General features: G+C 33.9%; 1 pseudogene; it reads right to left on the bottom strand.

Annotated features, from left to right (window-relative positions):
• Positions 1 to 44,540: 44,540 nt before the first annotated feature.
• Positions 44,541 to 60,347, bottom strand: LOC149771655 (uncharacterized; annotated as a pseudogene).
• Between the last annotated feature and the right edge of the window lie 601 nt (positions 60,348 to 60,948).

The raw sequence follows: 60,948 nt of genomic DNA on the forward strand, positions 1-60,948 counted from the left end.
ATTTTATAATTTGAAACTTCAAAATTAATAGGGTAATACACGACTGTAATACTGAATACAATATGCAGAACTGGAAATACGAATATATTAAATGAGCAATGTTTACCTTTGTTTATTTATTGTTTTCACGCCTAAAAAGAGGAAACTAAGAGCTCAGACTCTTATATGCTCACTAGTATGTGTTTATTTTACAAAATACAACCAGTTTAGATTCTAAGTTTTAACATTTTTAATCTCACAAGAGTAATAAGTGAGTCCTTCACCTTTTGAGAACGAAGTGGGACTTGAGAACAACCAGCTATGATGTATGGAGATCACGATTCAATGCTTTGATTACAGTTTACACCATTTCAGAATCACTTGATAGTGTCTGACAAATATTGTGCATCCAGACACAAAGAGCACACGAATGAAAGAAGATAGGGAGACAGATGTAAACTGTACAGGCAAGCAGACAGTCAAACGATATATTCCCCTCCTACGCATTTCTTACAACAACCGTATTCTTAGCAACCTATTGTACGTCAGGTCACTACGGTATCAAATGTGTACAAATAAGATATTAAGCTATTACGATATTAAACTTGTACAAATTTAAAAGATAGCAATATATTTGTTCATATTCACTAAGAAGATGGTGTTCATTGCATTTTCGCATCTTATCATTGAATTCAGGGGTAACGTTTCTGATTTTCTACTTTGCTAAGTGTGGTACACTGCGCTTAAGACCTGCAAAAGAAAAGGACTACTTTAGTTTCCCGTTACATCTACCGTTCAAAAGAAGTACAATTTAGTTACGTTTTATAATTCTTCAAATAAACAAGTGCTTAAAATAGTAATTATCGTCGCTGTCATCACCATCATCGTTATCGTCATAGTCACAGTTTAATGTATTGTGGCAATAGTGGGACAATCTAAGAGATTTCAAATTTTAAATATTCATGAAACTAGAACTAAACAACGAGCTAAAGATTTATTGATAATTAATTTCCAAGGGATGTCTTTAATGTCATTTCATTGGCTTTTAGTAAAGAGATCACCATGATTTTAAAGGTAATATCTTATGGAGACAGTAGATGAAGTGCCTTACCAAGGGAACTATCGTGGTGGTCTACACAGTTGTTTGAAGTAGGATTCGAATATGCATACTTAATATTTTGAGCCTATTAACACTAGCCAATTTGGTGTATTGGTTTTAAATCTTAGACAATATACGCACCTATTACTGAGCTTTGGAATACACATTCCTTCTATGCACCACTGCAAAACAAAATGTTGTATGTACACTTGCAGAAAAAGAGGAAATTTGTGAACTCAAAGCAATGCATTAGTGTTTCATGTAAATAATTTGTAAAGAAATATATATAGCTGTCTAACTGATTACAGTTGAGTACTAATTAATGTATAAAATATTGAACGGTTTTTGACTAGCATAATCATACATCGTTATTAAAGTTAAGAAATTGTCTTTGACAATGTATTTTACTATTGTATTAATTAGCAAGCTTCAGCCTTATACGCAAACATATATATGTTGCTTGTATGTAGCCTGCATGTGTGTGCTTGTGAGAGAGGGAGAGAGATTACCATATTTGCACCACATTTTGTTCCTCTAGCTGCAATGTGATGTGTCGGCAGGCAGGCCTTCGTCTTTGGATCTTTACATTGCATGTAGAGGCAAATGTCTCCAGACTCAGGCTTGAAAGAGAAAGACAGCACAAGGTGTACGAGCTTGCTTAACTAACCAACCACGCAATCCTAATTACTTTGAGCTTGCCGTATGTGCGCATCATTTGGAAATTGATGAACAAGGATTGATTTTTTGACAGCGACTGATAAAGTCTATGTTCTTCTCCAGTTACACATGTTTCCGCGAACACATCTTCATTGCCAGTGGAGCTGGTGTTACTGGAAACCGTTTCAAAGGTGTAGATTTGTATTTGTAAATTGCAATGCATCAAATCGTTAGTTTTATTTTTTCTCCTTAACTATATTTGTTCATGAAATCGAGATAATGCTATGGTCATGTTCACAAGTTGTAACTTGCGCAAAGCATGCAGAATTCTAGCATATGGTATATTGATTATTTTTGATAGTTGTATTTAATTAAATGACTGGATTTTAGTGCTTGAGACATTTCCTGAATAATTCAGTGAAAACAAAATCGGTTTAAATCTCTGAATCACCAGCAATTCGCCAGTACAATGATAATAGTTCTGAAGATTAAAACGTTCGTCGATATGGTGATTTCTCTGATCACACCCGACATATTTGTTCATGACATCATCTTATAATCTCATCATTCATTGCGCAAAACAATTTGTTTGTATGATGCATTAATTAGATATAGTTTTATTAACTCAGCTCCCAACACCACTTACAAATAGTGTCATTATCTCTTTCAATGCTTGTATATTAGCCCAAGGTTAAGATCAAGGAATTTTGTTTATCAGCAAACAGTATGACTTAACGCTAACCCTAAACGCTCCAAATAAACCCCCCAAATTAAAGGAAAAGATCAAATCAATTGACACAAATCTACAGTTAGTGGTCTAATGTACAACTATCAACACCGCGATTGGAACTCAAGAAGATTTCCTACTTTTTAACAGAACACTTCTTAAGCTTTTGGAAATTCGCTAGAAACTGAGATCCATTTTTATGGAACAGATGGACCACATTAAGCTATACAGTCCTTGTCGCTGATTTGATTAGCAAGAAACTTTACTAGCCATGATGGGCTATTTTTTATGCAAACGTAGATATTTCACTGATGCTTCTCAGTAATCAATTCCTTGATATTTTCGGAGGCTCCCACGTTTCTAGCAATTATTAATAATATTTCGATAATATGTCATAAGGTATAACATTTGTTTTCTTGTTATCTTCCAGCACATACACTTATTTATTTATATCGTGGATTTCGTGGTTACAGGATGACCTATGCCCTAACCAATCTGAATGATGCTAATAGAATGAAGCTTGGTATGTCATTGACATGTTTGTATTATACTGGGTAAGATTAATCGCATTATTTTGATTAAATTCAAAGAATTTCCTGTTACATTTATTACAGGCTTTATTTAGTTTTTGTAAGGGTCCAAATGAACTTCTAAAATGTTCTTTAAAACATTGATGTTTAATATGTTGTTTTTTTTTTCTACAGACTGAAAACATCTACAAACTTTGGCCTAATATACAACCATAAACACTGTGACACGTTTTCAATAAATTTTGGTTTCAAATAATCGTCCGTCTCAAACTTGTAATTCTTCATTTGCATTATTCCATTATTTGCCCCCTCTTTGATGCATCATAACAGTCTCTAGAAACTTTAGTGTGCTTTCCAAATTATTAAAATACGTACGAAGGTATTAGGACAACAAAAATGACAATTAAAAGCGAAATTCCAAACATGAAAAATCCAAATAATAGTATAAGAAAACAGGTTCGAACCTTTCAAACAAATATAATGACATGATTTACTAATATTTTTTATTCGCGTCTTACTGTTTCAGAGGTCAGAGATAGAATATTCAATAACGTGTACTTAGTCTTCAGAATTTGATTATGGGCTATTCTTCAAACGATTAAGTTACTGAAATTATATCTATGGAAGAATGATATTCTGCAACGTACTCTCTAGCAACTGTTCAGCATATTTGTTGGTCAATCGGATCGATGCATAATGTTCCAGCTGTTGAGCTTTTCGGTCTCTCCAACATCATAAACTGAGCGTACCTTGTATCTTATTATGTATACTACATGGTGTGGTTTGTATAAGATGATGCAGCTGAGGATGCTGAAAGTTTGCACTGCTGTGCCGGACACGTTGCTAATCTTGAGCGTTTTAGAGTGTCTTGCATATGTAATGCAAACACCGTTCGGAGTGTGCGTTAGATGTTTGGTATAAGAGGAGTATTAATTTTGCTGTCACGATGATGCCTCTTAGACATTCTGTTCTGCTATGACTTTTCAGCAAAACCAATTAGGGTTTGAGGTGAATGCTGGAACAGTATTTCTCAAAATGTTTTCTTTATAAGGGCATGATGAATGGTATTCTTTCAATATTTTCTCTCCAGGATTTCCGTTTTCGCCGTTCATGTGACATCATCCACAGTTTTTTTTTTCTGTCATTTGTCCTCTATCGATTTTGAGACAAAGTTTTGGAGAGAAACGATATTCCTCAGCTTAAGTTTCTGGCGTATTAGGACGCTAGGAATGCAATGAGTTTGATAGTTAGCAAATTGTGCTCGCCTTAATTTGTTTTCGAGTACACGTTTGATTGATTTAAGTTGTTGCATACAAAATTCATATGATTTGTATCTGATATTTCCGCGCCACATTTTCATTTGTATTATTTTGACAAGAATAATAGCCCACAATCAAAATTGCAACCTCGAAACCAGTAAACCAAAGGACGCTTGGTTAAGTCCCCACCAAAAAGTATCGGTCAAGGCGGTTGTACAACAAAATAATAGATACCCGTTTCTCGCTTCATAATTACATATTGTGAAGAGGTTTTCTACCTGGCTTTTTGTGATACTGTTGGGTATTGTGCTTTCTGGAAATATTTGTTTGACTGGAACTAAATCAGAGGCCATTTTGCACAAATACTTTTAAATAGCTAAACTCTTTTAACGTAATTGATTCAAGACATTTTAGCATTAGTAAACTGATTTTGCAATTATGTCATTAATACCAACATACACTATTTTTGCATGATCGATAAACTACGAAACTTGATGAAACTGAGATATTAGAAGTGTATCATTAGGTTGAATTCGGAAAAATAACAAATGAAGGGTAATGGGATTTCTTAGCCCTTGTTCGATATAAAGGCTTATGATTTTTTTCAAAATATAATAAATATGTCTAGATCCATGTGGAATTTTTAAATGTTTGGAAGTCCGCTTAATTAAAATTTTCAACATGTTTTGAGTCTGCGCCTTTTTCCATTTGTCGCTCTTGTGTGTAAGTTATTAAGATTTCAAAGAACTGCATTGTGCTGTATGCTGCCCCATCAAGGTGGAGGTAAGTTTTATTAACTGTCAAAAATGAACATGGAAAAGAGGTATGTGGTAGTGCTGGGTAATTGTAAAATTACCATTGTACAAGGAATTAACCTATATACTTAATTAAAATCTGGCAAACATGATCATACAAAAATCACCGGTTTGTTTTGTTTGCATCTTTAACGTATACATTATTCTCATTCGTCTACATTATGTCCGATGATACTGTACAAAAGAACATGTAGAGTGAGATCCAATGTGAAGGATGCTATATCTCTGTGGATATGCGACACAACTGTTACTGAAGTGTTTAATCGGGTATTAACTTACGGTAACAAAAGTTACCTCATGGAAGATTTCAGCATTGACCGACTTACATCTGCAGTTACTCAAACGGTCAGTTTCCTGTTTTTGCAATCGATATTTTCTTCGTTTATTTGGTTGTAACCCTTCAATATCTAGAACTCCATTCTTACATTCGCTTTTCAAATCCAGAATCCGAAGAGCTGAGGCGCAGCTCAGGAAGTGTCAAAGATCATATTGGCTAATATGGAAGCGGACTTTCTCATTCTTTGGTATTGGAATATATCTGTATTATGGCTTTAAGGAAATGTGGTCAGAATAAAGATCACACTGAAGGTAAATCACACACTTGTTAAAGCATTTCCTCCAGACCTAAGAAACACCTTTTGATGATTGCCACCAGATAAATAACCCGTGTATTCAAAAAGGTTTGATATTGAACTTTTATAGTTGACATTATATACCTCCCTTAACAATATTACCTGTTTATAGTTTGTCATAATATTTACTTAAACTACTTTGAATCGAAAGTAAATTAAAAGAGCAAACACAAACCAGTTTTATTAAATTCAGAGAATATTTGTTTATCTAGAATACAAGGTGAAAATTTATAAGTACCTTGCAGCTTTGTTAACGAAATTCTAAATAGTCATATGAATTATATCAAATGTGTATCAAAAGTTGCAAAGTATAGTGTTCCAAACGAAGTACAATAGCGTTCCGAATGAAGTACAATACTGTTCCAAATGAAGTACAATCATGAATGCCTCGATGTGGCACTAGTCTTGAATATGACAATCTGTCAACATTTTTGATTCATCACAATTAAATAATCCCGAATTTCTTTACATAAATTCACAATAATCCAAAAATTGTTATTTTAATCTACAGTCAATGAGCATTCTGAAATTCCAATCAATAATTGAAATAAGTAAATCATCTTAAATAATAAGTGAACACAACTAAAAGTCTGATCTAACTACAGACGTTGCGATATGAATAAATACTTAAGTTAACCACTGTCTTTATATGCAAAAACTAAACCATAATAGGGTATGCATGATGAGGGTCATTTTCCATCAAATTTGTCAACAGAAAAATTCTTAAAACTACTTAAGTTAGAAGGCTACGTAAACATGTCTAGCTACATCACAGAGTGTAACACAATCTCGGAGCTATGAAATGTTGTTTAGAAACTGACCCTTATATTGGAAATAGTCAAACACACAATATAATATATGTGAAAAGACTCAGAAGGATTTATCTTCCTAAAACAATGCAGCAATTATGGTCTTCCATAACTTAACCATAATAATGTCTACTTATTACTTGAGACTATAAAATCAGATTTATTGTGATGTACTAGTAAACAATACATGCAACTCAGGTGTTGTTCATTCATACTTTGTTGTAGTAAAATGATTCAAAAGATGTCTTGGGTCAAAAGAGAAATAAAACGGAATTAATTGGAACGTTATTATCTTTTATGATATTTCATACTCTTCTGGGCCCAAATGCATGCACACACAAACGATGTAAATACTTCAAAGTGAACAGATTTGTGTCCAGTAATGAATACACACAATGTACATACCCCACAAAGGCTATATTTCGGTCCATAAATGAGCTCACATTGCTTATCGGCGGGATATTCCTCTCCAGGTGATTTCATCACAAAAAAGTTCCAATCGTCGTCGTTGAAGAAAAGGCCTTTATTGGACAAACACGTTCTGAAATAAGAACATAGACCACTTACATTAACTAATAGCAAGTTAAGATACAGATAAGAATGGCACCTAGCCAAAGATATTGTATCCTACGTATGAAAATATATGCATATCAGTATACCTATCAGACTACCCAATACATATCTGGATATATACATGATTGAATGTCACCGACAATACGGCACACACATACTCATTATATATATATATATATATATATATATATATATATATATATATATATATATATATACGGTAAAATAGGTACAAATATATATATTCACTATAAATAAATATTTCTCGAGTCCCGATTTTTTGCATTGTGAAAATGTTTTCCGTTATCTTACTAGGGTTGTCCCGAACGTTTCCGCTACCTCTCGTAATACTTGATATGTATAGTCCATTATGTGTTGAAAAATGGTGTTGAAACCATAACAACGACAACAAGATCAACAATAAAAAAAAACTTTCTCTTGTGGCTTTTGTATCCTATTGTTATAAATTTGATATTAATTATTATTCTTACTTTAAAACTGGTCAAGTAAGTACTCCGTATCCAAATATGTCTGAAACAAATGCAAGTGTATTTTGCTATGTATCACGATATTTATTGTACATACTTGTCCTTTAGCGTTTTCATGAACGCTTCCACGGAACAATTTGAGAACTTCCACGGATTTCTGGAATATGGCTTGTTTCGGGCGAATAGTGTCTCCTTGGGAGACATAATGAACAAATCATTAGGATCACAGGCCTTGGCGTCGTCTTCTCCGTCATGATCTGCACCAAGACTGTAAAAGAAACAAGCAGGCAAGGTATATGGATATACTGCGGATACATTGAAGCTTTGACACATATATGACATAGAAGGTTGTTTCATCGAACTGACTGCAATCAGGCCACTTATATGCTAGCCAAATCAGGTATTATACTTTTGAATAAGTTACCATAGGTGTTTTATTATATCGAAATCCTTACGACAAAAACCATAAATGTAAATAAATAGTTGTCCATTTAAAAACTAAAAATCATCTTTTATTATTATGTAGATTATAAGTTTAAAAGAATTCAGAATGTCTGCTTCATTTACAAATGTCCTTTATTAGAAACATGTTCAGTGTTCTTGTTTAATTATGAATAATATGGATATATCATATTGCTACTATATGCCATCTAGTTCTGTTTCAGAGCAAGAAATTGATTTATTGCACCGCTGCCCAATCTAATTATTCCAGATAGAACGGAATGTTCAGCTAAGTGTGTTCTTGTTTCTCCATGTGCAAGATTGATCATTCAGTCTGTTAGAGGAATCGATAGATCATTATTTTGGCTTATAACATATCGCATGATCTGTTAAACGTTCTGTCAAGATCCTCATCAGTTCACATTTAACACTCACATGACAGGAACGGTCTTGCGTTCTGTCAAGGATTTCAATAGGTCTCAAAGGACCGCTTCCTGGACTTGTTATTTATGGCATAAACAAGTTAATATCTTTGTAACTTCGACATCTCTTTATCAGTAGTAATGAGTGTATTTAGGCTTATTTATCTAGTTCTTTGTTAATTAACATTATCTTTCTCATAGCAAATGAAGAAACACAGATAAATGAGGTAAAAGTTTCCTCAAATCAATAGGTCACTTGATTATTTATCTTTAGGTATCTTATTATCGATCGTACAGTAAGTTTTCTCCACAATCCGGTAAACGATGTGGTCTGGTACTTTGAAAAAAGGAAACAGGAAAAACTCTGAGGATCCCATCTACGATGGATAGTGGGCCACTAACAGTTGCACTTGTGAAAAGCAGGCATCAAACACTGGGCACCAAAAGTACTAAACTAGCTAATGCAAATGCGGGGGAACAATAACGTGCAATGAGTCGACTTACTTAAGCCGTTTGCGTGTGCTTGTTAAGTGGTATTTTCGTGTGCTTACTTGTGTCCAAGTTCATGTGCTGCTGTGCTAACAGTACTAAAAATAGCAAATGCCTCAACGATCGAAATTCTTTTACCCTTGTCACAGACCCCTCTAGGGTGGGAAATCCCTGAAAGGAAACAATACGAATAATATTAGCTGTCATAATTGCATTCTTAAAGGTTAACGTTCAGTTACTCGTGATAGATGGGTAAAACATATCCACTAATCCATGCCTAACGTATATTAGTTTAGACTCGAATTAGTGATTACTGCCCGACTCGATAGGATGTTGGTACTACTTTATGTAATATCTCATATGAAGTCATATGGGACTATATAACTAGGGTTTAGCGGCTGGCAGTTGACGCGATTGCGAATGAAACTAGTAAGAATAAACCATCATCAAATTTACCTTTTGAAATAGGATGTTGTCACCAAATGTTTAAATATAGAACATTCAGTTCAATTAAATAAAGTGAACCAGAACATATTGACCTAGTTATATTTGTAACATGACGTGCTGACTTAACGTTATCATTGATGGCACACGAAAGCAATAAATCTTTACCAGATATCATTAATAATTGAATAGAAAATATTTGTATTGACAGGAAACTTATTCAAACTTTACATTTTTCGGTAAGCATTATCTTCACTCATTTGATCAATATAAATGAAGTTGACTAATACTGGATGTGGTTATGATCGATGAAAATATGTTCTATGAATCTTGACTTGAAGAATTCGCAAAGGAAAACGTCAAACAACGTCAAATTGTCACAGATCAGCTTCCACCGAAGCCCAAGCCTCTGTTTTACTCTCTTGCATTCCTAATCGTTGCATATAAAAGTGATGAATTACATTATGGTATATCAATCCTTGATTCACAATTCATAAGTTGACTGATGAGACTGTATTAAAGGTTTTGTCGTCATCGACCACTGATGACCGTACAAAAAATATCACAATTCGTGGTAACTTGAGCAGTGCATAGAACGACAATCATGACTCGCATCGCATCACTCACTGTGTCGGGTGTATCTTTAGACTTGAAGTTACACTGGAGTAGACCTGAGTGTTATTCTTTTTGTTAAGTCTCTCAGTGTATACTCCTCGAAGAGCGGCATATTGGGAAACGTTAAACTTGTTCAGTAAGTCATATCAAACGATCTTTATAACGCATGAAATATTCTCGATAATCTTTTTTCTGTCTGTACTGTACCCAACTCTCGTAATGGTACGACATGCATGCGATAGTTAATCTTTACCTTATTTTCCGACACTTGACACTGCTCCATGCAGTTAATATAATAAATTTGCAACCATGTTTCCACTATTATTTTCGTATATTCTTTACTCACGGAAACTACCGAAGTACCGATACAGTGAAACAGTACCGTAGTACGTACCACCGGAAAAAATATCGCGGTAAACCGGCTTAGGAGTAATAACTAGTTAGTATCTTACAATGCTGAACCCAGGTCTATCGCTTATATATTTGTCTGTAACTTGATTACAGCATAGGTTATTTTCCGAACTGTTACAAAGTCCCACAAAACAAGGTTATTAAAATATAATGTAAATAATGAAATCGAACTAAGGTTATCTAGATAGCAACAACAAGGTAATCAGTATATCAGAATTGTGCAGTCTACCTCAGGCAGCTCATATATAAGGATATCAGACATGCTACTTCAAGCAAATGTTTATAGGGATATCTATTAAATTTTTGCACACCGAGCAACTAGTTCGAATGGATATCAGATTTATGCAGCCTACTCACAGCTACTATTTTATAAGAGTGTTAGATTTATGGAAACTATTTGTGAGAAACTAGTTTATACTGATGCCAGGTTTATGCATCTTACCCCAAGCAAGTAGTTTATACCAACGTCAGATTTGTGCAGCCTACTCAGAACTATAGTTGTTAAGGAAATCAGATTTATGAAGCCTACCTCAAGCAACTAGTTTATAATGCTGTCAGAATTATGCAGCCTACTTCAGACAACTAGTTCATAGTTTTGTGCAACCTACCCCAGGAATCTAATGTTTTCACTCCATTAAAATATCTACAAGTCATAATTTAGGTCAACTCAGGCGTGGGTCAAGGTACTATAACTATAAATAACCGGGTTAACATTTTTGAGCTACTATCAGCACTAAAACTACCCACTAATAAGACCACTATGCTCATGTTCCATAGGTAAGGTTGTAGATATCAATATCAAATCATTACCCACTAATAAGACCACTTTGCTCATGTTCCATAGGTAAGGTGTGTAGATATCAATATCAAATCTTTACCCACTAATAAGACCACTTTGCTCATGTTCCATAGGTAAGGTGTGTAGATATCAATATCAAATCTTTACCCACTAATAAGACCACTTTGCTCATGTTCCATAGGTAAGGTGTGTAGATATCAATATCAAATCTTTACCCACTAATAAGACCACTTTGCTCATGTTCCATACGCAAGGTGTGTAGATATCAATATCAAATCATTACCCACTAATAAGACCGCTTTGCTCATGTTCCATACGCAAGGTGTGTATATATCAATATCAAATCATTACCCACTAATAAGACCACTTTGCTCATGTTCCACAGGTAAGGTGTGTAGATATCAATATCAAATCATTACCCACTAATAAGACCACTTTGCTCATGTTCCATAGGTAAGGTGTGTAGATATCAATATCAAATCATTACCCACTAATAAGACCACTTTGCTTATGTTCCATAGGTATGGTATGTAGATATCAATATCAAATCATTACCCATTTGAAAATATTTTTATCACATAGTTTTTTATTTTGGTAGAAGATATTTACAAAGAAAGAAGAACGAATAATTTCGTTAAGTCTGACAGACGATGTACCTTTAATTTGTTGTGAGTAAAAAATGGTCCCCATAGAAAGTTGAAACAGTAAAAGTAGATATGAATATTTTTGCAAACTATCAAATCAAAGAATAGCGTCCTTCCAAAAAACCAGAATATTTTACATAAGACAAAATCATTTTTCAACACAGAATGTCCAATGCGTGTGATGTCAGATTGTTTTATCCGGTACACAGTACCGATTAGCTAAGCCTACAGACACGATCAATGTTTACCCTGACGTGTCACCTCACAACTAAACATTACATTGTTCCGATATTTCTGTGAGAGGATGATTAATGGATGCAGAAGTTCCCATGTTATCTGTACTGTATTTGTGACCGGATATTGGCAGTATTTGATTTGGAACAGTAGACTATAGAAGACGTAGAAAAGCTAATTCTGAGTCGGTTTTGCAGCTCATATGTACAGTGTAAATATGCTATGTACAGTGTAAATATGCTATGGTTGAATAAAGTTTGGTCAGTTGGGAAAAATATTTATGTGTACATTTTTCTGTGAACAGATGTGAATTTATTTTCTTCCGTAGGTTAACATTTATTCACAAATTGTATATAGGGTGGTGGGTTCTAAGTTATAGATATATCGCCCCGACCCCCAGTCACCCATTACCATCTGATCAATACTCGACTGTTATTTCTTGTTGTTCTTGTCTTGGAATTTTTCGCCTTTTTTATATGGTGATATTGTTGTGCATAACATAACAGACCTATGAGGGCTGTAAATTGGCCAAATCCAGACAGACGGGACCATTTTCCTTTAATCCCTTTCGTGAGTTAAGTCGAAAAATGAACGCCAAAATTTTCATTGAAAACAACACATTCTATACGGCGGGGTTAAAATGTTGTTCCCATGTTCGCAGCCAATCGGTAAAGAGAATGCTGCACAATAATGTTTTCGGATTATTGGAACAGTCAGAATCATATTATATGATATGGTACACGTTGTGATATCAAAAATATAAAATTGCACATACTATAGGAAAACTGTACCGACCATGTGATTATATATATATATATATATATATATATATATATATATATATATATATATATATATATATATATATATATAAACCGCAACAGTCAACTAACATTGTTTTAAAGTGTTGCTATAAAGCAAATTTATATACCAATACAACTGGCATATCAAATTGTGATCCGCTAATTTCTAAATGCCAGTACTTGAATGCCGGAGAGTTCCGGTTCAGTGTACAAGCAGCTAACCGCGTCTATAGTGCTCGACTTTCTTCATAAAAGCCATCTTTCATGTTTAAATCATAAGTGCATCTTATATTGATTTGATCAACGTGAATCAAAATAGAAACTCAAAAAGGAAACAATCGACTTATCAATTTTCCATAAGTGAGTGTGAATAACACGGGAAGGTATAGAACTACATTTCGTAGCGGACACACTCTCAGAAATGTGAAGAGTTCATTCACTATGTCATATCTTAACTCCCTTCAAAGGGCAAGTCTGTGTATTTGTATGTGATATAAATATAATATATGTGTAGGATATACACTATAAATGATATACCACTCGTCGCATAATTTTTTCGTTAAAACGAAACTCGGCCATGATTCGGTTCCTTTTAATGACAAATGTATACATCTCGTGGTATATCATTGATAAAATGTACATACTATATATATATATATATAACAATTAATCAATTAATCAATTAATCACGTGATAAAGGCAAATTATATCTTAAGAAACCCCTCTAATATATGGTCTTCAACAGCAGGTAGTCCTTTATTACATGTTGTTCTTGAAGATGCTAAGTATCCGATACATAATCAAATTTCCTATGAGGATAATCTATAGTGTCTAAGGTTTTAGGTTGTGGGAAAAGTAACAACCCTTGCGAATAATACTTATAATTATAATATCAAAATGAGATCTCGCTATAAAAAAGAGACAAGCATTTAACCTAGAAAACAACTGGCAAAATGAGTAGCTAGTTATTTTGGGTGATAAGAAGAAAAAAAAATTGCATGACAAGAAAATCACGTGGTAGGAAAATCACGTGGTAGGAAAATAACCTTTTGCCTACTAGAAAATAATGCTTTCAGCGTTGAAATCGAGAATTATAAGTTGGTATATATGCTCTGTAAAGGATTACTTATATGAATTTGTTAGCAACTTCAACATATATTGAACCAAAGTAAGAAATATGTCCTGGCATGTAATTTGCGTTCTACAAATGCATTACAAATTTACGTTACTAATTTTGACAATAGGTAAACAGAGAGAGAGAGAGAGAGAGAGAGAGAGAGAGAGAGAGAGAGAAATTGCGTGTGTGTACTTACCCTTGATATAATTGTTGGTAGGGTGATCCTCATACAGGTCATGTCTAAAAATATAATTGGTCATTCTGTATACATGTACATAATAATATTTTACCAACGAGCGAAACTATTTAATTCTCATTTCCACATTCATATAGGGATATCAGATAAACGTTTATATAAATCTGATCAAAAGTGGAACTTTTTTTCCATTAAAAAGGAAGACAATGTCATGATGTGGCAAAAACATTTCATATGGATTATCTTTCGCAATAGTAAAATGGATGCTCTTTTTATTTGTACACATTTATAATAGAGTTTGTCATAATTCCTACTCAGTTATAAAAGTGTATGCCTTTAATCCAGCACATTTATAATAAAGTTTGCCCTTATTCCAACACATACATTATAGCATGTGCCTTTATTCCCACACATGTATAATATAGTCGGACTTATTCATTCCTACACATTTATAATCCAGCTTGACATATGGCAGAGGTATGTGAAATAAACGTATCCCATAATACATGAAAATGACATTCTCATGCGTATGACGAAAACATGCAGACTATCAAGTGATATTTCATTGTGAGTTGCGCCATATCATTGGATACGAAAAAGAGACAAAGATTGCCCATCATAGATGTAGGAATGGGATAAAGAACATTTGCATAAATGTACAGATTGTAATTTGTTTTCAACGTAGCACTCACAACTTAGAAAATATAAATCTTTCTATTAAAATATGAGAAAAATATGACAGTACGTGGTGTTTGCGTAAGTGACCACCAGCCCCTTTAAACATCTAAGACTAGTTTAATTCATCCTATATAATGAAATACAATGAATACTTCAATGATGAGAGGGCAATATATATATATATATATATATATATATATATATATATATATATATATATATATATATATATATACCTGCCTGCCTATCTATCTATCTATCTATCTGTCTGTCTGTCTATCTATCTGTCTGTCTGTCTATCTATCAGCTACCTGCCTATCTATCTATCGATCTATCTATTGTAGACGAATTATCAAATGGCAGATTAGGATCAGAGGTTTAGATTTCATCTCAAATATTTATTTCTTGTTCTATGAAATCTGTGTTTATTGACATTCATCTAAAAAGGACATACTAGTTTAATTAAATGCGGTTGCAAATTATTATATGGATTAGTAAATTTAGCCTCAAAAATAACGATACGATATGGATTAGTGAATTTAGCCTCAAAAATAACGTTACGATCTGGATTAGTGAATTTAGCCTCAAAAATAATGTTCCGATATTTCAGGTGTTACAATTGAAAAATACATAAAATCAAATTAATGAAATAAATATCAGACACGTATGGAAATAAAATAATTATGTATTGTTGAGTTTTGCCATGAAAAATATATGGTTTGCTTTGACCGAAAAAGACATATATATTGACACATATTTTATTTACCTGCTTGGAGTTGTATATTTGCTGGTATCTATTGATCTCAGAGCACTTATGTAGTTATTTGACTCGTTGCACCGTGCATTCGTACTTTTGTGGTGGTATAATTTATCCATACACATTGTCTGACAAAGGCACGTTTTGTATATTTTCTCATTTAGGCTTTTATTCGTTATATAAAAATGTGTAGCCCTCCTGGCACACCAATCACCCTGGTAACGACATGTGAATTGCTGCTGAGAAAGAAGTTGTGGTTGTAACAGATAGATCCAGATTTTATTGGAATAATGCGAACAATAACTCACAAAATGTAAACGCCAACAAATAGCTCAAAAGGCGAGAAAATTGAGGAAACTGTTTAGAGTTAACGAAACCACCGGCTACAGAAACTGACTCTGGCAAACAGCATACTTGACGTGAAGGGAGAATCCAGTGAGAAGAGAATCCAATGAACTAGACATTAAACTGTAAAAGAGCAAAATGCTATTTTAATGTACCGCAAATGAAATTTAACTTTCCCATTCCAATTTGTAGGGACATATTTCACGGGAAATAATACGATTGTGAACACATACGGACTTTGGCTTACTGAAAGCAGATTAGATTTGTCACCATAGAATAAAGTTACATGGTATGGTTGCTGATGAAAACTATATACCTTGACAAAGTAGGAAGAAATGTTCATATATTTGGTCACAATGATGGAACACAACTAAAATATGTAGGCTCGTATCTTGCAGCAAAATATTTTAGACAATACTGATTACTACTTCCACTACTACTACTACTACTACTACTACTACTACTAATAATAATAATAATAATAATAATAACAATAATAAGAAGAAGAAGAATAAGAATAATAATAATAATAGCTGTAAGGGCTATATAGCTGTGTTTTAATGCGGTGTGTTGTACCTTTGTGGTCTTAAGTTCAATTCACAAATCCCAACACTTCATTGGTTCTCACCAGCTGCTAGTAAGTTTTCTGTTGATTTGGCTTCCTATTGGCTGCTATTCTTACCTATACCAGCTAATGAGCGATTAGTTCCGTATGGAGACCATCTGTTCCAAACTTACTTACCAATAACAATAGGCATAAAAGCTGTACATACACTTACCTCGTAAATAGCATTGCATGGTCGTATTCTGCCGCGGACTTTGAATCGATATATTCATCCCATGCTGCAACATCTTTATGGTACTTGTAGGCATCAATACAGGTCTTTCCGTTATAAGTCTTTACGACAGAACTCCTGTGTGGGAAATCAGAGGCTTTCTTCAAAGAAAATAAGAAACAATTAAATAACTATCTAGTCACATGTATCAACAAAAATATAAATAATTGAAAACCCTTTTAGTAATTATATAGATTCAGTTCCTAATTTAGCATTACAATGCGCATTAGGATAGAGACACAAGTAGAATAGGAATCAAGTAACATAATTTATTTTCCTAGGACATTGATAGCTGTGCATCTGGAGTATCTTAATAGTACCACAATAGATGTTGGTTGTATGTATTATTAAAACTGCAAACATTACACAGCAACAACATATAAAGTACGGAGAGAGTCTGGCATAGATAGGAGTATTGGGTTTAGATAGAACTTTCTGAACAATAAGTTATTAATGACATTTACACACCAATAAAGATTCCGAAATAAATCGTTCAGTATATAGAAAGCTATACTTAACATTAAACATCTTTCACACACATATACGATTTACGTATTCATATAATCATGGTCAATAAATGCACATGAATACGTTTAAACTACTCATCTGTCGCGACATAAAAGAAAGAAAACTCTTTCTCTCTTCATGGATGTATCCATAATGTCGTTAAACTACGTTTAAACTACTCTTCTGTCGCGATATAAAAGAAAGAAAACTCTTTGTCTCTTCATGGATGCATCCATAATGTCGTTAAACTACGTTTAAACTACTCTTCTGTCGCGACATAAAAGAAAGAAAACTCTTTCTCTCTTCATCGATGTACCCATAATGTCGGTGATCATTGTCCTCTACTGTAAATTGTAATGGCACTAGATAGGTAAAACATGATCAGAATAGAGATTAGAAAGCTAATGTTTCAAAAAAGTATAAGTTCTATTAAGATATTTCTAGTGCCTGTGTGTTACATAATATCTATAAATAAATGCTTCAGATCATTAATCATTAATAATAATATTGATAATATACATGTCTACTAGATTGGTGTCATTTCTGATCGGATGGGTCGGTTATGTGGATTCTTTCACGAAATGTGGAAGTGCGAAATGTCACGTTGTGAGTAGGTGTAAATTGCTTTTTAGGCCCTAATGTGTGTATTAAAAAGAGAACTGAGCAATCAGTTCATTCCTATTTTGAATTATTATTTCATGTGTTCTTGTGTTAAAATCGGTCTGCAGGTTTGTTTTTTTGTTGTATTTAGAAATAATTTGAGATGGCTTTGGTATGGTCTAATAACGCTAAGAAAATGTGTTAAATTAGTTGTTCCTATGTCACGTGTTATTCTGAGATATCTTATAAATGATTCGAAACACGTCTTCTTCTCATGATTCTTTTCATATATAAGCAGCTTAGTTCTTATTCATAATGTATGGAGTAGAGATATCGGCTTTAACTTGTTATCATTCAATATACAAATTTATATTAGTTTCAACACTTCAACCAGGCAGTTTCCCCACTTCTCTTCTGACTAAATGAACATGTTTGTTTATATGTGGCTGAAATGTGGGAAGATCGGCGTATACCTGTTTGATTCAGTTAATCTTTAAGCACAGATTCTTATGTATATTGAATAATAAGTTGGTGCATCTTTCAGCTTTGAAACTAACTTTGCAGATTGACACTGTACCACTTCTGCAAATAATACGACAATATTCCGTTCAATAAGCTAGCAACGACAAAGACCTGTGTGGTATGATTTTGAGAACTACCTGGTTTAATGAATTAATAAACTGTATAAGCATCATATTTTCATCTCAGATGAGAGGGATTCCTGTCCGCTATATCCTTACTGATGGATTATTTAAAGGGTAGCTTATATACAATCTAAAACTATAAAGAACGTTCGCCTTCTTCAGGCGCATCAATAATCATCACCACCGCCCATTCACGAGTATATATCTATTTTACAGGTAATGTAATGAACGATTTAAATCAAATCACGTGTTCACTAATGAAATGTTCGCTATCTCAAACACTTAAACACATCTGGATTCCCAAGTTCAAACTCAATCTCAAGGTCTTAAACATATGCAGGATTCCAGAGTTAACAATCAATCTCAAGCACTTCAACACATCCTTAATTCACAAAGTCGCATACCTGGAAAATGTAAAATTCACGAAGAGTGAGACTGACGTCTATGTTTTTGTCTTGTATCCCTTGGTAGAGCAAGTGTGCCTGTGACAAAATGAATACATTAAAATTCACGGAAGATTTAGAATCATTGCATCATTTACGATAAAATAAAAAGAAACGTTGCCTCTTTCACTGCTAAATTAAAATAAATGTTACATTATTCGTGGATAACACAACAGACACACAGCCTCACTTATAATCAGAAAGGACAAGGAAGGGCACATCATATATATTTGCCATCCAAGAGAGTGTTCTTTTTAAAGAAATAGATGAGACATCTCTAAATCGGTCATTAATGATACAATTATTTTGACTGCTTCATAGTGGTGGCCATTGTATGAATGTCTACTTATTAGAATATCGTCTCGTCTGGAACCAATGTTTATTCCAGTGTTACACAAGAACCCGTTGACAGTGGAGGTTGGATTCCAGAGGAATCATTGAAGAAACTTTCATTATAATTACGTTTTTAAAATTACAATAACGTCAATTAGCCGACTATGTTTTTTGTATTAAACGTGGCAAGATGCATCGAAGTAATTCGAAAACCTTTCTCTGTTTAATCAATGAAATTAAAATTATTTTACATCCTGCTAGATCATACAGCTTTGCATTCCAAATATTTGTATGCTTAAAAATGCATTATGTACATAGAAAGAAAATTACAGCATTCTAAAGTTAAATATACATTACTTACACCGTTAATAAATTGTGAGAAAGCTTGTTTTATTTTTCTTTTCACATGATTCAATTTTTTGTAGCCTTCCGGCATTGATACTAGCGATGAATATCTGCAAGTAGAGATTATATATATATATATATATATATATATATATATATATATATATATATATATATGGTTGTGTTTGTGTGTGTGTGTGTGTGTGTGTGTGTGTGTGTGTGTGCGTATGTATCTTTCTATGTTTCAAAAAGACAAATATTTGCTAAATGTTGTCTTTCTCTTCAAATAAAAGGAAACGCATTAGCAATTCATTTGGACAAGAAAAGAATACCTTGTTTCTTGTCTGTTGTTGGATTTGATTTTGTTTTGTTTTCGTCTTTACATCTTTGGCAACGTGATTCAAAAGAATTTTAGTTTCAAGGAAATATAGTACCTTAATTGTTTTACATTATTCATCACAAATCACATATTTCAATCGCAGAATCCTGATCTGCGACAAGAACACAGCAAGAAAGTAAACAAAAACACCCCCTCGGGATATTCGCCAAACATTGATAGGCCAGACGTATCCTCGTAAGGCAGTTCGAACGTTTAAACAGAGATTCGAACTTGTGAACCTCATTCCGTCCGACCACTCGCCTTAATCCTATTCGGGTAGTATAAGGCATTTAGTTACAGAATAAGGACTATGATACCTTGTTTTCATGTTTTCAATTTAGCTCATATATTCATAAACGTTTAATGTACAAAATATTAGTAGTACTGCCACTGATAACTAGATACTAGGTATATGTATGCAAATAGGTGGGGAAATACAGTTAGACAGACAGGTAGCTAGGTAGGTGGATGGGTAATTATATAGCTAGATAGATAGATAGATAGACAGACAGACAGACAGATAGACAGACAGATAGATAGATAGTTTGGGCACGTTGGTAAGTAGATACATTGACATTAGTTATTTTGGTTGGTATGTAAATATGTACCAATATTAATTTATTAATGTTCAGATAATACCGATAGAGACCTATATAGATAAGCGTGTTTTATACCACGAGAACACTTACAAGTCCCATATTCCTGAATCTATAAGTACTGTAATCTCAACATAGTAGACTTGCTTGTTCCTTTTATCTGTAATTAGAATCAGAAAAAAGCGAACATTCTTTTAGCATATTTTTAGCTGTTAATTATTATGATCAAGACAAAATATGCATGCTCGTATTTCTACTCTAGATACATTCCTTTATTTATGTTCATAGTAGTTTCCATGCAGGGGTTAAATGCTTCCAATATGTAACGCTTACCCTTTAAAAGAACATAGTATGATATAACTAAATGACATATGGAGCTATCATAACATCATTGTATTTGGTGTCTTACTATGCTCATATGCCATCTCAACTATCCCCGCTTGATTTTGAGACTCAATCTCTGATAATGTGGGTACGTGAGAAAGTTTGCCGGAGTCATCACATGGATCGGTGGTTATTATTGGGTTTTTTCCATGTTTTTCCTCCGCCTTTCATACACACCGTCTAGTATAACCTATAGTGCGCTGACGAATGGTGTTCAAACCAGAGCAAAAACAATAATACCGCAATATCGTACCCTCCACTTTGTTTTCTGTACTAGAACTGTTCTCACCTTTTTCCTCTCTATTTTGTACACCTGCTATATTTCTCGACGATACTGTAAAATTACGGAGACGATAAAGACTTTGGTTGCCTTGTCCATGTGGGAATCGTCGGATCAGATCCATCAGACCTTTCTCTACGCTTCTTTCATTTACGTATGCTGCATCTACAAGATGAGATATTATTTATTACGTACAAAATAGTAAGTTGAGTTATGTTTTCCTCGTGCGTGTAAAGCAGTTTCAAAACAGTGATATGAACCTTCTTTCTATCGATCATTGTGTTTATCAATGTCACGAGAGAAAACACAAATATCATTTCACCGTATTTGACATCAAAAGAGTGGAAATATGTCATTAGCCCACAGCTGGCACCATAAAAGTGGAAAAATGTCATAAAGCTCCTAGCTGACACCATAGGATAGGAAACTTTCATTACACCGTAGTTGACATAAAAAGAAAGTTAATAATAACTATATAATTGGGATTATAGCAGATAAACGATAACGAAAACAAAACCCAACAGAAAAATTAAAATAATAAAATATCATTAGGCATTTGTTTAGGAATACTTAAACCATGCATTGCTTACATGTGTACAGAAAGTAGTTTTGCCTTCGCCGCTGGGCAATAAAAATAAAAATTATTTGCCAGCACATTTTATATTCTAAATATAATGCAATTTTGCGAACCTTTATTTTCAACTGAAATTTCTCCTTGGATGTTGGCTTGGTCCTGTAGAACATATCGAGTGCCAAGAAGACCTGGATAATCTAACACATTTCTCGATGTGACGTCAGTCTCCGCTGGTCGAAGATCGTAATTTATATCTCCTATTCGTATGTTTCCATACTAGTTAAGTGTAAAGTAGAAGCATATTATCAAATGGTATAAAGCATATTTGAGTTCTAGTATCACTGCTAGTCTCATTTACCCTTTTTCCTGCCATTTCGAACATCAGTGAGATATTCCTGTGACAGAGCGAAGAAATGTTGTCAATGGTACATGAAGTCGCCTTGATAAAGGAAATGACAATATCTAGTATTCCCTGTCCTAAAAGGTTTGCTTTTAGCTTAATACAGATATGTGCACTCTCTTACCAAGACGGTGATCGTTCCTTATAACAAATATGACCATATGTTTCTCTTGACTCTACATTTAGCTTCCTATATCGAAATTTGCCTCTTGTTCTCCTTCTTTTCTATATAGCATTTCAAAGTGTTCTTGAACAAGTTCGAGAGCTCAAATACAAAGCAGTTGTATTTTATATTTGGAAGTTACCAGTTTTTAAATATTGTTTTAGAGTGATTTTTTCTATATAATCATGTACCAAATTATTGACTTATCATACACATTATTTGCTTCTTCATCGAAATATAACTTTATTAGGCTTCAAACAGGACATGCAAATACATGCACAGACACACAGACACACACAGATATATATATATATAGATATATATATATATATATATATATATATATATATATATATATATATATATATATATATAGTACACTAATTAACACCATTACACGTATAGACTGCAAGGAAAATTAATAAGGTCATACAAAGTACATAATTAAATCACACGCTCTACCCAAGAATAATATGTAATCCATTTATCTTATGGTCCGAAAATCAAATGTGGAGGCAATAGAGGTGAAAACGGAAGTAATCATAAACACGATCAGACAAAGCTAACGAAGTAATCGTTATGTTCTTTACAATATTGTAAACTGACATATTGGAGGATAAAACAGTATACTTACACACAACCCAAACACGCCTACCATCAACAAATAAAACTAAATAAAAGAAGAAAAAAAAAAGAACAAAAAGAAAGCAAAAGAAAAAGCGAACAAGGGCAAGCATTCTGCATGGAAGGTGTCTTCTCTCCATTAAGACGTCGTTGTTATCAGAGCTAATTAAAACTTCAGCAAAATTCCCAGAAATACTTTGACATCAATTGAAATATGTTGATTATATACCCTGTCTAAAAAGTGAAACATAAGAAAGAGATGATTTCTAGCAAAGTTTTGGTTGCAAATCCAAGAAAGTGTAGGACGTTGAAAACTAAAGGAATTTGCAAAAGAAAATTTGGAATATTTCCCTACTTATTAAATACGTTAGTCAGTATTTGAACGGTCTAATAAAACACTAAATATACTTGCATGTGGAAGTATTCTACTGAAAATCACACCAGAGTATGGATAAGTTATTAGATGGACATAATAGATCTTGTCACCGGTCTACTCTCATATTGCCAAATTAATCCTGAATGACTAGCAACATGTGGATCTGTCTTCTAGGTGTTTAAGTAAAAAAAAACTGTCTTACGAAAACATGGAAGTTTTCACAACGAGAACTACTTTAAATACAAATGGAAAGAAATATGTTTATCTACAAACGAATAAGTCATTTTCAAGAAAACTAATACTTGTTGAAGATACGGTATTAAGTATTTTGAAGAACAACAAAAGAAAACTAGCTAAATCGGCTTATGTAGCAAATAAATTGCTCATACGTGAAGATTACTACAAGAGCCTATAGAACAAATATGGTGACAAAAAATTAGTAATGGCAACGCAAACTAATCAGAATGATATCTGATTTTGGCCATAAATACCGCGAGTCTTTCTTTTGTTGTGCGCATGTATCGTTTTGCTCAATATTTTCTCCAATATTTTCATTTCCTTCTTGTAATACAATTTTTTTATTGTGCCTGTAACACACGTATTGCATATCTGATATTTTGTATTCATTTCTCCATTTCATCGGTTAGATTTCTTCTGCTACAATAACAAACGTTGAATGAGCCATCTTCATGAATTCTGAATAATAGCACCATTTTATTTCAGCATCTTATTTTCAAATACTACCAGATGCAAACAAAAGGATCGGCAACATGCAAATATACAAGATCTGTTTATAATTATCCAGATGTTACAAATAATCACATATAAACTTTTTTCTGGACAATTTGGTGTGCTAATTCTTTGTGACTGAAGGTTTTATGAGTATGTTCAATTTGAAAATGGTAAACGTTTTGTCCACAAAATGAAAGGAATAGATTATGGAATCGTTGCGGGAATAGCAGCTGCTATTCCCTTATTGACTGGTGCTTGAAAAAGGATATATCCTCATAACTAAATTAGCATTTGTATCAGTTTAATTTCCCTACAAAATCGTATATGTCTCTATTTGTAATCATTTTCTTTGTATTTGTTCTTCACTTTTGAAATGCCAAAAAATAAGTTTCGCTTAAATTCTTTTATACATGTTTGTGCATGTCATTTTGTTATTTTGTTGTGTTTGAACTTTGCCTTTTCTTTCTAAATGAGTGATAAAAATAAATTTGCATGTAATGCTTGGTGTTTAAGTCGTTTACCTTCAAATAAACATTTTGCTATAACGCTATTCTTCAAGGAGTCGAGTTTTTTTAGCCCTTCTTGCTGCTATTTACTCATTCCTTTTCGGTTGTCTCTACAGCTGAATGAAAGTAGTTTTAATTTTAGTCTCAGCTAAATGTTCCATAGCACTTTCTATTTCAAACTGACTGCCACTTTGGGTAATAAATTAAGGATACCTGAAAGTTCAAATTGAGCGTCTGTTTCAATAATGATAATAAGGCATTTCTGAAAGTTCAAACTGAGAATTACTTTGAACAATAATTTTAAGGAATACTTGAAAGTTCAAATTGAGTGCCACTAGTAATAAACTAACAGAAGTGGTACTATTATATCTGAAAATCGTTTGGCATGTTTGGCATTGAATATATAAGATACAAAAGCTGCAATTCGAAGCTGTCGGCTTCGCATCGAAATCCGGTCAATCTAGGACAATGAAAGACTGCTTATTGCTTCTGCTAAACTGGTCAAACTTGCTTGGATGACATATACGCCATTTATTTTATTACCACCTACATCTTGGCTGAGATTCGTACCAACATCTTAAGATCTATTGAAGTAGAACATCTCATAATTTATGAAATAAACGTTTCATCTACATTAAGGTCTCTCTAGTTTGTTTTATTATATTTGTCGGAATATTATGTCCTCAGCTCTACAAAATCCAACGTTGTGCTGTCCCTGCTGTGGATCTTGGAGCAGTATTTTTACGAACAGCTATGATGCATTTGTGGTTGTTCATCTTTTTGTCGTTACTGTGGTTATGGCAACGATCCCCGCGCGTTTAGATTTAAAGCAAAACGAATTATCACCACCGCGATAATACAATAACCAGCCAAAATTGGTTTGCTAGTATTAATAACAGCGAATATAAACATAGAGAGTGGCTTTGGTATGTGTGTATGCATGTTTGGAAAACATACCAGTCAAAGATTATAATAATGGAACTGTTATGAATAGGAAAGAAGATATAAGGCACCAAGTTAGAACAATGCGTCTTATCTTTTTGCCTTATCATTTACAAATAATAACGCAAGAACAATATAGGCTATGAGTTATCAGGCCTAACAAGTATGTGTGTGTCTGTGACCAATATCTTGTCTTAGGTATATCATAGGTAAGGCCTTCATTATTATAAACTAGCTTGCAGGGTCAAATCCATGTATGCTGTTAACTATGAGGCAATTGAAAGATACAGTGTACAGGAAAGTTCGTTTGAGTTCTATTTATGACGACGGATGGTACTGTTTATAACATACGTACGATGACTCTATCACACTGTCCAGTTGATTTCTTGACACATCTGACGGTCATAAATGCTCCATTCTCCCTGTCTTGGTAGTATGCCACATCCTATTGCAATAAATACGTTTAAATTTACATTAAAAGGCAGGAAGGCACAACGAAAATGTCTGAACATATCGATATTCAGGCGAGAAAGAAGTTTAATATGGTTGATACTTGATTGCGGTTCATACGTTACTTAAATAATGTATGTGTGTAAGCAAGTATGTGCATAAATAATTGATAATAAAACTTAGGATGGATTATATATGTGACTAATAAGATATGAACTGTCTGAGACGGTAGATAGGCAGACAAATACGTAGGATTGATCACAATCCGCTGTACTTAACAGCCTTAAAGTTGGTTGTTTTTTCATTTATAGTGATCATGGTACGCTTAAATAATTAGATCATGCAATGCAAAATATGGTATTGTTTTAAGTGCCTTGTTCGGACAGGACTCAAAATTATCACTGGGAAGACATGTCAAAGATCTTTATACACCAATCTAATTTCTTAAACAGAAAGAATTTAATTTTTGAAATGTTTCTTATATTTATTCTATGATCATCTTATGCATGCAGACATGCACACATGAATATGAACGTACATACATACATACATACATATATACATACATACATACGTACGTACGTACGTACGTACGTACGTACATACATACATACATACACACACACACATATAGATATATATATATATTCTTGCATACGTACATACTTGCATACGGACATAGGTACATACGTACATACATACCTTCGTATGGCAAATTCAAGATGTTTATGTAGTAATAAGTTGACACATTACCTCATTTTCTGAATTTTGGGTCTTTTCCAGGTGTGTTCGACCGTCTTGCAATGTTCGCACAAAGTAAATATCAGCATTTGGATTAATCCCGTGATTTCTTTTCAGGTTTAAGTTCAGAACATGTGGCCCACGACTGAGATAAAATGTTAGGTCATCAGGAAAGTCACTGTCACCGACTTTCCGTTTGTATGTCTGGAACCTTGAGGTCATATCTTTCAGCCAGACCATTTCCGACCCGGTAGGCACTGGCCACACGTATAGACGATAATAGTTGAGGATACAAAATTATCATATAAAAAACAAACGTGATAAACAAACGAGATACAGTTCTCGTCAGGGAGTAACTTTTTAATACCTAATATATGAATTGAACAGTAGAATAAAGGTATCCAGATGTTTATCTGGAAATATTCTTAATTACGATAAATATTATTCTCATTATGAGCAATTTAATTTCTAACATACTAATTACATAAACAAATGAAAAACTAGCTTCAATCTGATAGCAATAAATATATTTGCTTCGCCCATGATGGTCTGAAAGTCGTGATAACACCCTTACTTCACCAAGTCTATATAAACTCTCTCGGTCTTCGGACTACTTGCAAAACCTCATCTCTATAACTGAAGAGTTTGACAACTGCATAATTCAGACAGTGACGATTTTAAGAACAAAAAGGACGTTGCACAAAGGTGCTTTATGCTCATACGTTTACGACAATTTTGCTTTATTGAGAATGCATTAGTGTCCTATCTACGCATGATTTTCGCAAGTGATTACAGCAAACCCTTTTTAGCGGTAAAGAGTATGTTTTAATTCTTTACTTACATATTTGTCCACCAGGATGTTAGATATGGAAATAATAACCAAAACTGTAGAGTGGGTGGTCAGATTACATAAGTGTTTTATTTTTGACAAAAATCGTCCAGGGTGACGCTAACCTTATATCATTTTCTTCAAAAAGTGAATGGTCTTTATTACGATTAAAAAGTTTAATGGAAATAATTAATTAATTGCCTTTTTTAGTTCTCTATAAAGTATTTATCAACATCTCTAACGTAGCAAATTATTTCCATGTTATTGATCTTTGATAACCTGCCATAAACTGATCGTGTAAAATCAAGTGTAAAATCAGAAAAAAGAGTGCAATAGTTCGTGACTCATTTAAAATTTATGTAACACGATTCACGAGCAAAACAGTCCACTTTGTGTAGTAAAATTACATAAACCTAGTGGTTCAATATTTCTAACTGAGGAAGATTAACATTTACGGGAATGTGACAGAACCAACTTTAATTCTCCTATTGCAATGCTTTTCTGTTCTACTTCTTTTTACTTGCAAATCTGTTTATTGTGAACAATCGTCACATCGTTAAGATATCAATCATTTTGAATTATTGAATGTCACCTCTAAGGTTATAGTTCAATCTTTTGTTATATAATGCATTTATGGTATTGTATATTTTTGTTTCAATGCTAGTTCAAACATTTCTTCGTCTAAGTTATATTTGTTGTTAGGGGAGTATTAACATACCGTATTTTGCAAAGGGTGAATCCATGACTGATGAACGATGTTTGATGGCAAGTGTAGCACCGCATTTTAAGAAAGACCGAACAATATTTACTCATCATATTTTTCCTTACTTTGAGCTTGCATATGTTGTCAATGATACTTGCAAGTTTTGAATGCTGAAATAAATTTCCTGTTTACTAATTGTGCAACATTAAATGTTAGTTTGTTGATTACTTGCAAAACATGTCGAATGCAATGTATTGGATAAACCAGTCAACAAATATCTAACGTATAAACCAACATATATCATACATAACAATTGTATCGATCAATCATTTTCATCTCATGTTGCCGAACATTTTAACAAGAGTTCCCATACTTTGCAAGATTTCTCCTTTGAACCTATTGTTATATCTGATACTCACATGGAACGTCTGCTAAGAGAAACCTATTGGATTTACCGTCTTAATACGGTATGTCGAACAGGTCTAAATTCCAAAACACTATAAGACATTCATTAATTAACTTTTATTTTTTTAATTATATCCCCTGTTTACAATTATTTAAGAATATTTTAGATTATTCTAATTTACAGAATAACCTAACTAGTGAAAGTATAAACTAACGTCGTAAAATAAGTTTACTAATTCTTTAAAAACGACATGGTATTTTAGAGTTAATTCTCAATATATTATGATTAATTATATATAAGATACTTGATTATAAGTATTATGCACACCATAATTTTTATTATACAAATTAAGTTCTCTAATTATTTTTTAGTTTTTAATTTATATTTTTTATTTTTATTTTAAATGTTTGTATCTGAGCATTATATATAATAAAGATATTAATAAATTTACTTATCTGTATTTATTCAGAATAAATAATTACATATATATATATATATATATATATATATATATATATATATATATATATATATATATATATATATATATATATGTGTGTGTTTGTGTTTGTGTGTGTGTGTCTATGTGTTTGTATACAGACATACCTGGCCAAATATACGGTAGCGCACAGACGATAAGTAGAATTGAAACTTTCTTCATTGTTAACTCTAAGACTTACTGTCGTCTATGAAAATGATATGGGCTTCTCAATATATATACACCGTTAGCCGGGGGTTAGAATATACTTGTGAGGACTTGTTTGTTCCGGTCAATTTGATATATTCTTGATTAACAAACTGACCAAAGCTGCTACAATCATATTAAGTAAGGATATGAAGCAATAATTGTCGCCTGTTAAAATTGCTTTATGTCTTGTCTAGTACAAGTGAGTAGAATTTAGGACGGTGTTTTAAAAGATATCACATGGAAATAGTTATATATGCTCACTTAAACATGCATTCAATAATGCTAAATTACATATTACCAGTTTGACTCAAAATTATGACAGATGATTGTCGTATCATTGTAAGTCATCCAGACAGTTTAAGAAAGGTTGGAACCGGTTAGTATTTCCTGTCTTCGTCATAAAACATATAGGAGTAGTTCGGGTGTTGCATCTTCATCCTGAAGCTCCAGAAGACGTAGGTATCTTGTATTACGTAGACGCGGGTATCTTGTATTACGTAGACGCATGTATATTGTATTACGTAGACGCAGTTATCTTGTATTACGTAGACACAGGCATTTTGTATTACGTAGACGCATGTATATTGTATTACGTAGACGCAGGTATCTTGTATTACGTAGACGCGGGTATCTTGTATTACGTAGACGCATGTATATTGTATTACGTAGACACAGTTATCTTGTATTACGTAGACGCGGGTATCTTGTATTACGTAGACACGGGTATCTTGTATTACGTAGACGCAGTTATCTTGTATTACGTAGACACAGGTATCTTGTATTACGTAGACGCATGTATATTGTATTACGTAGACACAGTTATCTTGTATTACGTAGACGCGGGTATCTTGTATTACGTAGACGCATGTATATTGTATTACGTAGACGCAGTTATCTTGTATTACGTAGACACAGGTATATTGTATTACGTAGACGCATGTATATTGTATTACGTAGACGCAGGTATCTTGTATTACGTAGACGCAGGTATCTTGTATTACGTAGACGCATGTATCTTGTATTACGTAGACGTAGGTATCTTGTAATACGTAGACGCGGGTATCTTGTATTACGTAGACGCAGTTATCTTGTATTACGTAGACACAGGTATCTTGTATTACGTAGACGCATGTATATTGTATTACGTAGACGCAGGTATCTTGTATTACGTAGACGCAGTTATCTTGTATTATGTAGACACAGGTATCTTGTATTATGTAGACGCATGCATCTTGTATTACGTAGATGCAGGTATCTTGTATTACGTAGACGCAGTTATCTTGTATTACGTAGACACAGGTATCTTGTATTACGTAGACGCATGCATCTTGTATTACGTAGACGCAGGTATCTTGTATTACGTAGACACAGGTATCTTGTATTATGTAGACGCATGCATCTTGTATTACGTAGACGCGGGTATCTTGTATTACGTAGACGCATGCATCTTGTATTACGTAGACGCATGTATATTGTATTACGTAGACGCAGTTATCTTGTATTACGTAGACACAGGTATCATGTATTACGTAGACGCATGCATCTTGTATTACGTAGACGCATGTATATTGTATTACGTAGACGCAGTTATCTTGTATTACGTAGACACAGGTATCTTGTATTATGTAGACGCATGCATCTTGTATTACGTAGACGCAGGTATCTTGTATTACGTAGACGCATGTATATTGTATTACGTAGACGCAGTTATCTTGTATTACCATCATAAAAAGGATAAGTAGTTATGTTGTAGCTTCATTACAAAGAGCGGGGACGGATAGTAGGAATTGAATATTTCTGGTGTTCAATGTATATTTTGTATTCACCAAAAGAAATTCGAGTGTAGCGGATAAGCTGTACTGTCACTTCACAAAGCCGGAAGGTAGAAGGTTTGTTGTACAGTTGTTGTAAATCGCTGTATTGTCACTTCACAAAGCCGAAAGGTAGAAGGTTCGTTGTACAGTTGTTGTAAATCGCTGTATTGTCACTTCACAAAGCCGAAAGGTAGAAGGTTTGTTGTACAGTTGTTGTAAATCGCTGTATTGTCACTTCACAAAGCCGAAAGGTAGAAGGTTTGTTGTACAGTTGTTGTAAATCGCTGTATTGTCACTTCACAAAGCCGGAAGGTAGAAGGTTTGTTGTACAGTTGTTGTAAATCGCTGTATTGTCACTTCACAAAGCCGGAAGGTAGAAGGTTTGTTGTACAGTTGTTGTAAATCGCTGTATTGTCACTTCACAAAGCCGAAAGGTAGAAGTTTTGTTGTACAGTTGTTGTAAATCGCTGTATTGTCACTTCACAAAGCCAGAAGGTAGAAGTTTTGTTGTACAGTTGTTGTAAATCGCTGTATTGTCACTTCACAAAGCCGAAAGGTAGAAGGTTTGTTGTACAGTTGTTGTAAATCGCTGTATTGTCACTTCACAAAGCCGAAAGGTAGAAGGTTTGTTGTACAGTTGTTGTAAATCGCTGTATATTAATCATTCAAACAATAATTTCCTTGCCTTTTAAAAACCTGCAAAAATGACTATTATTTTTTATGGACCAGGTAGGTTTCAAAAGTTATTTAATTGCATGATGTCTCTAATTATTCTGAAGAAAAATTAGTAATTGATAATTATTATGGGAATCACTCATCTCATAATACATGGTCATAAAAACGACAAAAATTAAGATATATGTTCTCTATCGCCATCATCTCATTTACAAATATATATTAAAAAATACACTATGTACCTAACTTAAATATGAACGTTTATAATATCATAAAATTAATAACTCCCTTTACGTTATATGATTTTAATAATATTTTGATAATCCAATAGCCGGATGTATTGCCCACATCATATAAAGCTGAGATTTATGTTAAAACTCGTAATTATTGCAACGATTTTTTAATGGATGCATTAGATATGGGTGCAAATAAAATTACGACAAGCTGAATCAAGACTCTTGCAAAACATGGTCTCAGTGAAACCATAGAAGCAGTCAAAGAATATTTAAAGGAGACCAGAAACCAATGGAAAATATCGAATAATAATAAAAGTACTATAGCAGAAAACCTTATTCTGATGTATCATCTGCGACCGTAGTACCAATATTTAAATATTGGCCTATCTTCTATGAGCTGAATTTCCGTGACCTCGTATGCAAAATTTCCGCGCCTGTTTGGTTACTTTCGGGATGTGACGTCATAGCAGCGACTCCAGCAGCCCAAGTGAGAGTTGCCAGAGTAAAATATAATGCCGTTTTGCGTTGCTTACGGGTGTAATAGAACATTAAGAAAAGCCTGTGGACAACATTTTTTTTTTCTTTTCCGAAAGATAAAGGCATAATGAAAGAATGGATACATTATTACAAACGAGTCAATTTCAAAGCAACACCATACAACACTCTGTCCTCGTTACATTTCTCAAAGAAATGTTACGAGAGGGATCATGAAAAAATGGCAGCTCAAGGATACGCAAATGCTAGGCCTAGACTAAAAGTTGGAGCTGTTCCAGACATACCTTTGGACATTTTAAATCCTGGGAAAAGTGTTAAACGTATGAGTTACGAAAATAGGCAGAAGGCCGAGTAAGTGACCACAAAATGCAACAATCAGTTCACAGATCTTTTATCTACACCAGCAGTGCTAAAAGGAATCTGATAGCCCAACACCCTGGGCCCCTCTGGTTTTAGTTCCGGCCTATCCTGTATTCAAAGTGAGGTGCCCGTCGGGCTTGTCGAAACAAAAATTGTTTGCCTGAGGAAACTTTGATCACGCTGGTGAAATGAGTAAATGTATTTTCAAGATGTTGATATACATGCCTTAACACCGCACAATCTAAACCAAATCACCACTGTCCTAAAGTGAAATTTAGATCTGATTTTAATCAAATGGAAGCTTTGCTAAAATAAGATTCTAAACCTGTCGTTTCTCGAAAAATTAAAAAAAAACTTTTATTGTATATATAAACGGTAATCTGTAATGATTGGAACTGATATAAAACTATCCCTTGAGCAGTTTAAATAGCAGCGATTAAAAGAAAAGAGGTCAAAGTTTCACATTAACTGGCTGACAATAGAAACTGGAGGGGGGACTATTGCCCAAGACCCCCCCCCTTGCCCCAATGTGCGAGCGCCCATGGGACGTGCCTTTTCTCCCTGTGATACGTCTTACTATTCTCCCATGACAAGCCCCTTTTGCATATTCTGGTCTGCTCTGGCTAAATTGCAAAATAGCTACAGTTTTGATTTAAGTACGCAAACAATAAAGCCAGTGTGACTAACGAAGTTAATCCTTATCCTTGCATTGATGTCGTGAAAAGGACTGCCCTTCGGACATACTTCAAAGAAACTATGTTCGACAGTGTGTGTATGTAAGCACCAGCAATTGATTGCCAAATAAACGATGCCTATTATGTTGTTACTTACGATGCCATGGACTTCATTTTAACAGTTGAAATCTGCAGTCACAAGTTACCGTACATGTGGCAACTGATTTTTCCACGTGTTATGCCCCACCTTATTTACTGAGGTTTAAGCCTTAATGCATGTAACACTGTTTGCTGAATAAAATATTTATTCTGAATTAGTTCTTATGGGGCACATATACTGCGTGGTATATTTTGTTGTATTCCTTTTTTTAATTTAATCATGGTAATTAAACTGTACATATACGGTAGAGGAATGTCAGGTGTTAACTGGCCGAGTTTCTTTGGCGGAAATGGAGATGCGATTTTGTTTGCAAAGAAAATTTCACAGCATTCACAGTCATCATTCATTTAAGTTAATTGGTGACAATTTTATTAATTTTTTTTATAACTACATTACTGTTGTAGTTGTTTAAAAACATCTGAAATTTACTTGAATAATATTTAATCTTCACGTTCTATTTACTGAAGAAAAGAAAAAAACCTTGTGTATCTTAATTATTTCGTCCAGTGCTGGATTTAGACTTGTGTGCGTGTGATTTGAATTTTTAACGTAGCTTTAACAATTTTTCAGTCATATCTCTGCGATGTCTGCAGTGTGGCAGTTTAGACTGTGGATTGCATACGTTATATCTATTTATAAATGGTATAGGGTTGCAATAATCGGGACTTCGCTGTGAAAAATTGAGAGATATTACGAGATCGGGAGGTAGATGAGGAAATACCCCCAAAATCGGTAGGTTTTTCTCTCGGCTTGAGAGTTGACGGGTATGAACTGTCCGGGCTTGTGGAATTTCAGTCAGGGCTTGAGTTTATTTAAGTCACCAGCCCGGGGCCTGTACCTAAAAAAAAGTATTTTAGCACTGACCAGTACAGTACATAAACTATTATATCAGACAGCAGATTCAACTTTTGAATGTGCAACCCAAATGTGGTCTCCTCCCTTCCGCCTCGCTCGCCATGTTTATGTTTGTATTCGAGGACTGGCTAGTATTGCGTCACGGGACCACGTGATCTGTCGGCTCATCAAAACTCGGAAAAACTCGGCAACTTACGGAATCGTGGTATCTTCCACGCAATATAATTACTACCCGCTTACGATATTTAATTTATAAACATTACAGTCGAATTAAAATATGTAGAGAATTACACACGTATAAGGAAAAGTTTGATTTCTAGTCTCCTTTAAGAGGTAAAAGGTAATGATATTAAAAAGAATATGTCAGTACTATCTATTAAAGAGAGTATAGAATCAAAATATTCAAACATAAATGTGTTAATCAACACATTCACAGTGCACTTCATATTAATACAATCTTTAATATACATCGGGTCTAATCATACATAACCATTTACTTGAGCATACGATACGGTGATAGTGATTGAATTAATAGCAAATAATGTGATACAAATGTATGAAAATCATTGTCACTATCTCCTTAAGTAAATACCACATGGACAGGTTGTTTTATATAAACAACGACAGTGAGAATCAAGAATGATTTTAAATTTGACTTATTGGGGAATTTTCATATAAATGTACGGTTTTAATCTAACCTGACAATGATGTTTTTATCTAAATGCTTATTATCATAAGTAATATTATAGAATTAAACGATTATATAAACAAATATATATCACATATTAGCATATACTTGTACTGGTGTAAAATGTTTCAGTGTAAAACAAATTTTAGAAATGATTAATTATATAAATAACCATATACCATATATTATGTAAGAAGCAAAGGTAATAAATCTGTACCACATTTCAATAGTAATAACGTGCTAGACTTTAATTTACTCAGCCGGAAATAAAGTAACTGTGAAAAATGTTGCAAATGATACCATTATAACAGGCAATACAAGTATGCATACATCGCTGCAGAAAACCCATTTATAACACTGGTTTTGCAAAGAGAAAATGTAAAGCAGCATGCAGTAAACACATATGTCTGTTTGGTTCCGCATGACATGCAGACACAATACCCTGAGTCGTTAATTACATACAAATGATTGATCGTTTGCGGTACAATACGTTTTTTTAATATTATGCTGTTGTTCATAATGGGAACTTTCAAGTTCCACAGATTTCCTTTTGAACGCCAAAGACCCAATATGAAAACAAACCCTATATTTTAACGATTCTTGTTTGGATATTCCAAATGATTATACTTCAAGACAACGCGTGTGTACTGCAATACACCTCTAACAAACTCTCACCATTGAGCCACAACTAATGAGACCGAGCAAAGTGCTCGAAATATATTTGTTGCCTTTCAAGCAGCTAATCGAACTAATAATCAAATTGAGAACAAACCGATATTTGATAACGATAACATATTGTTTTGTATGTAGATATAGTAAAAGGTAGCGATTAAAGTTACGTACCGAAATGTAATAAGATATTTTTCGTGATTATACCTAAAAGGCATCACAAATATAAAATACATTTAGACCAAGACAAGTTTATAGTGGTACAGATTAGTGAATTAGTTTCTAAATTCTTTGTACTAAAATGGACACAGCAAGAATATTCATTGGTGCTAGCAAAATCCCTAATGATCAAACTAACAAATGATGTTATTCGTGTTATTTTAAAATGTTACTTTCATATAATGTGTTCTAAGGATGATACCTACCTAAGGGAATGTTTTAATATGAATTGGATTAGATGATGCTAGCAGTGGCATCACAGGGGCGACAGCTGTGCCAGGTACCATTATAACCGAAGGTTGGAAAACCATAAAAAAAATTAATAGCATTAATAATACAAATGAATAGTATTTAATATAATACTAAAGGATACACTGAATTAAATTGTTATGGAGTATATCACGAAATCATAATGATATATTACCAAAGTGTGATTAAAAAAGAAACAGCCCCAGCAAATTACACATAGGATTAACCAATCGATAATACGTGAACGTGATAAACTGAAGCGGGGCAATGAGTTATGAAAGCAAATTAAAATATCACGGCCTTGATCTATGATTATTACATGAACAATTAAAATTGAGCTAAACAACATAGGTTTATTTTCCCACTAGTTGCTGCTTTAGCAGTGCTATTTCTTCCTTGCTTTTGGGATAGACATTTCATATTACCAGGGATACGTTTAAAAGGTATTAAAATATTTTTGTCAAAAGGTTTCTTTGTCACCATGAAATATATTTGCTAATTGCAGAATTTGAAGATACAAAAGTTTTTGACAAAAGCATAAGAACTCGTTTAATTTTGTTATTTTAGTAAAGAAAATAAAACCAAAATGAAAGCATTTTGAGGGAGATTGGTTTGATTTGTATAATGAATCTAAAATAACAATATTGAGTAGTTTGATACATTTGGCCTGCCAATAAGGAATATTATGACTAGATAATACACACATATACATACTAATATATAACAATAATTCGTACTCTACTTAGATTCGAACCAAAGTCCGCGGGTAAACGGCACCCATCTCCTTGCCTTCACACACATTTTCATATTCCCTCACGACTAAGCACACATCACTTAGTTGTGAGGGAATATGGGCTCGTTTGTGCAGGCAATGCGACCGGTGCCGATTATCTGCTGACCTGGGTTCGAACTTAAGCAGAGTACGAATTATAACCATTCTCTGACCTGCATGATAGTATTATTTGTATTAAAATATTAATTCTGATTATAATTGTCAAGCATTCTACTATAGGAATCCAGGGATATCACTTTCCGTTCTGTCAGGTGTATATTTATTTTAAAAAATTATCTCTCTCTCTCCATCTATCTCTCTGTCTGTCTGTCTGTCTCTTTCTACACACACTCACATATATATATAGATAGATAGATAGATAGATAGATGTGTGTGTGTGTGTGTGTGTGTGTGTTACAACGACAATAAGCCAGTTCTGTATTACAGGACACACCATCTGTATTCAGTTATGTGTGGATATTATGTTGTGAATTATGTAATAGAGTTTTAGAAAGTGAATAACCAGTTAACATATTGCTTAATCTTAGAGACCCAACTTTTCATGACACACTTATAAACCAGAAGGTTGTGTAATATAATTATATGTGTGAAGAAACAGACAAGTCTGTATTAGTCCTCTCCAAATCTAGTTCAAGGCTCTTTTCTAAGTTTTGTTGTTGTTTGCTTCAGAAACAATCCTAAGACAAATATTATATACAGTTACATCCTCCTTCTTTACAAACACAAAACTCAAGACTATTTACGTTCTTTTATACAGTGCTTTTTCTGCTAATACTCAATTACTGCGGTCACTAAGTTGTAGACATATTGTATCGTTTACAGAAAGCGCGTCCTGATCGTCTGAATTGTTGTAATCGTTAAATGCGTCACTCAGTATGCATTGTGTTACTGATTTACAAACGATTCATAAGTGTTTTTCCCAGAACAAAATCCCACCCATAAGCAATTTTTGCACTGAATAATTTACTAACCTAATGCAATAACAAATATTGTCAATTGGAACTGGTCACTTATTTTCTTCTTTATGTAAGCAAGTTGTGCTGCTATTGAAATCAGTATTTGTGCTTCGAGGTACAGTTGTCTCCCTTATCTACCCTGATAATGTTTGCTTTTTAGACTGTATCCGAGCGCTGCGTTATAAGTTTGTCACTGATCAACATATTATTCATGTATGACCAAGAACATACTCAAGAAATGATATGTAACTGTGGAAAGACAAGCAGTCGATGTGGTGAGTTTTACACTCGTTGCGGACGTCCATAAATACTCGTATGACCAACATGGATAATCTGAAAAAAATGCGATTAAACTATGTTAAAATACAAGTAGTAATGGTGATTGGAAGTATAAACCCTGTCAATTACATAGCTTTGAATTGACTTTCATTTACGGTAATTTGGTGCGTTTGAACTACATATTTTACATATTAACATTATATAACGTTTGATTAGGTAACTCGCACTCATCGCTAGTGTATTACGATGGTCTGATGTCAGAGAAGTAAAATTTATATTGTAGTAAAAGGATTGACAAACAGCAGTGCGTTTGTAATTCCTTCATATGCAGATAGTGTTATACAGCAGTGCGTTTGTAATTCCTTCATATGCAGATAGTGTTATACTTCTAGTCAAAAATGGTATTCGTTTGTGACAGTGCTATGTTTTTAAAAGACATCATACAGATTGTATTGCCATTGGCAAGAAGTCCTACAGTCCTGCTGAATTGAATGTTTCGTGGTCGTTAATGTTAGGTTTTGTTATAGACCTATGCAAACAATGCTTACCTAGTTATATTAACATCGATATGTTCCAACATTAACACAATTCCATTTATATGGAAAATTTATTGTCATTTATGGCATAGTGGTCTAACATTTTCATCAACCAGACGGCTTGTCCATTGTTGTATACTGTCCGTCCACGCAAAAAGAGGTAATAAAGATATCCAAAAGACGGTTGAAAACTCTCTATACTTGATAACAACTTGTTCGAACCTTGCGATTTCATCTTTTTAATACGTATTCGTGAGTACGTTAATATAGTTAAGGTCCCTGCATCCAACAGAGAAACAAAGTCTAATACGAATATAAACAAACTGAAGCTGGTAGAATAGTTTGCAGATCAACAAATAGTACCATATGTTTTAACTACGGAGGAGATGAAATTAGAAAACCCATCAAAAAGACATTACAAACATAAATTGTATGATAACGTGTCCCTTGGAACATTCTGGGTTTGGTTTCGCCATGTGTTCAACATGCAAGTAATTTCCTTTAATGTTCGGAAACCGACAGCGTATGACGTCTTAGGTAGAACATAGCAAATACATAGAGCTGATATCAGATGAAACTAGCTTAAAAAACGGCTCTAAAAAAAAAGGTGTAATGGGATCAGGAATTCATTATTTCCGATTTTCCAAGGACGATAAACGTGAGTCTATTTGGATCCAAGCAATGAGAAGAATCTACCATAAATACATATGCAATCAGAAGCGTGCTCAGGTAATTTCAAGCCAGCTAAATATGAAAATAACTTTGAGACAATGACAACACTTTGGTGTGAAAATTCCGGCACTAAACTCAAAGAAAATACTATTTTTGATTCCGTCCAAAACAAGAACGCACACGACTATGTTGGTAAAATTCCCAAGAGTCAAAAGGGTATGAAGCTCGCCTTGAAAAAAATCACTCGCATATCACGTCTTTCAGCGTGTGTTAGCATCTCGGCTGTCCGTGGGTTGGAGGTTCTTCTTAGCATTTGCCATGGTTCTTCGCCCAACAGCTATACTGTTCGCCTTGTAAAGTCAATCGTGTGCTGAAATTTGTCGATAAACTCAGATAACACAAAAGCAGCCATGCCCAGATCAACCACTGAATAAAATTAATTAAATCCTATTCCTACGGAGTAGAAAGCTCGCGAAAGTTTTATGCACTTTTGCTCAGTCGTCTGTCAATTTTATGTCCCTGCATTATGTCGTTTGCTAAAAAATTCTCATAAACAAATTCACATATTTAATTTGATTGAATTTTACAATTCAGGTAAAACGCATTTATTCAAAGTGACTGTTGACAATCAGTTTAATACAGATATGCAGTGGCTCTGAAATATGACCAATGTTAGCCGAAGGAATGGGTATTTTCTATGAGCTTTCACTTCTTATGGTGAATATTTAACGCAAAATGAAACATGTGCTTTTTGAATATCCAGTATGGTCGCAAGTGTAATTTATCAGTGCGGTCATGGCAACAAGTGTTTAGTCTGAAAGGGTTCTTATCTTTTCTAATTGGTTACAAACAAATTGGCTTAGAATCGATGGTGGCCAACTTGAAAATCTTGTTTCCAGTACTCTTCTTTAAGCGATGGCTACATCAACAATGTGATTTCAATTAAACTCTTCTCACTGTTAGCAATTACGTCAATATGACCTTCCAAAATTGAAAACATCAGCTACTTATCCGTAAGGTATGGTCATACCAATGTTAAAAAAGAACACCGTCTTTCTTGAATAATATAATTATTTATATATTTAATGGACCTATTCCAATGTTTTGTTTCTATTTTACTATATTATTTAAAATGTTGAAATGTGTGTTTTACTTTGCTGAACATCCGATCACCTACCACCCAATCTTTTTGCATTAAATATATCAAACAAATCGTGCACTCTTTGTATTCATAATTTCCGTGAACCTTCGGAAACAGACCAGGTTCTGGCATCATTTACAGCTCAGGTTATATTTAAAGTAATTCAAACAGTTATATGAATTATTAATGAGATCCATAAAAGCTTTCATTGACATTAGGAATAACGGTATTTTTGGATAATTGTGAGCACTTTAACTGGAACATCAGGACGTTCGTTTCTAATATTGCTTCAAGACATTTAATAATTGCATTTTAACATATTTGTAGACACTGTTGACACTGTCGACGATATACTGTAGACTGCCTTTCTGATATATGTCTTATACCATGAATAAAATAAACTATTCTTTGGTAAACGACTTTTTTCTATTTCCTCGCCTCCCTTCTTTTTCTCCAACTGCACCTTATTGTCTTCATTACATTCTCCTTCTATTTCCTCTACATTTCATCCTTCACTTTTTTCCTTTCCGCATTCTCCTCTTCGTTTTCCAGCTTAGCATTGTAAGCTCTGATTTCTTGTTTTCCTTCCTATCATTTTTCCCTTTCTTCAAATTATTTATCACCATGTTCAATCTGTGCGGGCTATATGCCTTATAATGCAACCAAGCCAACACTTCCTCCACCATGCTTATGGTACCAGCCAACTCTTGCATTTTTATCATTCCCACCTGGTTTGAAGCCATTTTTATTCAATGTTGAATGACGCGATTGACTTGACTATTAAATTATATATGTGTTGGCCCGTCAACGCATGTACGTCTGGCTCATGTCCGAACAGCGGACTGTTTAATTAATCGTGGGGGAAGGAAATGTGCCACATCCCCCACGCATTTATGTGCTCAAAGAGCACTCTTAATTTAGCCGTCATATCGTGGGACAATAAATTCCCATCGATCTGAATGTAAGGCTGTTCGTGAGTGGGAATAAACCCAATACACGTATGTTAAAATACGAATTATTCCAGTCCTTACTATTGAGATACCAGTTGTCAACCAAAGCAGACCCCTACCAACCACGCACACACACACAAAGTTATATTTTTTGACAACTTAATCAGTCTCTAGGCTGTTTTGCATAACTCCAAATACGTCTGGTTAATTCATGCACCTTCCTGGAATGACACCACACACGCAATGTCGGCTCCAATCCTGCTCCTACTCCCAGTTTCCAATCTGGGGGACAGTGGCTGGTGGTAGTGTTTCTCGCTATGGCTAGTGTGGTGGCAATGGAGTCCCACCCTTAGGATTCACCTCACACAGAGGCCTATGCATGAGGTGATGTAGCATTTCTCTCTTCTTTTCCTTATTCTCTTCCTTACTTTTCTCATCCTCTTCTTCAATCTTAGCTGCTTTTGCTATGACCTTCACGGCCATCTTATCCAGGATGCGCATGGCATACTCCAGGTATATCTGGAGTTCAGGAAGGTTTATATTTCTGCTAATGTTTTATGTTAATCAGTGAACGCTGAGTAGCCAGACTGACGGACGCTCCAGTTTAAATGTCTCAAGCACGAATGTGAAGGAAAACATCCCATTTACACAAAAACTAACAATGACTGACTGACTAGTTGAAATATATAGGTTTGTGCACAGTGCATGTACCTATATTTAAAGCCTGCAATGCAGGCTATTTAGTTAATCATGGGCAAAGGAATTGGTGCCACATCGTCAGGCATGTGTGTTTCTCTTTCTTCCACTTGTAAATGCATTTGTTCTTTTTGTAACTACATTTGTTCTTTTTCTTTCTCCAATTTTATTTGTTATTTCTCTTTCTCCAATTTCATTTGTTCCTTCTCTTTCTCCAATTATATTTGTTCTTTCTCTTTCTCCAACTGTAACTGCATTTGTTTTTCTTCTTTATCTTTCTGAAGCTCCAGCTTCCTCAACTCCAATTCCATCTTGCATTTTAATTGTAATTCCTTCATTGTTGTGTCAGAGTCTGATACAGACTTACTGACCGAAACCAAAGCACTTTTATCCAAAACGTTCTTTTCAACCAAATACTGAACCAAAATATTTCTTATTTCCTGTTTCATTAAGGAAGCCTTTACTTCAGAAAGATCGTATTTTCTGGCAAGCTGAATCAAAACAACTTGTTTGAAAATATCTAATTGTTCCTGGGTAGGATTTGAAAGAAAGATTTCCACTTTTGATGTGCTGCCATTTTAAGAAAAGCTTGCGATATCACTAAAGATTTCAAAAACTAGGGGAATTCAAATTAAAAAAAAAACAAAACAATGTTTTCTGAAATATTTTAGCCAAAATACAAATATCTCGGATGAGCTACCCAATTCTATGTTACGTGTTTAGGCTGTAATAATCAGTAACACAGAATCAGAAAAGACAACTACTTTTCAAAATTAAACAAATAATTTATTTTCCTGGAAAAATTCTGTAAAAATGAAAAAGAGAGAAGAACTTAGAGTTTCAAGAAACAAATCCAAAAATAATTTTGCAAAAGTCCTAGGAACAATTGTTCTAATAATTTCAAGTTCGAATCCTGATGGAAAATCCAAGAATAATGATGATGATGAATGCTATAGTAAGTACTGCGCTTAACTACAGTTCCTTGTAGAAATATAAATAATGGCACTCCAGTGTTGGAAATACAAAATAAAGTTGTAAGCAATGTCTTTCCAAAATTTCTGTGTAAGAAAACCTCAAAATATTTCCAGAGAATAAAGAATTAATCCTTTTGAAATCCAACTGATCTGAAGAAGATTATAGCTCAAGATCAGGCTACAACAAACTAACTTGACATCAGTGCAAAAAGCCCCAAACTCTGAGAAATCTCTCTAAAACAAAGGTTCTATTGTATTATTAGATGCAGTTTTGAAATTCCCCCAAGTTGCAAAATCAGAAGGGGGTCACATGATCATGTTTATATCACGTACACAGAATCTGGCCTTGATTAGACCAATAATTTTCTCTAAGAAAAAAAAACATTAAAAAGTTGTTTGCATCTGAAACCCAAGGCTCCATAATGACCTTGACAACAACCAATCATTTTAAAATAAAAGTAGATCTTTGTTTACTAATTTTGAATCAAGGTCAGCATCCAGGCTGGTGTTTATGAAAAAAATGATTCAGGTCAACCAATTTTCTGGAAAAATATCATCTCCAGTGAATAAATTTACACCATAATACCATATGATGGAATAAAAAAATTAAAACTGACAAACAGTTAAATTAAAATAAATATGAATTAAATCAGATATATGTAATAACATGAAAGTAATATAGAGGCATGTTAACATTCTTTCCACATTGCAAACTGAAACAACTTCACCTAACAGCTATCACTCTCTCTGAATTTCATAATGTCTAAACAGTGCCTTCTTTGATACAGAGGAAGCGTTTTGTTGCTAAGTTTGTAAAGAATAAAGTCTCTTTGATATAGAAAGGACAGTTGTAAAAATTGTGAAAAAACAAAACCAGAAGAAACTTCTGACATGTGATTTTAGAGAATTTCACAAATGTAATGTTCATCCATGGTTAAAGTGGATTTGCATTGTTCATGTGGCCTTAGTTTTATACATGATAGTCAGAATGAATAAGGTCAGAAATTAGTTATTTCACATTTAATTCCTATAAATCATTCATAGTACAATATAATGCATCAGATATATGACCTATCTGTTGGCAGGTGATTTTAGAGTATTTCACAAATTGTGATGTTCATCCATAGTTAAACCGGATCTGCATTGTTCATGTGGTTTGATTTCAGATGTTTTACACATCAAGATGAGAAATGAATAAATTCTGAAATTAGACATTTCATATTTAATTCCTATAAATCATGTATAGCACAATATAATGCATATACATCAAACATATGGCCTATATAAGTATCAAACGTGAAATCTATTACATACTGTCTACACCAGGTGTACTCCACGTATCTGGTAAGTAAGGATATATTTGCTTTACCCAGGTCTTAGCCTTGATCTTGCATTACAAGTGTCTAATTCCATCACCACAGAATTACTCAAAATGAATCTGGGAAAATGTGAGGAATACATTTCAACTTGTTATTGGTTATAAATATTTAAACATTTTTCTCCAGTAAGGACCCTCACTTCAAAGTTTAAGAGTTTTTATCCATTATGAGTACTTGCTTCATACTTAAAATAATTTTCCAGTATGTGTTCTTCCTCCATGCTTAAATGTTTTTTCTCCAGTATGAGTTCCCATGAGCATCGATGATATTTGCTCCAATTATACCTTCCATCACATTATCACATTAAATATTTTCCTTTAGTATGAGTTCTCATGAGCCTCTAAGGTATTCACTCCAAATATACCTTCCATCACATTATCATATTTCTACAATTTAGAGAAAGGGGCCCCCGAGTTGCCGAGTGGTCTAAAGCGCTCACTGTTATGGATCACTGCCATCTCACCTCTGTCTGCGTGAGTTCGAGTCTCAGGCTCAGCTAACGTTGGTACGTGAGAAAGCCTGCCAGTAGCTTCTCATGGGTCGGTGGTTCTTCCCGGGGTTTTCCAGGGTTCTTCCTCCACCAATTATACTGGCACCCATGTAAAGCCCATCATGTGCTGAAAAATGGCGTTAAACCCTACAACAACAATAACAACAACAATTTTGAGATCCACTATAGCTCAGCTTGATTTGAACACAGACTTCAGACTTCAATGATATTTTTTCAGCATGTACTCTACTTATGTGCTTTTTCAGACATCCACTGCCAATGAACATTCCAACACTTATCAAACTTAACATTTGTTTCTTCTTCCAGTATGCATCATGGACAATGTTAAATGACTCTGAGAGAAAATATTTTATGACATACCTCACACTCATAATGGTTTTTCTACAACATGCAACAATGGCAATGTTTACTGGAAGCTGGATTTTACTTCATATATAAAATGCAAAGCATGATCATTTCAGCTGTCAGAATAAAGTTCATGTGTAATTCTTTTCTATAGATGCTTTACAAAGCAATTACCCTTCATCAAAGCCAAACAAAAATAAATTTCAACACTCTTTTATGGTTGATAGAGTTTTACTTTCTGAGGCACACCATCATAAACAAAAAAAACAAAAAATAAAGGGGAGGCTATGTAATCTTTGCACATACTGCAAATAAAACATGTGACAGCTTGGTGCTAACCAGTATTCACTCAGAGAATCCAACAAAGAAGTTTGAACACCAGGACCATCCAGTCCCTACTGAGTGCTAGTGATGCTCACTAATAACAGCTGTAGACGTTTCAAATCCCTTTAAACCTTTTTGAATTCATATTCAGATTTTAGCTATTGCAAAATTTGCCACTATATTAAAATGGGGAAATTTAGGGCTTGTGGAAATTGGCATCCAGATTTGTGGAATTTCAGTAAGGGCTTCTGAATTGACTTAAGTCACCAGCCTGGGGTCTGTGTCTAAAAACAAAATTCTTGGAGCAATGATGTACTTCCAGCCATCATGTATCCTCAAGCACAGTCTTAAAGCGCCACACTGATTAAACATTTTATCACATACCTCACTCTTAAATGATTTTTCTAAAGTATTTTTCCTCATGTGCACCATCAGTTTTCCATTGCATAGTAACATTTCATTGCAAACACTTCTAATTGTAAGCCACAAAAAGCCAAATATTTACATGAAACTTGACAGAATCATGTGAAGAGAACATCGAAAGGTTCATCTGAATTGTAAAAGATATTAATGAATAAAATTCAAACACAGTCATCTTTAAAATATTCATTTTTGTATGAAAATTAGTTATTTTTTTTTAAATGTGCAAACAAAAGTAATACATCTCAGTAAGTATTTCCTAAATGGTTACTTAACAGATGTTAAAACATTAGGTTCAAATGTTTTTCATCCAGTATGAATGCTCATGTGCAGTTTTAAATGTCCACTGTGATTAAAAATGTTATCACACATTTTTCACCTATATGGTTTTTCTCCATCATGAATGCACACGTGCCATTTTAAATTTCTACCCCAACTAAATCTTTCATCCAGTATGTATGTATGTGCTGCTTTAAATATCCGCTGCTACTGAACATAATGTCACATATTTCACTTATATGGTATGTCTCCATTGTGTTTCAGCAGGTGTAGTTTTAATTGTCGACTATGCTGAAACATTTTACAACACAGTTCACATTTATATGGCTTTGAATGTGTGTTCTCATGTCCATTCATAATATGTAAACTAATTCAATTCTTCATTACCTACTTCAGATGAATAACTTCTCTACAGCATGAATGCTCATGTGAAATTTTAAATGTTTGCGACAACTAAACAATTTATCACCTACTTCATACTTGTATGTTTCTCTCCAGTACGAATCCCCTTGTGAAGTTGTAAATTTCCATTCCAAGAAAACAGTTTATCACATGCTTCATAGTTCTATGGTTTTTCTCCAGTATGAATGCGCATGTGCCGTTTTAAATGTCCATTCTGAGTAAAGCTTTCATCACATACTTCACATTTAAATGGTTTTTCTCCAGTATGAATCCTCATGTGCAGTTTTGAATAACCATTCTGAGTAAAGCTTTCACCACATACTTCACATTTAAATGGTTTATCTCCAGTATGAATCCTTAAGTGTTGCTTCAAACTTCCATTCTGAGTAAAGCTTTCATCACACACTCCACACTTAAATGGTTTTTCTCCAGTATGAATCCTCATGTGCTGTTTTAAATTTCCTTTCTGAGTAAAGCTTTCATCACATACTTCACACTTAAATGGTTTTTCTCCAGTATGAATCCTCATGTGCTCTTTTATATTTCTACTACGAGTAAACATTTTCTCACATACTTCACACTTAAATGGTTTTTCTCCGGTATGAATCCTCGTGTGCCGTTTCAAACTTCCATTCTGAGAAAAGCTTTCATTACATACTTCACATTTAAATGGTTTCTCTCCAGTATGAATCCTCAAGTGCTGTTTTAAAGTTCTATTCCGAGCAAAGCTTTCATCACATACTTCACATTTAAATGGTTTTTCTCCAGTATGAATGCTAGTGTGCTGTTTTAAATATCCATATTGAGAAAAGCTTTCATCACATACTTCACATTTGAATGGTTTTTCTCCAGAATGAATCCTCATGTGCTGTTTTAAATTTCCATTCTGAGAAAAGCGTTCATCACATACTTCACACTTAAATGGTTTTTCTCCAGTATGGGTCCTCATGTGCTGTCTTAAATTTCCATTCTGAGAAAAACTTTCATCACATACTTCACATTTAAATGGTTTTTCTCCAGTATGTATACGCATGTGCTCTTTCATACTTCTACTATGAGTAAACATTTTATCACATACTTCACACTTAAATGGTTTTCCTCCAGCATGAATGCTCGTATGCCGTTTCAAATTTACATTATGAGCAAACATTTTATCACACACTTCACTTTTAAAATGTTTTTTCACCAGTATCTAGTAATCGATGTTTGTGAAGGCTAAGTGTGGTCTCCCACGTTTAATTTTTTTGCGCAACAACTTGGAATACACATTTGTCCAAAACTTACACGCAACAACATGGAATTCCAAATTAATCGCTGGTTTTCAACAATTTATATATTTATTTAAAATCTTGATTTTTATTTAATCTTATTTTTCTTTTTCATGGCATTTTGAAGTAATTGTACTTGAAATATGTTTAAAAAATATTTGTATTTGAAATTTGTGTTTAAGAATATATTTCAAGTTTAAATGTTTAATGATGTCTTGAGGAAACTGTCTGACTTTAGTCCTAAAGGAATAATTTGAATGTAGGAAAGATCCTTTGGGAATATTGCAAAGTTTCACCAATATGAAACCTACTACAAATTGTTGCCTGATGTCCTAAAGAGAGTCGTTTCATGAAACGTAAATCTGGAATGTATTAAAGGTAAAAAAAAAAAGAATTGCTCATATCCCCGCCAAAGAATTATATTTCACAGTCATTAAGATTTTTTCGAAGTTTTTGTATGATGCCTGCTTGTCATTTTTGGAAATTTGATCATTTCAAGACCATTTTGAAGGTAAGAAAAGTATTCAAGGGATTCGATTCAGAGAATGAATATATGGAAGGTATTAAAAAGGTCTATATGAATTGTCAAAATCGTCCTATAAAATTATATTTCACTGTTATGGGGGTTATTCCAAGTTGTTGCATTATGCTTTCATACCATAATGGAATTAAATCCTCAAAAGACCAGTTTAAAGGTAAGAGAGGTCCCAAGGGGAATTCATGCATGAAGTGAATATCTGGATAACATTAAACTTCTAAAGGTATTTTTTTTACTATTAACCCACAGTTATGGGGGTTATTCTAAGTTGCTGCATAATACACATATTATGACATACCATGTTGGGAAATTTAATAATGTTAAAACCATTGTAAAGGTAGGAAAGGTCTTTAAGGGAGTTGTTGCAGAAAAGAGAATATTTGGAAGACATTAAAGGTCTAAGGATCCTGTTACTATTTTCCGACATAACTTATTGTGATTTTTTCCAAGTTGTTGCATGATGCTGGTATACAACATTTTGGAATTTAGTCCTGGAAAGATTGATTTAAAGGCATAAAAGTTCTTGAGGGGAGATGAAGCACAGAATGAATATTTGGAACATATTAACAATCTCAAGAGACTACTACTGATACTCGGTGTCATTATATTTCACAGCCTAGGATGTATATTCAAAGTTGTTGCATTATGCCGGCATACCTTTTTCTTTTTTAAATGTAGTTCTAAAAAGACTATTTTCAAGGTAGGAGAGACCTAGATTGGAGATGTTGCATAACACGAATAGTACGAAGACATCAAATGTCTAAAGTGAATTTACTATTGCCCCATAGACTTGTAACTCACAGTTACGGGGTTTATTTCAGTGGATATTTTAAGATGCATACATGCCATTTTACAATAAAATTATCCATTTTAAATACATTTTTTATATTTAATTGTTTAGCGGCATCGAGCAAATCAAAATTTGACATCGTCGTCAACGGCGTTCGGGATATCATGAGGGCGGAGTTCCTGGAAGTGTTAGAGCCGCTCCCTTTTTTTGTATCCTTGCCCAGTTGCTTTCTTTAATGCCATTCCAGCAGCTGTTCCAAGAACACCTAACGCACCTGCTTTTGCGACAGCTGGGGCAGCAGCAGCTATCAGCGCTGGTATTGCTGCGAGAAGTGGAAATATACCACCGGTTTTAATCATGTCGCTGATGGCTTTTGGAGCGAAATCAAGTTGAACTCCGGTTTTTGCTTCCTTTGCTTTATTGAAACGCTTTAGTTGGGCTTTAGTTAACGATAACTTGCTTGGACCTCCGCTAGCCATTTGATCTTGTTTTACTGTTACTGTAGTCCTGCATGCGCTCGCGCTTTTTGATTGTAATTTTTTCGCCTGACCAGGAGTCAGAGTAACATTAACATGACTATTTGACATTTTTATAATAAACTCGATTGATCTAATTATCTACATGTTTTCCACTGGTGCATCAATAACTCTCATTCGCCCACCATCACCCTCAAGTAGCATTGCTTTATCGCTGAGTATAACAGCAATTGCTCTGTAATTATCTATAGGTCCTTTTGCCACATTAGGTCGAAAATGTACATGAACGACATATTGTCTAGTTAAATCAAGATGCTCTAGTGAAAAGTAATAGATTGGATAATATGTCATGAAATCAAACTGTGATATTTGCAAGCCAGTATCGATATTTATATCACGCGTTAGATATTTTGTCAAACGATGATATATATTAGGACAGAATTTTTCAGTACAAGTAACAAGATTGAAAATTCCTCGAAATTGTGTTAAGAGTAAGTTTTGATTAAATGGTATTAGAAGTAAATTGATAAATCATATTGGAAGTAATCTTCTACTAAAATATATTGAGATTTAATTCATTTATTCGTATCCTACTATTCAACAATGATTACGCTATTATGATAAAGTACGAACCGTCTTATACAAAACATTACTTGTATCTCAGACTCAGCAGAAAGAGAGTACATTCATCAGGTTATAAAAATAGCGAACTAGACAGATTCCAAAAATTCTTATGGAGGGCAAATGTGCTGATCTTGCAGAAGTACTTACGTAATAATGTACATAGACCTAGACAATAATCTGTAAGAGACTACGAAGCCTCGCTTTGAGATTCTGGCCAAACGCAAGAGCTAAAGAACGACGCCATATTTGGAGTTGTCTTAAGAAAGCGAGTATATTAAGCCCAGCCGCGGGTCGACACCAGTTTTGCTGGCCAGAATCTCAAGCAGGCTTTGTCTTTTGCAGGTAAGATAACCGTCTATGTACAGTTTTTCACAGTATAAGACTTTTAGTGTTATAAGAATTTTTAGTGTTAAGATGCTAACCTAACATCAGTATGTTTAAACATTAGATTATTTTAATATTTCTTTGCTACTCCTTAATATAATGTAACGGAAAGTTTAATTGTTTGAATAACTTATATTTACTTATAACTATATTATTGATTATAGTAAAAGCAACGATCGTTACCAACGTCATACTCAGTAATAGTTAATTTAGAAATAAAATACTCTTTAAATAATAGAGTTTAATATGCTGACTTTTTAGAATAAATTCAGTAAAATATATTTCAATTACGGTATTAGTCTGAAATATTGAATTTTAGATTCTTTTGCTATTGTGAATTTATTCGATATTTAATTATTTGTATTACATTCTAAAACGGCAGTTATTATACAAGTATGATGTTGGTAAGTGAAAGAATATCGTAGTTTTATATGCATTTCTTATATTCGAAAATTGAGCTTGTTGTAGTTTGATATTGAAATGTAAGTTTATATGTTGAGTATTTCAATAAAGTTTTGCTGGCCAGAAGCTCAAGCAGGCTTTGTCTTTTGCAGCTCGATCCCGAGTACCTTCAATTCCCCAAGAATGTAGTCACGTCTTCATCATCGAGTGACACTTACATCAAATGACTTGAACTTCCTTCCTTTCTTCTCTCTCTCTCTCTCTCTCTCTCTCTCTCTCTCTCGGAATTGAGAAACGGATTGACTTAGAGTTTACGAAGCAAAACTCTTCGTAAAATATACACGGGTAACATGATGATTAGCAAAATATAACAGTCTGTTCTCAGATGGTTCTTGATGTCCGTTTATTCTTAAGGAAACTTCAGAAACACCAAGTCGGTCAAATATCATATAACTCCGTGTTTGTAAGTTTATTCGTGTAACATCTTGAAGAGCAATGAAAATATGGCGCGGCGCAGAAACTCCCTGCAGTGATGCTATATGCCATGTAAATAAACCATTATTATTACTTTGAATACTATCTGTGGTTACTGTAAGCCATGATAACAACGATTTACCATCTTGATCCATAAAAGAAAGTAATCGCTGTTCTTCAGCAATTGCCGGAGACGTTACCGGCATCCACAGTAATAGTTTTTTTTTTTTCTACTTTACCAGCGTCACCTATGGGTCGCCATAAAGCATCATTATCATCAGATTTTCTAAAAAGCACAACCGTACGTTTTGCTCCAAAAAATACTTTTCGGACATCTCTACAAAATCCAAATATATGCGACAGTGGAATTGCACAAGAAAAACTTCTACGATTACCACCCAACATTAATCTACGTGTATGAAAACCTAAATTAAATTCTGTATTAGCACCATGAACCACCGGCCACACATCAGCGTCAGCGTTGTTGGCATTATTTCTCGGTCGTCTTATATTGTATAATACTGCTTCATTAATTATTTCTGGTGAGTTATTCCCAGCTCGTTTTCCCCCTATGAGAACTTCTAACCGTTGCACGTCATTGAGGATATTGTCAGGACAGTCAATAAAACCACTTCCCAAACACTGCCAGTTGCTCCTTCTTCTGTTGTTTCCGCGCCTTTCTTAAATAGTCTTAAGGGTGATCTTTCTTCTTTTTTTTTTTAAGTAGCTCATCAGACCTTTTAAGTTCCGACATCAACTTTTGCTGCTGTGAAGAATACTGTTGTTGTTTTATCTGTTGCAGAGGCGGAGGAATTTGATATGAAGGTTCCTGCTGGGAGAGTTGTTGTTGTTCTAGTTGTTTCACATTCTCTTTATCAAGTCTCTGTATTTCTTCAAAAAGACCTCTGTATTCTAAATTATCATCTCTGGCCTGTTTTTTTTTTTTTTGTTTATATATGCGATATATCCATTTAATAAGATTATCATCGTTTACTTTTTCAAAACCGGGTTTTAAGATACTAGATTTATTAAATATACTAATTAATATTTTTTCAGTCAATTTTTCTCTTTTGGTATTTCTAATATCTTCGACAAAACCCTCCCTAAATTTTGCAATCAGTCCAATATGTTCTTTTATTGGCTTAGATGCAAGATCTTTTTTCACGTCGGCAAATTCAGTACGAATTTTACCAATACCCTCAAGTATTTCCTCGCCGACGGGTGGAATTTGAGCTGCAGCTGTATCAGTTGGAAGATCTCGTAAAATCTTTCTGTTTTTTTAGTTCTCGCTGCTATTTTTTCAGTCTGCTCAGCGGTTTGTTTTAATACTGGAATAATATCCTTCATCCTCTCCTCCTCATCGGTAATATCTCCCCATATAGCTCTTCCAGTAGTCGCTGCAACTTTTTCAGTAGCTGTTGTTACGGGTTTAAATAACTGTTCTGTACCCGTAGTAAAATCAACTTGTGCCTGCTGACGTTCTTTAAGTTTTTGTCTTACATAATCACGAACAGGAATGCATTTTTTGATTGCTTCTAGTCTAGCGGAATATGGTTCTCCGATGTTTGCCATTATTGATATAATGATGGTTTAATTCATAGCAGCAGAGAGGGCGCGCCTCCAAATTGTCACCGACACTATCGCGTTTTTCCTTCGATGTATCGCAAAGAAAAAAAAACCATCAGTGATAACCGAGTAAGACAATTTGTTATCGACGGAGTTGTCTTACGCTGGATATCGCGTTTTTTGTTGGGTTTTTTTGCGATCTCCCAGGAAGGCGTATTTTGCGAAAATACGAGTGACCCATTTAGAGGCTGTTCGCCCTCTCTGCTGCTACATACCTCACACTTAAATGATTTTCCCCCTGTATTTATCATCATGTGCACCATTAGTTTTTCACTGCATCACAACATTTCATGACAAAAACTGCTAATGCTGACTAAGCCACAAAGAGCCAAATAAAGTCACATAAAGCCTGAGAATCATGTGAAGACAACACAGAATGATTTATTTGTATTGCAAAAGATATTAAATAACAAAATTCAGACAAAGTCATCATTGAAATTTCAGTATTATTTGAAAATGCATAATTTTTTAAATGGTGAAACAAAAGTAACATAAATCTAAAATGTCTTACTTGGTTACTTATTTTTTTTTGTCCAGTATGAATGCTCATGTGCAGTTTTAAATGTTTACTGCAATTAAACATTTTGTCACACACTTTTCACCTATTAGATTTTTCTCCATCATGAATGCCCAAGTGCCATTTTTAATATCCACCCAGACTAAACGTTTGATCACAAACTTCACTCTTAAATGGTTTTTCACAAGTATGAATCCTTGTGTGCTGCTTGAAATATCTCCTGCAACTGAATATGTTATCACAAATCTCACTACCAGTTTCTCTATCAGATCTAACACATACTGGTAGGTAGTTTTTATTTCCTCGCTATGGTTTTTCTATAACTCCAATTCCATCTTGCATTTTAATTGTAATTTATTCATTTTTGTGTCAGAGTCTGATACAGACTTACTGACCGAAACCAAAGCACTTTTATCCAAAACGTTCTTTTCTACCAAATACTGAATCAAAATATTTCTTGTTTCCTGTTTCGTTAAGGAAGCCTTTACTTCAGAAAGATCGTATTTTCTGGCAAGCTGAATCAAACCAACATTTTTGAAAATATCGAATTGTTCCTGGGTAGGATTTGAAAGAAAGATTTCCACTTTTAATGTGATGCCAATTTGGAAAAAGCTTGTCAATCTCACTAAAGATTTCAAAAACATGGGGAATTCAAATTAAAAAAAAAAACAAATATCCCGGATGAGCGACCCAATTCTATGTTACGTGTTTAGGCTCAAATAAACAGTAACACAGAATGAGTAAAAACAACAGCTGTTCAAAATTTAACAAATAATTTATTTTCTTGGAAAAATTCTGTAAAAATGAAAAAGGGAGAAGAACTTAGAGTTTCAAGAATCAAATCCAAAAATAATTTTGCAAAAGTCCTAGGAAAAAATGTTCTAATAATTTCAAGTTCGAATCCTGGTGGAAAATCCAAGATGGATGACGATGATGTCTGCTATGGTAAGTACTGTGCTTAACTACAGTTCCTTGTAGAAATACAAATTATGGCACTCCAGTGTTGGAAATACAAATTAAAGTTGTAAGCAATGTCTTTCCAAAATTTCTGTGTGAGCACTCCTCAAAATATTTCCAGAGAATAAAGAATTAATCCTTTTGAAATCCAACTGATCTGAAGAAAATTATAGCTCAAGATCTGGCTACAACAAACTAACTTGACATCAGTGTAAAAAAAAACAAACTCTGAGAAATCTCTCTAAAATAAAGGTTATATTGTATTATAAGATGCAGTTTCGAAATTCCCCTAAGTTGCAAAATCAGAAGGGGGTCACATGATCATGTTTGTATCACGTACACAGAATATGGCCTTGATTAGACCAATAATTTTCTCTAAGAAATAAAAAAATAAAAAAAGTTGTTTACATCTTAAACCCAAGGCCCCATCATGACCTTGACAACAACCAATCATTTTTAAAAAAAAGCAGAACTTTGTTTACTAATTTTGAATCAAGGTCAGCATCCAGGCAGGTGTTTATGAAAAGAATGATTCAGGTCAACCAATTTTCTGGAAAAATATCATCTCCAGTGAATAAATTTACATTATAATAGCATACGATAGAATAGGAAATTTAAAACTGACAAACAATTAAATTAAAATAAATATGAATTAAATCAGATATATGTAACAACATGAAAGTAATATAGAGGCATGTTAACATTCTTTCAACGTTGCAAACTGAAACAACTTCACCTAACAGCTATCACTCTCTCTGAATTTCATAATGTCTAAACAGTGCCTTCTTTGATACAGAGGAAGTGTTTTGTTGCAAAGTTTGTAAAGAATAAAGTCTCTTTGATATAGAAAGAACTGTTGTAAAAATTGTGAAGAACAAAACCAGAAGAAACTTCTGACGCGATTATAGAGAATTTCACAAATTTAATGCTTATCCATGGTTAAAGTGGATTTACATTGTTCATGTGGCCTTAGTTTTATACATGATAGTCAGAATGAATAAGGTCAGAAATTAGTTATTTCACATTTAATTCCTATAAATCATTCATAGTACAATATAATGCATCAGATATATGACCTATCTGTTTGGCAGGTGATTTTAGAGTATTTCACAAATTGTGATGTTCATCCATAGTCAAACTGGATCTGCATTGTTCATGTGGTTTGATTTCAGATGTTTTATACATCAAGATGAGAACTGAATAAATTCTGAAATTAGACATTTGATATTTAATTCCTATAAATCATGTATAGTACAATATAATGCATATACATCAAACATATGGCCTATATAAGTATCAAACGTGAAATCTATTACATACTGTCTACACCAGGTGTACGTATCTGGTAAGTAAGGATATATTAGTTTACCCAGGTGTTATCCTTGATCTTGCATTACAAGTGTCTAATTCCATCACCACAGAATTTCTCAAAATGAATCTGGGAAAATGGAGGGAATACATTTCAACTTGTCTTTCGTTATAAATATTTAAATGTTTTTCTCCAGTAAGGACCCTCACTTCAATGTTGAAGCATTTTTATCCATTATGGGTACTTGCTTCATGCTTAAAATATTTTTCCAGTACGTGTTCTTCCTCCATGCTTAAATGTTTTTTCTTTAGTATGAGTTCCCATGAGCATCGATGATATTTGCCCCATTTATACCTTCCATCACAGTATCACATTAAACATTTTCCTCATGTACAACTTCTCATAAGCATCGTTGATATTCGCTCCAATTATACCTTTCATCACATTATCACATTAAACATTTTCATCTAATATCAGTTCCCATGAGCATCGATGATATTCGCTCCAATTATACCTTCCATCACATTATCACATTAAATATTTTCCTCTAGTATGAGTTCTCAAGAGCCTCTAAGGTATTCACTCCAAATATACCTTCCATCACATTATCATATTTCTACAATTTAGAGAAAGGATGGCCGAGTGGTCTAAAGCGCTCACCATTACGGATCACTGCCATCTCACCTCTGTCTGCGTGAGTTCGAGTCTCAGGCTCAGCTAACGTTGGTACGTGGGAAAGCCTGCCAGTAGCTTCTCGTGGGTCGGTGGTTCTTCCTGGGGTTTTCCAGGGTTCTTCCTCCACCAATTACACTGGCCGCCATGTATAGCCTATCTTGTGCTGAAAAATGGCATTAAACCCTACAACAACAACAACAATTTAGAGATCCACTATAGCTCAGCATCATTGGATCACAGACTTCAGACTTCAATGATTTTTTTCCAGCAGGTACTCTAACGTGCTTTTTCAGACATCCACTGCCAATGAACATTCCAACATTTATCAAACATAACATTTGTTTTCTTCCAGTATGCATCATGGACAATATTAAATGTTTCTGACAGAAAATATGTTATGACATACTTGACGCTCAAATCGTTTTTCTCCAATTTGCAACAGTGGCAATGTTTATTGGAAGCTGGATTTTACTTGATCTATAGAATGCAAAGCATGATCATTTTAGCTGTCAGAATAAAGTTCATGTGTAATTCATTTCTATAGATGCTTTACAAAGCAATTACCCTTCATCAAAGCCAAACAAAAATAAATTTCAACACTCTTGGTTGATGGAGTTTTACTTTCTGAGGCACACCATCAAAAAAAAAAAAAAAAATAAAGGGAGGCCATGTAGTCTTTGCACATACTGCAAATAAAACATGTGCCAATTTGGTTCTAACCAGTACTCACTCATAGAATCCAACAGAGAAGTTTGAACACCAGGGCCATTCAGTCCATACTGAGTGCTAGTGATGCTCACTAATAACAGCTGTAGACGTTTCAAATCCCTTAAAACTTATTGAATTCATATTCAAATTTTAGCTATTGCAGTATTGCCACTATATTAAAATGGGGAAATTTAGGGCTTGTGGAAATTGGCATCCAGATTTGTGGAATTTCAGTAAGGGCTTCTGAATTGACTTAAGTGATCAGCCTGGGGTCTGTGTCTAAAAACAAAATTCTTGGAGCAATGATGTACCTCCAGACATCATGTATCCTCAAGCACAGTCTTAAAGCTCCACACTGATTAAACATTTTATCACATACCTCACTCTTAAATGATTTTTCTAAAGTATTTTTCCTCATGTGCACTGTCAGTTTTCCATTGCATCGTAACATTTCATTGCAAACAATTCTAACTGTAAACCACAAAAAGCCAAATATTTACATGAAACTTGACAGAATCATGTGAAGACAACATCGAAAGGTTCATCCGAATTGTAAAAGATATTAATAAATAAAATTCAAACACAGTCATCTTTAAAATGTTCATTTTTATATGAAAATTTGTCATTTTTTTAAATGTGCAAACAAAAGTAATACATCTCAGTAAGTATTTCCTAATTGGTTACTTTACAGATGTTAAAACATTAGGTTCAAATGTTTTTCACCCAGTATGAATGCTCATGTGCAGTTTTAAATGTCCACTGTGATTAAAAATGTTATCACACATTTTTCACCTATATGGTTTTTCTCCATCATGTATGCACATGTGCCATTTTAAATTTCTACCCCAACTATATCTTTCATCCAGTATGTATCGTGTGCTGCTTTAAATATCCGCTGCTACTGAACATAATGTCACACATTTCACACTTACATGGTATGTCTCCATTATGTTTCAGCAGGTGTAGTTTTAATTGTCGACTATGTTGAAACATTTTACAACACAGTTCACATTTAGATGGCTTTTAATATATGTTCTCATGTGCATTCATAATATGTAAACTAATTTAATTCTTCATTACCTACTTCAGATGAATAACTTTTCTACAGCATGAATGCTCATGTGAAATTTTAAATGTTTACGACGACTAAACAGTTTATCACCTACTTCATACTTGTATGTTTCTCTCCAGTATGAATCCCCTTGTGAAGTTGTAAATTTCCATTCTAAGGAAACAGTTTATCACGCGCTTCAGACTTCTATGGTTTTTCTCCAGCATGAATCCTAGTGTGCTACTTCAAACTTCCATTCTGAGTAAAGCTTTCATCACACACTCCACACTTAAATGGTTTTTCTCCAGTATGAATCCTCATGTGCTGTTTTAAATTTCCTTTCTGAGTAAAGCTTTCATCACATACTTTACATTTAAATGGCTTTTCTCCTGTATGAATCCTCGTGTGCTGTTTTAAATTTCCATTCAGAGTAAAGCTTTCATCACACACTCCACACTTAAATGGTTTTTCTCAAGTATGAATCCTTATGTGCTGTTTTAAATTTCCTTTCTGAGTAAAGCTTTCATCACATACTTCACACTTAAATGGTTTTTCTCCAGTATGAATCCTCATGTGCTCTTTTATATTTCTACTACGGGTAAACATTTTATCACATACTTCACACTTAAATGGTTTTTCTCCGGTATGAATCCTCGTGTGCTGTTTTAAACTTCCATTCTGAGTAAAGCTTTCATTACATACTTCACATTGAAATGGTTTCTCTCCAGTATGAATCCTCGAGTGCTGTTTTAAAGTTCTATTCCGAGCAAAGCTTTCATCACATACTTCACACTTAAATGGTTTTTCTCCAGTATGAATCCTCATGTGCTGTTTTAAATTTCCTTTCTGAGTAAAGCTTTCATAACATACTTCACATTTAAATGGTTTTTCTCCAGTATGAATGCGCATGTGCCGTTTTAAATGTCCATTCTGAGTAAAGCTTTCATCACATACTTCACATTTAAATGGTTTTTCTCCAGTATGAATCCTCATGTGCAGTTTTGAATATTGATTCTGAGCAAATCTTTCATCACATACGTCACACTTAAATGTTTTTTCTCCAGTATGAATCCTCATGTGCTGTTTTAAATTTCCTTTCTCAGTAAAGCTTTCATCACATACTTCACATTTAAATGGTTTTTCTCCAGTTTGTATACGCATGTGCTCTTTTATACTTCTACTATGAGTAAACATTTTATCACATACTTCACACTTAAATGGTTTTCCTCCAGCATGAATGCTCGTGTGCCGTTTCAAATTTACATTATGAGCAAACATTTTTTCACACACTTCACTCTTAAAATGTTTTTTCTCCAGTATCTAGTAACAGTTGTTTGTGAAGGCTAAGTGTGGTCTCCCGCGTTTAATTTTTTTTGCGCAACAACTTGGAATAGACATTTGTCCAAAAATAACGCACAACAGCATGGAATTCCAAATTAATCGCTGGTTTTCAACAATTTATATATTTATTTAAAATTTTGATTTTTATTTAAAGTTATTTTTCTTTTTCATGGCATTTTTTAATAATTGTACTTGAAATATGTTTAAAAAATATTTGTATTTGAAATTTGTGTTTAATATAATATTTCAAGTTTAAATGTTCAATGATGTCTTGAGGAAACTGTCTGACTTTAGTCCTAAAAGAATAATTTGAATGTAGGAAAGATCCTTTGGGAATATTGCAAAGTTTCACCAATATGAAACCTACTACAAACTGTTGCCTGATGTCCTAAAGAGAGTCGTTTCATAAAACATAAATCTGGAATGTGTTAAAGATAAAAAAAGGATTGCTCATATCCCACCAAACAATTATATTTCACAGTCATTAAGATTTTTTCGAAGTTGTTGTATGATGCCTGCTTGTCATTTTTGGAAATTTGATCATTTCAAGACCATTTTGAAGGTAAGAAAGGTATTCAAGGGATTCGATTCAGAGAAAAAATATATGGAAGGT

The sequence above is a fragment of the Sinohyriopsis cumingii genome, unplaced genomic scaffold (genome assembly GCF_028554795.1).
Source record: "Sinohyriopsis cumingii isolate HCF-2022 unplaced genomic scaffold, ASM2855479v2 utg001747l, whole genome shotgun sequence".
In the NCBI taxonomy this organism is placed as follows: Eukaryota; Metazoa; Mollusca; class Bivalvia; order Unionida; family Unionidae; genus Sinohyriopsis; species Sinohyriopsis cumingii.